Raw genomic sequence first — 72,089 nt, 5'->3', positions numbered from 1 at the left:
TTTAACTGCTACAAGAAAACGGGAACATATAACACCTGTCCTGGCCTCCCTTCACTGGCTTCCTGTATGTTTCAGGATCAATTTTAAGATCTTATTGCTTGTCTTCAAGGCTTTACATTGTTCGGCCCCTTTGTATCTTGCTGAACTCTTACATGGCTATACACCAGTCAGAACACTGAGGTCAACCAACCACTTGCTTTTGGATGTCCCAAAAGCTAGGCTGAAAAGTAGAGGGGACTGAGCTTTTGCGGTCGGTGCTCCCATCCTCTGGAATAGCCTTGCATTGTATATTCGACAAGCGCAGACTATACTGTATATACTTTTAAGTCCTTGCTAACAGACAAACCTTCTTACTCTGGCCTTTGGTCCTAGCTGAGTTTGGGCGTCAAATGTCTTTTAATGTGTTTAGTTGTTTCATGTTATTTGTAGCTATGTATTTTTACATGATCATTTTTGTATTTGATATTCAGTCCGTAGGGAGTTGGGAACCGGAGGCAGAGCTCTACTGTATTTCTCAGTATGGCTATATTCAGAAGATTGTGTCGTCCGGCGACTTTGTGCGCAGAAACTCAAGTGAAGTTAATTACCTCTTCTGAAGAGTCCATCATGTTTTTTTTAATCCTCCATGTCCTCTTTGGCTACTAGCAACTGCGTGGAGGAAGGGTGGGGGCAGTGCACGATCACGGAGGGCTTGTATCATGGTGACGCACTGACAGTTCAGAATTCCTCATGGTGGCGACAGAAACTATGCACTATAGCTTTAATACAATACTATTAATACTTACTTACTTATCACTTCCTTGCTAGCAAGACCTCCATCTGGTGGCCAGAGGGTTAGGGTTATGGCCATGACAGCCCTAATCAAATCTTCAAGCCCCTCTCAAATTTTAGGCAAAATGCTGCCTTTTTGGCTGAAGTTCTATCCTCCACCAGCAGAAATCAAAGAGCTGGCCGCTGGAAATGATTTTCAGAATTTTCTGGTGAATAATCATCATTTGATCAACAATATGTTTAATTATCCAATTAAATGCTTGTGTTGTATCTTATTACATTTGACGACAGGGGCAAGTTCAACCCAGATCACTGCTACGATTCTCTTTCAGTTTCATTTATTAACATTTGAAAGTCATGCAATCACTCTTTTCTGTCTTTACAGATTGCTTTTATTTAGTCTCCTCTCCTGAGGCTTCACCACCCTTTACAACAACAATGGCTCCATTTAAGAGGATTAATGGGAATCAGGTGCTGGCTTTTCCTCAGGCTGCTACTCCAACTCTTTTCATTTTGCAAGCAATGCTGCCCCCGCTTTCCATATTAGTATTACTTATGGCAGTAGAATTGTTAGTGGTAGAATTCTGTAACCTGATGTGTACTACAGTATGACCTTAATATTGAGCCTATACCATTACAACTCAACACTATATGAGCCATTGAGAATCTTTGGATAACATGCTCACTGATAATGGTTTCAGAACACAGTGCTATAACAAAATCAGAAAGTGCATCTTTAAAGCAACTTTTTGTAACAATTTTACCTTAAAATAACAGCTTCAAAATAAGTGTTATGCTTCAAAAGAGAGAAAAGGTCCAGGGCACTCTTCTTGTGAAAAATCGGCACAAAGCAGCCTTCTTCACCACCCTAAAGTAGGCTGATTTTTTGCCGATATGCTTGGGTTGCTGGCCAGTTCTATTTTTAATATAAGACATCAATATGAAATAGCCATTCAATTAAAGTAAAAAAAAAATTTTCACAAGGAAAAGTGCCTTGGACCTTATTACTCTTTTGAAGGTTTGTGTTCCCTTTCAAAAGAGCACCTTCATGATTTGTTTTGAACTTCCGAGGTTGAGGTGAGTTAGTTGTAAGCTAGCTAGCTAGCTGGTTGACGTAAGGTGATATTCCATGTTCTGGATGAGGTATTTCAAAAGAAAAAAATGTACAGGACTGCTATACCTGTGGATGTAACTAAACGAGGATTAAAAAGTAAATATGTGACAGCCAGGTTTTAGGGAACTTTTAGGCTAGTCAATTTAGTAGTATGATCTGATAGCCCAGGGCTAGCTACAGAAGTATTGTTATGGTAACAGCGCTGACAGCAATGTGTTTTAGAAGTGTTAGGGTGAGGGTTAAATTGTTTTCAATACAGGTGCACGTTGAGGGCCAGGCAGTCAGGTACAGCACATGCGAGTGCCCAATCGGCAGAGACAAGTGCCATCATATGGCAGCTTTGTTGATTTGGGTTGAGAAAAATGTGTCCCGCACCGACGTGGAATGTGTGTGGAAGAACGCTCCGAAGGGGGACGAAATTGCAACCAAGAGTGTCTGAGATGACACCATCCACAACACGAGGTTTGTAATAAGTTTGTTGATGTTGCGTGGTTTGAATTATTTTCTTAACTACGTAATGTGGTTTAAAGCTATTGCTAATGAGATTAATCGTATTTAAGTTAACATACACTCGCGGTGTGTTGTATTGCAGCTGAAAAATCATGATCATATCACCATATTGAAATATAGTTGCAAGACAGTGAGGCTGAGATATACAATGAGATTTTTTTTTTTCTTTTTTTTTTTAAAAGCTTAGATTGTGTGCTATAAATAAATGATGATTATAATAAAAGGCTATTAAATTGAGATAAATACATTACTCATTTTATCATTATAACCATTTGTATACCATTATTTCAGCTGGCATCAAAAGACTTGTCACCCAGGAGGACAAAGAATGGGCTCAGGCATCCTTGTTACAGCTTGGGCGTTTTACAGGGATGGGGTGGATTTTGAGTCCAGAGACACCTCAGGTAAGATTTTTTACTTTTGTACTTTCATGTTCCCTTAGAATTAGCAGAAACATCACAATTACACTTACATTAAATCAATGACAATGCAGTTAGGGTTTTGTCATCCAACACATAATCATTTTGTTTTGTACAATGTTATATGTTTAATTTTTCGAAATTTGAACCAGGGGTTGGTTTCAAACTGTGTAATATAGTTAAAAAATAACAATACATAATTTAGGCTCATAATAAATTTGGTAAACTACACACATGTATGTATGTATGTATGTATGTATGTAAACCATTGCTTTCATTTCAAATGTATTTTGTATATACTATGTGGCTATGTATGTGGACACCTCACTGACTTCACAACTTGTGCCTAACTTTAAATCTAGACTCTCCCAATCAAGATGTTTGATGGGCTGGTGACCAGCCCAGGTTTCGTCCAAGCTGAGGACAAGGCTCTATATGTGCTGTCAATCCTTGCTGTCAATGATCAGGAGAAGCAGCAAATTGAGGAAGCAACTGTTGGCCAAGCTAAGAACTCATTATGGTAAGAAAGCTTATTAATAAAAAGTATACTCTGGTGGTTCAGAGAGCCTAACACGCTGAACCTTAAACGCATGCAAACAGACAACACCAGCATAACTAAGTTAGCCCTGATGACATTCTGCTGTCATTTACTCTAACCCCGGATTTTCACCAACTGTGGAATGGCTGCGGATCAGTTCCAAATTGAGAATGTCAGATTGTTTTTACATGAAACTGTAATGCCAATTGTTGAGCAAAATTGGTCTCTCTAATCGTTGGTTTCTTTTAACAGGTTTACATATCGCAAGCAAAGGATAACAGCAAGTAACTTTGGTTTGGTCTTGGCAGCAGTCAAGCGGAAGTCTTACCCGCCTTCCTTATTCAAAACCCTGCTTGGCCAGTACAACCTCAAAGAAGGATCTAGAGTAAGTTGTAGTTAATAAGTGAATATTTAAAATGAAGGCATCTGTGTCTAAGAATACACTTATTAAGACTCAGTGGTATTTGTCCCCTCCCCCCAAGGCATGTGATTGGGGAATCCTGCATGAGCCAAGGGCAAAGCAGGAATACACTGAGCGCACTGGTGTTGTTATACAAGAGAGGGGACTGTTCCTATCTGATAGCGGCCTGCTTGGTGGATCTCCGGATGGGACGGTGTTTGGAAACTGCGTGATTGAAGTGAAGTGTCCGTGGTCAGCCAGAACCAAGACTATCCTGCAGGCAGCGGAGAGTAGGGACTTTTTCATGGAGTTTGATGAAGTAGTTGGTTCCCTGACACTAAAACAAACTCACAACTACTGGCATCAGATCCAGGGAAACCTGCACCTGACCGGAGCTAACAGCTGTCAACTGCTTGTGTGGACACCTCTTGACCTTGTCATTCTGCCAGTGCTCAAAGATCCTACATGGGCTGTGAACATTGACACTCAAAGGTTGTAGTACCTTCCTAGTGACCAGACTGACCTACTACAGGTGAAATTTTGATAATACCTAATAATACTGTATTACATAATATAACACTAATTTACTAAAAGGGGGTTTGTTTGTTCCATAACCTGAAACCAAGCATACTTAGACACACACAGCTTCTTCAAGATTGGATTTGGCCAGGCTTGTTCTGTGTATGTACACTGAGCAATGTAAGATCAGAATCAAATATGTAAACATACCTGGCAATTAACCATGATTCTGATCTTATATCTCAGACTCCCTCCAACAATGCTCAATTATTATAGAAATGAGAAACGTTAGCAGATTATCATAATATCAAACTGGTCTAATGTTTTTTCTTGCTACGTACGCACATCTTCATGCTTCGGCTTGTCTGTAGACTGTTGCCAAAGCTAACGTTAGCTAACTAGCCGTAGCTAGCTAGTTTCATCTTAACTAGGCGGCACAGAACAAAGTTTCTTCATTTGTTTAAGATTTGTAACTTACCTTATCAACTGCAGCCATTTCCTCTTCTCTTTCTCGTCATACTGTCATACTGTGCGTAAGGCGATATATAAGTATAATTTTAGAAAAACTAATATTTAAAAAAAGGACTTGATGTGCATAAAGTTTACTTTAGGTAAACAATTCAGTACACAGAAAATCAAACTGCCAGTTTGGGATTGTGGTTCACAGGCTCTTAGTGAGCTAATGTTTACATGCTAAAGTAGGCCAAAGTTCAGCCATAGCTACATTGTTAGCTTCCAGCAAATAGTCAGGCACTGTTAGGCACTGCTAGGCACTGTTAGGCACTGCTAGGCAAGGACAATAGTGGTGCGTCTCAGCATAGCCATCTAGCGGTAGGGGATTTAAACACAACACAAATGTGAACCACTGTCTTACATGAATATTTTTGCACGTAAACTTAAAAAATAAAAAAAATAAAAAGCGATATTGCGTTTTTGAAAATCAATACAGTATTGCAAAATAAAATATCGCGATACTCAAGTGTATTGATTTTTTCTTACACCCCTAATAACCATGGACAGCTATGCGTTGAAAAACCTAACTCACTCACTATATTTTCTCTTTACTGTAGATGCAGAGGAACGCAATCGCAGATTGCAGTGTTTCTAGCTCTACCTTTTAGTATTGAATAAGTGTGCTAGGTACCTCACCAGATGGTACAAACTGGAGCAGTTCTATTGGTACCACCTGCGGCATGGTGGCCCAGTGGATAGCATGCACTGTGGCCGGGTTTGAATCCCGGCCGTCCCGGGCCCTTCTGTGTGGAGTTTGCATGTTCTCCCCATATCTGCGTGGGTTTCCTCCGGGTGCTCCGGTTTTCAGCACCATCAAAAACATGTGGATTAGGTTATCAAGTCAGTGCCCTTGAAGGATGGGTTAAAATGCAGATAATGACTTTCATTATATGTATGTGTATCCGACAATAAAGTACCTTTACCATCCCCTATTGGGGTTGTGAAAATTAGAAGCTGTTTCTATATTCCATTTCGTTTTCATGAACCATTCATACATATATATATATATATATATATATATATATATATATATATATATATATTTCGACATCGGTGTCCACGTAAGACTGCTCCGCGTAGGGAGGAGGTCAGGGTGGATGGCTTGGGTCATTAAACACAGGCAGGGGAGTTTGTGTCCCGGTGAAAACACAAGACCCACCCATGAAATGTGTGATCATGTCCCGGGAGTGTTTTAATCTAAACTACAATCTATTTTTCTAATCTTAACTAGTCGTTTTGGTGCCTAAACTTAACTGTCATCGGCGTATGACGCTCACTTTTTGTCAGCTAAACTCAAGCTACGGCCTCACCATACTCTGTGGCCTACCATGTGACTGGGCGGCGGTCACCAAACATAGGAGCCATGTCTATATTATGTTTGTTTATAGTTTTTCACCTATTACATAATGTAGGACGTCAGGGGTTGGTCTAACAATAATCATTGTCTATTTATACACCTGGCGGAGGCAAGGGCGTAGCACCAAATTCTTGGCCCTATAGAAAGGCATCCTCTATGGGCCCCTCCCCGCATCCACAGCTATTCATTCTAGCATCTTTTTTCAGTCCCCTATCCCCCTGTGTGACGCCCCTGGTTAGAGAGGGGGGTCAGTTTGGGTTCTTGCATTTTCTGTTGACCGCAAGTTTCACTGCAAACGCAAAGTGAAACTTCACTACATCCACGTTCACCTTCACACACAGTATTTTTCGTGCTACTGGATTTTGTCGTTTTTGTTTTTTTCTTGTTCAAATTCACAATAAAATGGACAATAAATCTTTAAAACGCATATCATGGAGTGGAACTGGATTATTTAAGCAGGTGTTGATTGTTCCTTGACTCAGCCTCTCAGTGGCTTATGTAGGTTTCTAAGAAGTTGCTACACCTAATTTCAGAGGATATCATACGAATTGGTGTGCATACGGTTTTGTACGATACAAACCAGTTCATTAGAATGCGTTGTCCATTTGAACTGCACTGTCTTGTTATATAGATAATTGACTTCAAAAAATGTGACTAATACAACACGGATTACATAGATTAGGCAATTAAAAACTTAAAAAGTAAACTAAACTAGATATTTATACCTTAAGAGTTACTACACTGAAAGCGTTAAAAAGTCCAATAATAACTTCACTTCAAAGGAGGGATGAAACATTTTCTCAACATACATATTCATAATATGAACATTATAATAATGAACACATACAGTCATACAGGGTTTCTGCTGGTCTCAACTTGAACATGTCCATGTTGATTTCCTTTTGTAGTTTTACAGCATGAGCAATACAATTTTTCCTCAATTTTAAAAGTGAGACTGAAATAGGGGTGTCACAATTCTCAAAATCCACAATCCAATCTGAATTTTAACTGGAACATTTTTGGAAAGGTGCTATAGAAATAAAACATTACTTAATTACTTCCTTACTTACTTACACCTGCAGCCTTGATCCCATTCCATCAGCTTTCATTAAGACCTGTTTACCATCCATCACCCCGCTCATCAATTCCTCTCTCAGTTCCGGATCAGTCCCCACAACACTCAAGCTTGCATCAGTCACCTCATCCTCAAGAAACCTGGTCTGAATCCGGACACCACGTCCAACTTCCCACCCATATCCAACCTCCCCTTCCTATCAAAAATCCTGGAACGTGTTGTCGCTGCCCAAATTAAAACCCACCTCTCCTCCAATAACCTGTTTGAACCATTTCAATCTGGATTCCTCTCACAACACAGCACTGAAACACCCTTCCTCAATGTCACCAATGACCTCCTCCTCTCCTCTGACTCTGGCCACCTCACCATTCTCATCATGCTTGACCTCACTGCAGCCTTCGACACCATCAACCACTCCATTCTCCTGTCCCGACTGGAAACCTACTGCAACATCAGTGGCGCCACTCTCCTGGCTCCGTTCCTATCTCACCAACAGACAACAGTTCATACACATCAACAACTGCACCTCCTCCATTGCTCCTCTGTCACAAGGCGTCCCCCAAGGTTCGGTGCTTGGTCCTCTCCTTTTCATCCTTTACATCCTGCCACTCGGAAATATCATACGCAAACATGGTCTTCACTTCCACTGCTACGCCGATGATGTCCAGATCTACATCTCTACCAAATCCATCACCACAACTATATCCTCCACCCTGACCAACTGCTCACCGATATTCAAACCTGGATGCAAACCAACTTCCTCCAACTCAACTACAATAAATCCGACTTGATACTCATCGGCACGAAATCCCTCACAAAGAACACCCATAACTTCGGTCTCACTGTCAACAACTTCACCCTGTCTCCATCCCCACACATCCGTAACCTGGGAATCATCTTCGACAGCAACCTCACTTGTTTTTTTATTAAGATTATTTTTGGGGCTTTTCCCTTTATTATAGAGTGACAGTGAATAGACATGAAAGGGGGAGAGAGATAGGGGGTGGACAGCAAAGGGCAGCAGGCCGAATTTGAACCCGCGCCACTGCAGGACATGGGGCGAACACTCTTACTGGTTGAGCTAGAGGCCGCCCCGACAGCAACTTCACTTTTGAAAACCACATCAACCAAATAACCAGAACTGCCTTCTTTCACCTCAAAAACATTGCTCGTCTCCACTCGTCACTCACCTTCTCTGCTGCCGAAACTTTGATTCACGTCTTCATCACTTCCAGAATTGACTACTGCACCAGCATGCGCTGTGGTTCACCTGCAAAAGCCTTAAATTCTCCAATATATCCAAAACTCTGCTGCCCGTCAACCTCCACTGGCTCCCTGTTTCCCAACGCATCCAGTTTAAAGTCCTCCTCCTCAACCACAAAGCCCTCCATAACCAGGCTCCTTCCTACCTCACAGACCTGATCCACTGCCATAACCCAGCCATAACCTCCGCTCTTCTGACGCAAACCTCCTCTCCCCACTCTCAGGACCGCGCACCGTACCTGGGGTGTCAGAGCTTTCACCATTGCAGCCCGCTCCCTCTGGAACTCCCTACCCATGCACATCCGTGACTGTACTGACCTGAACACATTCATAGCACTAATCAAAACACCTCTTCAGATTAGCATTCCACATACAATAGTCTTACATTTCTCACCTGATAGCTACTGGTTTTATTGTTTTTAATTGCTTTTAATATGCTTGTTTTATGTGTTGCTTTGATTGCTTATCTGTATTAATGTGATATATGTGCTGGTTTTTACTGTAAAGTGTCTTTGAGTACCATGAAAAGCGCAATATAAATAAAATGTATTATTATTATTATTATTATTACTTAGCCTACTTACTTACGTATAGTAACAACAAAATGAGAATCCAAACACAAAATAGTGCAAGTTAAAGGAACACGCCACCGTTTTTTGAAATAGGGTTATTCACCGTCTCCCCTAGATTTAGATTAGGGCAAAAAGCATTTTTGTCTCAGTGCATGCATTGTCTTAGTCCGGCAGCTAGTTTAGCTTAGCGTAGTAAATGGAATAATTTGTTGCCGGCTAGCATGTCGTGAGTAAAAGTGAGCCAAAAAAAAAAAAATAAAAAATAAAAAAATAACTAATTACTTCTTGTGGCCTGCGTATTCACATTGAGTACAAATAGCAATGCAGATTAAGACTATACTAGGCAGATATTGACTGGGACTATATTGGGAGGAAGCACAGCCGAAGCACTGCTACTTGGGCGCAGAGATGTCACGCAGCTTAGTGTGAGTACAGGTCTAATATGGGTCGTTCTATCCCGTAAAATAACCATGCGTCATGTTTACAATAATCACTTACTCTGTGAACAGCTGTTTATGGGGTCCATTCGGTCTTTTTTTCCAGTTGACTTTATCGCACCTAAAAAAAAGTCGAGGACTGCAGGATGGATCAACGCCGAGAAATCCTCAGTAGGTGTGACACAACTGCGGGCCCGCTCATCTTGATCTGACACGTTGAGCCTGGTCATCAATGGCAGAACCTTCTTAGTCTGCATTACTATTTGTACTCGATGTGAATACGCAGGCCACAAGAAGTAATTACGTTTTTTTTTTACTCACTTTTACTCATGATATGCTAACCGGCAACAAATAATTCCATTCACTACGCTAAGCTAAGCTAGTGGCGGCGCTGCCGGACCAAGACACAGACAAAAATGTGTTTGCCCATCTATCTACATCTAGAGAACGTGAATAACCCTATTTCAAAAAACGGTGGCGTGTTCCTTTAAGATAGGAGACACTGCAAGTAGACACTGCAAGTAGTGCAAGTACTACAATATTGAGTGTCTGTAAATGAGGCACTTGTAGAACAATACAGTTGTCCAACTGCAAAAGGCCAAAGAACAAAGAAAACAAAATGAAAAGCACATGACAGTACACTACAAAACATTGTGAAACCGCAATATCAGACATCAACATTCAATGCTCCTGTGCCACCTGTGCACTCTGAACTGGCTTACATTCTCTACAATTGGTCTGATCACCTCAGTAGAAACATGTGTGTACAATTTAGAGTCGTTGTGTGTGAACATGATGACATTGTGTGTGATTGATTCAACAAATGGGTTTAGGCCACTGAGCATTTGGTTCAGAGAATGGGGTTTAGTGTTTTAGCAATTCAGAAAAACTGTAATGTACTATTTACATTATTATAAGTAAGTTAAATAAATGAATGTATAGAGGTGAGAACTGTAAAAACAGTGATTATATAAAAGGTAAACTTGCACTTGTATAAGTTATTGTCTCAGCTACATTTTGCCAAGTGGCACTCAGCTTTGTTGACAGTTTTTGAAGCTTAAAGGTATAATCTGTAATGCCATCCAACAGCGACCTCTAGTGGATAGAGCCCTGCTATTGCGCTTTGTTTACCTTTTTGCGCTGGTCTTCTGAGATGTGGGTTGAAGTTTAGTAACAAAATAAATGATACTGTGCATTTCTCCAGACTTCTCATGGTAGAGCCTGTGGTGCTTCTGGGGCCACATCTAGAAATGTTGTGTGATTTGAATTGAGTGTAAGTTTGTATGAGTAACATTTCTGCCAATTCCCAGTTACTAACAGTTACTCTATAGTGTTATTATCAGGTTATTAGCATCAGCAGTAGACTGCAATTTTTTTTAGCGTGGGCAAACTCAATTGACAAAATGTGGACTTATACTTGAATTTAAATTTGTTTTAACAATATATTTTATGCATGCACGGAAATGGATTACATCACTTGAATATTCGGATTTCTTTCCAGACATCCACCTTACTTACATATGGAATGCCATTTGATTAAATGCATAAATTAATAAATCTGCCTATGAAATACATCCTAAAATAAATTAATGATGCAGTAAATATATACATAAATGTAAATATAAATATCTAAATGAGTCAATATAGTTCAATAAATAAATAGGCTTTACTTTTATTTCAGAGGATTTTTATTTCATAAGTCCACATTTATTTATTTCAGGGAGCTTTTATTTCATAATGTCACATTTATTTATTTGCCTCTATTTATTTCCACTTATTTTCAAATGCCAGGATGTATTTCATAGGTACATTTATTTATTTATGTATTTATTAATTTAATTAATATTGAATCAAATTACATTCCATACTTACAACTTTCACAACTCCCTACTCTAAAATAAAGGCATTTTACATTTTGTCACAAACCCTACATTGTGCCTTGGATTGTTTTTGAAGGAGCCTTGAATTTGAGACCAGATTCTACCAATGCAACAAGCCCTTCACAAGATGGAATTGGCACAGTATTAGTATCCAAAATAAGTACAATAAGCACCTGAAGTATCCAAAGAGCACCTGTACGTGATCGGCACAAAGACCCAGCAGCCCTTTTTGTTTTCACGCAATGTCAGCAATGTCAGTCAGCTGTTGATGTATGCAGCACAGGGTACTGCTCTGTAGTCACAGTACCTGCTCTCCCTTTGGAAGACATTCCTATTTGATGCTACTGTTTATCTGCCCACATTAGGTTGAACCCTCATGTCTGGCTAGTCTAGGCTATGATGGATGATATCATCCACAATCGCTGCTGTTATTTCATTTGAGACGCTCAGTTCTTGTTTAATAGTCTGTCCCTTCCCTCATTGGCGTCTCATATTCTCTCTGCTTGGACTGTTTTCTTCAATCAATCTGGTGGGCCTCTTTATGGTCAACTTAGAATGATTATCTGAATGAGCCTACATCTTAAAAAAAAAATCTTTATCTGAAAAAAAGCTTGAGAATGCCGTGAGCAGAAGACTCTCAGGTGAAATCCATAGTCGGCCGCCTACATTTGTGTTAAATGTTCTGCAGACTGTACTTTCTATGTAAGCTGTGTAAAAAGTAAAGAGAACTGTGTAAAGATTTTTTTTTTTTAAGTGGATTCATTTGAAGTTGTGATCACTGCATCACTTAATTTGCATCACGGTATTGGATAACACAGAGCTTTGATTTTCTTGGATGGGATTATAACCTCCCCTGAACTGCAGCTCTCCTGTGTGATGGAACATCACAGTGTCCAATATAACACCCTAATACAGTCACAGAGCTTCATGGATATTCCCATATACCTTACATTACATTTGCATAGTTCAGAAATGTAAAGTAGTACAGAAAGGAAGTAGGCTACATTTTATTCAATAGAGCAATAGAAGGCTAAACCAAACAGGCATATTTTGTTGTAATGAGCAATTATTTTATCTTTTATGCTTCGGATTTTATTTACTTTTTTATTCTTTGTTTTTACTGTAAAGCCCTTATAGTTATTATATCATACAAGGGAGCATTTTAATTATTTAACTAAAGACAAATGTATCTAAAGTATCTCAAATCAATAATATTATGATGTAACTTGTTAACTTATCCTACTATAAGTAAAAAGCATACTAAACACAGGCCAACATTGCCTAAACATCTGAATGTACAACAATAATCAGAGCTCACAATAATTACAACAGTCAAAGAGTCAAAGATCAACAATCACTATATATATATATAAAATTAATTAATTTATTTATTTTAAAGAATACATCTTATAGGTTAGAAGAACCTTGCCCTCAACATTTCTGCATTGAAGCCCTGCTGGTAATTGCAATTATAGTTCTTTTGACTTTTTTCTGCTGTCACATGCACGACTGCACGCTGCTGCATTTACGATTATTATTAGAGTCAGTGTGAAAGTCATGGGACAGGCACGGGATTATTCCAAGAGATAGGCCTAACTGGTCCATCACACTGAGTCAACGTAGAATGTCTTTGATGGACATTTGAGGTTCTTGTAGATTAAACCTATGCTTTAGCGGAAGTTTTTTGCCAGCAGTAATTATCACATGAAATTGCACTATAGCTCACGCCAATCTTGTGTTGACCACTATTTGCTATTGACAGTGAATGCAGCGTCAAAATAACGTCGGATTAGTGCTTTGAACGTGTGACGTCGCAAACGGGCTCTGATGTGTGGACTAGAAATACTTATCTGAGGCATTTGGAGCAACAGACACTGTCGGCGTCAGCTTCACTGCAAAGTAAGAGATTAACTGTGGACATTGCTAACATTAGTAACCGACAGGGATGTTTATTTAACCTGCTATACAAAACAGTAGAACCCGAATCTAGGCTGAAATTGATGCACGATATACACGGCGACATGTTAAAGCCTGTGGATATCAGGGTTATCCCGTTTTTAAAATGTTAAAAAGCCTACGTTACAGTTGTTTTTGTGACTAAGTACCCAAAGAAAGGCGGTTTAAACCTTGTATTAGTACGCTCGTAGGTTTATTTTCTTTTCAGAATTGCCTGTAAGGTGAATCCACGTGATGACTTGGATTTAGCTCGCGCCTGCCTCTGTTTATTTCTGTTGTTGTTTTTGTGCGAGCCTCTTTTATTGGAAGGTAACTGTACAGGCAAGGGCCTACGTCGTTCTCTTACTGTGAAAAAGACGGGGAGAAGGGCAGTGACACCTGACGTTATAACGTTTTATTTTTTTTGGGCTCTGTACCATCATATTAGATGAATGAATGAATGGAAAAATTACAACGACTTTACATTTAGGGTCATTATAGGCTCAGTAAGTCGATAAGCACCGATAAACCTCTCGCGAATGGAAGTTTTTCACCAAATGTTGGAACATTTAAGATTTATAACCAGATGTTATAGGCTCCTGACTACGTATTTATGCAATTTTTTTTATCTCTGTGAAATATGATTCACTGATATTGTTGAGGCGGGACTACATAACACTATATAGTTCAAACTATTTCAATACAATAACTGAAATTCATTGAAATAGAGACATAATTTGATGTGACTAAATGTGCTCTATTCTCTTCATTGCATCTGTGTTTAGTTTGTGTTCCTCAGAGTGTGTTCCTTAGCTGTGTGACAGGCTGGTGGTCTACAGCCAGGATGTCCTATATGAGCGCCGACAGCAGCTGGTCCCAGCCAAGGGACTTTGGCAGCCTTATCCAGACATGCAGCTCCAACATCCAGAAGATCAGTCAAAACTGTGAGTGCCCACTGGGTCTCAAACAGCAGAAAACAATCCGTTTACAAGGTTTCCGCAGGGTCTTAAAAAGTCTAACATTTTAAAATCAAAATTGTAGGCCTTAAAAAGTCTTAAATTCGCTGAAGTATTGTGTGTAAGTCTTAATTTCCAACAGATCTTAATTGTCCTATGTCAGTTTAACGCTACATAATGTTCATTGAAATGTTCCCGCAGCGCTTTTATAATGTGTTATTTTTTTTATTCTGTGGTGTTGTAGTTCTTTCTGTCACTAGTCCAAATAGAATTTGCTGTATTACGACTACAAATGAGACCAACATGCAACTTATTTTGCAGCCAATCTAGACACCAGTCCTATCATGCCAAGGAGGAAATTGGGGAATTTCCAGACTCTCACATCTGACCTTTTTTTTTTTTGTGATGCTATAGTTCTTAAATTTCATTCATAATGGTGTTAAAAAGTCTTTAATTTGATTTGGTGAAACCTGTAGAAACCCTGGTTAAGACCAGATCAATAGTTAACACCTTTACGCATGAATTACTTCTCCAAAAGACCTGCATGTTAAGTGGTTCTATTTTCCCCGCAGCTGGTCAGATCAAAAATCTCCTCCACCAGCTGGGGACGAGACAGAAAACCTCAGAGCTCCAGGAAAGGCTGTAAGTACAGTACTGGCCTGGGATGATTAGTATCCCAGGTCATCTCACGTATTGTCATTATTTGAGCAAGCGTGTGAGCAGTTGAACGTTAACGTGGATCATAGCAGTGTTTGTGTTCCCCTGCAGCCAACAGCTCCAGCACTACACCAACCAGCTGGCTAAAGAAACCAACAGACACCTGAAGGAGCTGGGGTCACTGCCCCCACCACTCTCTCCATCAGAACAGGTCAGTCTATAGACAACCCCTCCTCATTCCCAACTCGTCGAATACTGACGCTTGGTCAGTGGCTCTCGGCGTAGGATACCGACGCAAAAATCACCCTGTAGTGTCTGTATGGAACGCGGTGCTGAAAGATGACGTAGTATTACAGTTTTTCTTGATTCCTTTGACGTGCTTAAAGAAACTGGTATCCACTCGGTTTTCATCATCACTGTCTCAGCAGAGCAGAAGACATGTCTTGCAAATGTGTAAACCCTCTCTCATTGGATTGACACATTTTCCCCACCCTTTTGCAGAACAGTTAACACTGATGTAATTCAAGCAGTCCAAACTCCATTGTTTTAGCTATGGTAACCAAACAGAAAGCATCCGTTCCTAACTATTAGAAACTACCAACATCAGTATGAAATCACTGAAGCACCTGTTTGACACTCCTTCACACAAATCTTCAACTAGCATATAGGCCATGTGGCCCCATAGATCAGTCAGCAGGGTTAGGCCATGTGGCCCCATAGATCAGTCAGCAGGGTTAGGCCATGTGGCCCCATAGATCAGTCAGCAGGGTTAGGCCATGTGGCCCCATAGATCAGTCTGCAGGGTTAGGCCATGTGGCCCCATAGATCAGTCTGCAGGGTTAGGCCATGTGGCCCCATAGATCAGTCTGCAGGGTTAGGCCATGTGGCCCCATAGATCAGTCTGCAGGGTTAGGCCATGTGGCCCCATAGATCAGTCAGCAGGGTTAGGCCATGTGGCCCCATAGATCAGTCAGCAGGGTTAGGCCATGTGGCCCCATAGATCAGTCTGCAGGGTTAGGCCATGAGGCCCCATAGATCAGTCAGCAGGGTTAGGCCATGTGGCCCCATCGTCAAGACACAAGAGACGGAGTATCAATAGTGGCTATTTCTTGTACTCTACAGTAATAGATGTTGATACTTAACTGTAATATATTTTATTTTCTTAATTTCTTACATTCTAATAGATTTTATTTAGTATTTTGTGGAATATTGACAGTATTTCAGTTTTCAGCCACAGTTTGAAAAATAAGAATCAATGGATTAAATAAAATTAGCTTCAAGCATTTCTGATTCTGGATCCAAATCTTTGCAAGAAGGCAAAGTTGACAACAAATGGCACTGGCATGAAAGCTCCGTACAGTAATAGGCTACAATGACAAGCAATGGTGCACTGATTTGCACTGAGTGCTGTATTTAGTATTTTGTTGTCCACTGTGTAATGGTTGATTGGAAGAGCTCATACACTTGTTTGCAAGTTGTGTTGTTTGAAGGCAGAATTAGCTTTTGTTGCATATTTTAAATGTCTTGGCACGGTTAGAGCCTTTTGCAAACAAAATGTGTCATTTTGACCATGACTGCCACTGTCGGCCTGGGTGTTAACTGTTTTGAAAAATGTGGAGTTTGAGTTGACTGCTGCATCAAAGCAATCAAGAAAAACTGTAAGAGCAACAACGGTAGCGAATAGTATGAAAGACTGAAAATCTGCTTAAGGTGTTGGGGTGGTACAATGCATACTCCAATTAAAATAGAAAGAAACTAAAATAGTAATAATAGTAATTAACTAAAATGACACACTATATCAAATCAACAGAATGAATATGAAAGGGAAAATAATATTAGGAGTTACGTGGGTTGTTTACAAGACATTCCATAGGCTCAAACCTTTTAACAGCTTTCTTAAATTGTACAAGTGTTAGCTTTGAAAAATCTGATGGTAAAGCATTCCATATCACTGAACCTCTGTCATATTATGTTGAGTTGAGATGTTCAACAGATCGGAGGTTTGAGTTTGTTTTGTAATTATTTTGAGTGCCATAATTATGAAGTTGGTAACAGTAAAAAAAAAAGAAGTTCATTATAGAATGAAGGAAGTACAGTGTTTCCCACAGGTTGAGAATTTACTTGCGGTGGTGTGTGGCGCAGGATGTGACGGCGCTGCGCGTAACGGCTGGGTTCAGTAATAATGGGTTCAGTTATAAACTAGTCAAAGGAAGGTGAAACCAATGACTACACAACGTTATCAGATCATTTAGAAAGAAACAACTTATTTACATATTAAACAAATTAGACTAAAAGATGATACAGATGAAAATATTGCTACACTATAGGGCATCTGACACAATTTCAGGGTAGTTATTAAGGCTGCACGATTTGAGGAAAATATGCGATATGCCCTAACGTTGTTAAAGGGGCACTATGCAGTTTTGGCCATTTCTTCACCGTTCTTCGCTTTTTGCTCACAAGTTTCTCTATAGAGCTCCCCCTACAGCTTCGGAATAGATATTTGGCAGCTCCTATGTTATGTTATACGATTTTAATGCACACAGTAAATGAAAATTCGTAATGCCCTTTCCTATTTGGGTGTCTGTGACATGACAACATTCAACATTGAAGAAACCTTGAAATGCTCTTTCATTCTCTCCTGCCTTCTTTCTTCCAGAGGCAGCAGAAGCTGCAGAAGGAGCGTCTGATGAGCGATTTCTCCGCAGCCCTCAACAACTTCCAGGTGGTGCAGCGGAGGGCTGCTGAGAAAGAGAAGGAGTCGGTGGCCAGAGCTCGAGCTGGCTCCAGAGTCATGGTGATTACCAGGCTTCTCATTGGACAAGGGCTGTAGAGCCTATACAACCAATAACATTACTCTTAAACACATAGCTATTCATTCAGTTACTTCTAATATTATTGCACGCATGATGGAAAAGTGATGCGAGTGGAGAGCTGATGTTGATTGAACTTTTTTTGTGTTACTGTCTACAGGGAGATGGAGGCAATGTGAATGAACAGCTGGTTACATTTGAAAAGTAAGTTTCCTCAGTGTTTTTTTTTTTTTTTTTTTTTAAAGGTCCAGTGTGTAACGTGTTTAGTTGTTCATTATCAAAATCTGTGTTGCCCGTTCACAAACATGTCCTTTTTCATGAATATTTACCACCACCATCAATTCCAAGTGTTCCTTTTGGCTTGAAATTTAACATTTGCATTCGCATGAACTGGGGTAGACGCAGTGTTGCCGCAGTTACTTTGAAAAAGTAACTCAGTTACTTTACAGATTACTTGATTTTAACAGTAATTTAGTTACTTTACAGATTGCTTGATTTTTAAAAGTAATTTAGTTACTTTACAGATTACTTGATTTTAAAAGTAACAAAGTTAGATTACAAGTTACTTTATTAGTTACATTCAGCAACTTTCGACAACACCCCCACAGCCTCAACATAAAAATGGCAACCAGTTTACTGTGAGGCAGCTCGGCATCGCCAGTAGTAGGATCTGGTTTATAATGGCACGAAAGAGAGCGAGTCAACCGCGTTTAAGGGCAGCATTTCATCTACAACATAGGCCAACTGCCCGACCAACTTCTTCAACTCTCCCCCACTTACTGGTTTTGCACCGAAGTCCAGCTTTTGTTGTTTGGGTGGTGGGGGACGTCCTGCTCTATGCTTCGCTCCACCTGCTGGGACTTGCTCTGTAAGTTTGACTGCAGCGCTGCGACTCCAAATGGTTCTTAAAATTTTATGTAGTGTTTTTGTAGCTAGATAGCACTTTGTCGCCACCAGCACAGAGTCTACAATCAACCTTAATATTGCTGTCTTTAGCTGACACAAACTCTAAATAGTGACTGTATTTCCAGCTAGAAAACACACATCTCTCTCCTCCCTCCATTGTTGTTTACGTTTGTGTCGCTGCGTGGTACCTGTCCACATGCTGAAAACGTGACTTGACGCATACGTGACTTCACTCCCCGAGACGCAAGAAGAAAGCAAATATATATATTTTTACTAAGGAAAATGACAAAAATAGTAACGCACAGTGACTTGGATAAGTAACTTTAATCTGATTACTGGTTTGGAAATAGTAACGCGTTAAATTACTCGTTACTGAAAAAAGTGGTCGGATTAGAGTAACGCGCTACTGGCATCACTGGATCCATATTCATGCTCCATCTTGAACTACGTTAGCTGGTAAGGGACATACAGGACATACTGCTCCGCATTTCACGTTTTCACCTTCACATGATAAACTCACAGGTGCTGCTAATGGGTATCGTAGCTTCCCGGCCCCCGGCAAGTTTGAAGAAGGAAACACGGAGGCACACACGTATTCTAAATCCAAATTTCTCAAAATTAGAAAAAATCGTGAAGGCTACCATAGCTGTAATATGTACTTTGAAGTGCGTGGCGCGAGAGAGTTGATTGCGATAGATGATCTCAACGCTAGATGGGAGAAATTCCCACACATTGGACCTTTTTAATATGATACCTTCAGGCCATTCTCTAACCACCATTCTGTTCTTTACACAATTTGGTGTGAAACAGCCACAGTAAGGCCAAAGTATGTTCCTTTTTTGTTGGGATGGACCCCCACCAAACAACCACATGGACCATTGCTAGTATATTTTTCTGTGTATCCAAAAGTAAAATGTCACATTACACTGAGACATTTCCAGTAGACCAATACATTGGCTCTGCCAATATTATCAGCTTTTAGATTGTTGTAGAAATACAAGCTATGTATTGGCCAACCTAAGTGATGAGAAATGCCAGTACAGAAAGCCAAAGCTATGTTTGAGGTCATTTAGTATGTCCATTACATAGTCTGTCCACCAGAGAGCACTGACACTGTATACTACTATAACTATAAAATGCCAGTACTGTACATGTCTCAGTTGCCATTTTTTAGTAACCAAATTTAAGATCTCTTTTTAAACTGAACTTTAAGGTTTTGAAACTGTTAAATATTCATTAATATCAACAAATGTATTTAAAAAATAAATAAATAAAAGAAAAACGGTATCTCTAATTTCCAGCACTAACCATTGCAGAATTGACCTATTCTGCCCTACAAAGGCTAAACAAATTTTGGCACAAATAACAAGTGGAGGATCTGCTCTTCAATCTGTTAAAATTTCATATGGCTACCTAATAAATTTCTTATATAAATTTACATTTTTAGTTTGCAGTTTGTATAGAAAAGTAGAGTGAAACCAAGGCAGAATGCAGTATCTGCCCGTACTGCAGTCTGCCTTGGTTTCACTATGATACTGCAGTTTGCCTTTGTATCAATATGAACATTGTTGCAACTAGCTAAGTGGCATGAGTCAAGTTTTATAGCATACAGTTACTGTATGCTATAAAAACCTCTCTCAGAGAAGAAAGGAACTGTCAAAATGGCTTCACTTTTACGTGGAAAAATGCTGGTGAAACTTGCCTTAAACAACAAGGCAACCAAAATTGGTAAGTTTTAAACCTCTTAACCCTTTTTTTTGTCAGTTGTGTCTGTTTAGCTCTTTCTAGCTAGCATTAGCTTTTTTACAGCATTGGAATAGCAACAATACCTTGGGGAATGCCTTAGAGAAATTACCTTAAAAAGGTCAAAATGAACGTGTTATACTGACAGCTAGTGTTTAAAAAAAATTACTGCAGTACAAATTTAAAATACTGGAGAGAGACGTCTCCCCCGCCCCCAGCCCAGACTCAAGGGGAGGAGTTCACGGCAAGCAACGTAAGTTCACTCTCACACACACACACACACACACACACACACACACAGAACTTAAATCAAAACTTGATCACTATGATCGATAGTTTCAGCCCTGGCTGACAATAAGTTATATCATATCGTATGAAATATTTTTGACATGACCTATTCCCAAACTGAAATAAAAGCAATACGTTAATGATGGCCATAAAAGACAGCACTTTTGTGATACAATTAAAATATATGAATCTAATAACGCTTGTGTTTTTTATTTGTTATATAATGTCAGTATATATAATATAATAAATATTATATAAATAAATATAATATAATAGTAATAGTTTGGTAATAATTAACATATACTGTACTTTGACAATACTATAAGCAGCAGTGTACAAAGGTTTTGGTGTGCAGCAATGCAATATTGCTTGACATGAAGGTCTACAAGAATTCCCAATTGATTTTGTTCATATATGTTTACATACATTTTTATAAATGATGGAGTTGGGCCATTGTTAAGGCATCAAGCAGCAAATCTGTAGAAAATGTAGTAAGTGCCTCCTCAATAAATTATTTGATTTGATTTATGATATAAACAAGTGATTATGATCACTTGCTACACTTACTGCTATATGTTATTGTATAGCCATGTAAGTATACGCAGTAATGCAAAGGCAAAGCGCAGTATAGCCTATAAAACTACCAAATTTTGCCTGACTGTCAAAAAACTAAATGTTTAATATTCACCTCCCTTTGATCTATCTAATTGTACCCTTTGCTGTTAAATTTAATTGGATGCTTATATTTGGTGTAAGAAAAACACAAAAAGCTGTTTTTCTCAGTTTGGCGTTTTTGCTGATACTGCTCTTTGGCTTTGTAGGGCAGTATTAGTGGGCTTCAGGGCAAAGCTTTGCTGTTGGGCCCCTGTTGATCCCCAAACTCTTTGTGTATGGTTTAGTATGGTATGGTATGATACAGTACAGTTCGCACCTTGTCTCGCCCAAACTCCCATAAAGCACCCTACATGTGGCAGCTTTGTCATTTGGCATGTACAAGCTGTACTCTTACTGTATGCTGTAAAAACAAAACTACACAGGCAGCACTGGCCGCTGAACTCCGACACACTGTCGGACAAAATTTGCAATTAGACATACATTTTCGTAAAACGGCCCATATTTGACCTCTACATAGTTGATTTCTCGCATAAAAAAGTCTCAGAAGTGAATTTTGTAATGGAATAGCAAAGATCTGCGCGATCTAGACTCAGAAGACTACCTGATCTCAGGTCAGTTGTGTAGCCTATGTAAATGTTGGGGCGTGACCGTTCTCTTAATACACCCATGGGCGTGACAAAGGTACAGGTCTTGGGGTGCTTACGTAAGCTTCCAGCTTTGTTGAGATTCGCCTGTTTTCAGCGGCAGTTTCAAAATATGAGATTTTCATAGTAAAGAGGTGTCAATGTGATTTAGAGCTTCTATGTATGTCCTATTTACCCACCGAACTGTCGTTATTCAACTATGACAAGGTAAAATCGGTTTTGCATTCTATCACCCCTTTAAACTCCGGTGGATTTCTGAGGACTATGGTTAACTGCTCCTCAGAACTTTGCAGGGTAAATCCAGACAGCTAGCTAGACTATCTGTCCAATCTGATATTTCTGTTGCACGTCTAAAACAACTTTTGAATGTACACATTCCACCAAAACAAGTTCCTTCCAGAGGCTATTTTGCAGAGGCGCCGTTGCTCCGTCTGGTGCCTAGTGACACCCAAGATGATTGTGATTGGTTTAAAGAAATGCCAATAAACCAGAGCATGTTTTTCTCCCGTCCCGGAATACTGTGTGGACTAGCCAGACCCTCCTCCGTAGCACTGTGAAGAAGGTCTGGCAATGCCAGACTAACCAATACATAACTTTATAAATATAGTCGCAGCTCATAACTCTCGGCTACAGTATGTCATTCTCATTCTCGTTTTTAAATGTATTATGTAATGTAACGGTTATCCTGCTAATAATCCCCATTTTTACTAAATGTATCTGCAATCTGATTGCGTCTTTTCTTCTGTTACTTTAACAGAGTTACCTTTTTGTGTGTGTTTCTGTTTTACTTTAACCTTGGCCTTTTTAAATGTTATTTTAGGCTGTATATTAAAGTTTTAATTACGTATAAAAGTTGTAGTTGAAAAAAAAGTTGGAACTGTGTTACTGTGTAGGGAAGATGAGTGGAACCAGAGCCAGACTCAGACTGAGGAGCCCACCATCACAGAGGAGGACCTGGATATCATCAGGGAGAGAGAGACTAACATCAAACAGCTGGAGGTACCAACCCCATCCCACAGGAGGAGGGACACTGTAACACACGCTCAATGGAGTTTTAAGCCTCCAACGTCGGCTTCCAGGAAGCTAACCCTTACCTTAACCCTAAACATAACCATTGCCGCGCTGCCTGGCAGGCGACGTCGGGGGCTTAGAACACCAAACACCGTAACACACTGTCACGCAAAGTTCACCCTCTTGCTTCTGTCCTCTCCAGGCCAACATTATGGATGTGAACCAGATCTTCAAGGACCTGGCTGTGATGATCCACGATCAAGGAGAGATGATTGGTAAGTCCCGAGACACTTAACCTTAACGTTGAGTTGATCCTTTGCACGTCATTTGGATGTGAGAGTGCATGTGTGTTCTGATTAACAGACACCATTGAGGCCAACGTGGAGAGTGCAGAGGTCCATGTAGACAGAGGGGCCGTCCAGCTGCAGAAGGCAGCCCATTACAAGGTAAGATAGAGGGGCTGTGCAAAATAATGGAAGCACTAACATGAAAATACATTTGCAAAGCCAGCTAAAGATGCAAGTCATAATATAATAAAGAATCCACAATATTTTCAAGCATGTTAAAGAATAAGTCCGGCGATATTCTACATTCCATGAAAACACCAAACCAACAATGAGTTGATACTAACTTAAGTATTGTGTGCCTCATATATGTTATTTCTCTGTGCCATAGAGCTCGTCATGTTAATATATAATAGATAAATTATATCTAGCTGAGATGATTATTTTGACTAATAGTAAGGTTTTAGAGGAACGTATGTTGACGTTTAGTTAGGATAAAACCATTTCAATTGTTCTTTTCAAATGATATCAAATTAAATGAAACACCCAAAATGTAATGAAAGTAGTGAACTGATCCTGCATTTTACTTGCACAGAGCGTTGTATGGAACCATCCATGCTATTTTTGGGCAATTAAGTTGAAAGAAACCCAAATTTCTGACATAGAAACTTTGAAGACGGGTCCAGTTTGACCCGAGGACAACAAAAAATTTCCGCACATGCCTTTTTGACTGCAACTTTGAGGTTAAAATGGACTAAATTATACATAAATGCCTCGAACCGTGACTGTCGGACCAAACAGTTCCATCCCTAATGTGTGATCTGTTTTTCAAAGATTTACATCATCAGTAGGAAAAATGGGCTTGGAGCTGAGGCATACAGGGTATGGAAGTCAAAAAAGCATTAATAGACGGACTAACACATGTTTGGCTTGGATCTTTTCATGTTTTTTTTTTTTTTTTTTTACAATAAGAATAATGTAGAATAACATCAGCCTTAATGATTCCTGTGGTATACAAGGATTAATACGTTCAATGTGATATCCTGTCCCCAGCCAGTGTTACATCACTGTCATGTAAAACGCTGATAAGATTTACTTCCTTTTTTGTCTCTTAACTCTGACATGATACTTTGTTGTGTGCAGAGGAAGTCCCGTAAGAGGATGTGCATGCTGGCCATGGTGCTGTCGCTGGTGCTCATCATCTTCATCATCATCATCTGGCAAGCCCTCAAATAAGAGAAGCACACCTTCACATGACATCCAACGTGAGAGTGGGAGTGGGAGTGAGAGTGGGAGTGGGAGTGAGAGTGAAAGTGAGAGTGAGAGAGCTAGCTAAATCTGACTTTCCTTACTGTGGATTGTGCTGTATTTATTTTGGGGTAAATGGCGGGAACATGAATATGTTTTGGGTTTTTAAAGGCTAACAACATAACAGATCTGCCAATATTTTGTGTTGATAATCACGATTTTTTTTATTTCTTTAGTCTAAAATTGACAAGTATTTGGCGTTTCCGCTCGTAGTTTGGGACATTAAAACTCCACTGAGCCAATGTATGACTACTGCTACCACTACTGCTACTAATAACACTAACTTATGAGTGTTTGGATGTGTGTGTGTGTGTGTGTGTGTGTGTGATAAATAAACCCTACATTCCAATGCAGAAAAGTAAAATTTTCTTCTATGTAACCTTTGTCACTTCTTTAGGAATGTCTCATCAAATGCTATCTTGCACAATTTTATATACAGTAAGTAACCCTGTCTTGTTTGAATATGAAGTGTATTCCTGATATAAAGAGTGTCTTACCTATAAGAATGTTAAAAGACAAATATCACCTGTTAGCAGCGATCAGAATGTCTGTCCTTAGTAAACTGTTTGTTTCACTGGATCTGCCCACCTGAAAGGGAATTTAATACAGTTCCACCTGATCAAGTGCTGCACGTGTCATGTCTCGTTTTTTCCCACCAGAGGCGAGCTAAGCATGTTGAGAGTCGGCAGGATCTGTTCAACAGAGACACCGGCTCACCTGAGATTAGAAATGACCAGTACTGGAGGAAGTTCTCCAAGCCATCGTCTTCCTTAGTACATGTAGCAGTACTATAGCGGAAATATAGCAAGTAAGTAAATAAGTCAGTAAAGGGTATTTCTAGAGCACATTTAAACATACCTTAAGCTGACCAAAGTGCTGTACAAAGAAGCACCAAGATGTAAAACGTGATAAAAACATTGAAATATACTGCTTAGAGTTGTACTCCAATAAAAGTACAGAATTTGTACCATTAAAATCTACCAAGTATCAAAAGTATCACAAGTCAAGCTCCCATATTTAGTGGTGAATAAACCTGTACAAAGTGTGGATTGTATGCACCATACACTGCTAGGGACTTAAACATAATGCAACATTAGCTTAATTGTTTGATTTGGATTTCATCGGGATTGTAGTACAAAGTAGTTCCATAGAAAACATCTGTGATTCACATTAATCACAGACGGGGGATGCTGTTGGATGTTTAAAGTTATTTTGTAATTCTTAGAGCCCCACAAACTAATGTGCCTTATCATAATAACTACAGTAACCCTTTAATAATGCTCAAACACAAATGTCATCAGTAAATAAAAATAAAACCGGAAGGATTACTGCATTATCAACAGTAGGTAAAGCTCTACTCACTGTAGGCTACACAACATTAAATATGTCTGGCTCTTGTCTACCTCTTCCATGGAAAAGTAAAGTTTTAAAGTGGCCATATTATGCTCATTTTCAGGTTCATAATTGTAATTAGAGATTGTATCAGAATATACAGTGCATACGGAAAGTATTCACAGCGCTTCACTTTGTCCACATTTCATTATGTTACAGCCTTATTCCAAAATGGATTAAATTACTTTTTTTCGTCAAAATTCTACACACAATACCACATAATGACAACACGAAAAAAGTTTTTTTTAAATGTTTGCAAATTTATTAGAAATAAAGAACGAAAATATAATATCTACATAAGTATTCACAGCCTTTAATCAATACTTTGTTGTGGCACCTTTGGCAGCAATTACAGCCTCAAGTCTTTTGGAATATGAAACCACAAGCTTGGCACACCTCTTTTTGGCCAGTTTCGCCCATTCCTCTTTACAGAACGTCTCGAGCTCCATCAGGTTGGATGGGGCGCGTCGGTGCACAGCCATTTTCAGATCCTTTCAGAGATGTTCAATGGGATTCAAGTCTGGGCTCTGGCTGGGTTACTCTAGGACATTTACAGAGTTGTCCTGAAGGCACTCCTTTGATATGTTGGCTGTGTGCTTCGGGTCATTGTCCTGTTGAAAGATGAACAGTCGTCCCAGTCTGAGGTCAAAAGCGCTCTGGAGCAGGTTTTCTTCCAGGATCTCTCTGTACATTGCTGCATTCATCTTTCCTTCAATCCTGATTAGTCTCCCAGTTCCTGCCACTGAAAAACATCCCCACAGCATGATGCTGCCACCACCATGCTTCACTGTAGGGATGCTATTGGCCAGGTGATGAGCGGTGCCTGGTGTCCTCTAAACATAACGCTTGGCATTCACGCCAAAAAGTTCAATCTTTGTCTCATCAGACCAGAGAATTTAGTTTCTCATGATCTGAGCATCTTTCAGGTGCCTTTTGGCAAACTACAGGCGGGCTGCCATGTGCCTTTTACTAAGGAGTGGCTTCTGTCTGGCCACTCTACCATACAGGCCTTATTGGTGGAGTGCTGCAGCAATGGTCATCCTTCCCCAGGTCTGTGCACCGAGACAATCCTGTCTCGGAGGTCTACAGACAATTCCTTCGACTTCATGCTTGTTTTGTGGTCTGACATGCACGGTTAACTGTGGGCCCTTATATAGACAGGTGTGGGCCTTTCCAAATCATGTCGAATCAACTGAATTTACCACAGTTGGACTCCAGTTAAGCTGTAGAAACATCTCAAGGATGATCAGTGGAAACAGATTGCACCTGAGCTCAATTTTGACCTTGATCGCAAACGCTATGAATACTTATGTACAAGTGATTTCTTCCTTTTTTTATTTTTAATACATTTGCAAAAATTTCAAACAAACTTGTCATGGGGTATTATGTGTAGAATTTTGAGGAAAAAAATTAATTTAATCCATTTTGGAATAAGGCTATAACATAACAAAATGTTGAAAAAGTGAAGCGAAGTGAATACTTTCCGTATGCACTGTAGGTTTACATGGTTACATTTTCAAAAAAGCCACAATTTTGTTGTACTGCCCATTGCTGCAGATCCTCTTTTCAGTCTCTGTTTTGACCTCTCAACTTATGTAACATCTTTGTTGGCAGTCGTACATGCGCAGTAGCTAGGTAACTGTGGATTTCCACCAGATGCCTAACGGCTGCGTAAAAGCAGCAGAGTCATTAGGTTTCCATTAAAGTCAACGTGTGTATTTCCACTGGCTGCAGAACGGCTGCGTTCCGACTGCGTCCCAGCTCCGGCGGTCCACAACCCTCCGCAGCAGATACGCAGAGCTTCTATTTTTGCCGCATGCCGGAGAGCTCCGCAGCAATTCAGCACATGGCAGATAGTGCGGGACAGGAAGTCGAGCACAGAAACAAAATAAATATCCGGTTAATTTTCAAAATAAAATACACCATGCTCACGGCGGATCATATTCCCCTGCACTACCCTGAAAACGCAGCACAGAGCTGTTTCCCCTCTACTCCTCTGGATGGAAACTAACTGTTGTTGGTTTTGTAGTTCTATTCTACGTGAATTTGCGAGATCTCGTTGGTCCGCGTGACTACAGCTGTCAGTCATGGCCGCAGCCATGCCGCAACAAATCCGGACCTGGTGAGTATTGACGGATGGCGGAGCACGCAGCAGACACGCAGCGGAGCCGGTCCGCAGCCGTTACGCATCTGGTGGAAATGAGGAGTTAGGCTCACAATTGCTAGCTAGCAGTTTCTCCAACTTCGGCCTGTACAAGGCAGGATTAGCCGGGAGACTTCTTCTAAACGAGGGCGCACTTCCAACTTGCAGAACAGGGACATGTAATTAGTTCTATACAATTTACTTTGTAGATTAGGGTGAATTTGTGTGTGTTGTAGCAGTGTTTTGCCATTGAGAACGAGCTAGCATGCTAACGATTAGCCCCCTAGGCCCCTCGTTTCAGCTAGTGACGTAGAAAGCCATGCAGATTTTGACACATTCAGAAACCCGTATCTCACTCAAAACAGTGAGGATGGTTTTTTTTCAAAGTTTGTATGCGTGTGGAAGCACCAGAGACACGAAATAACACCCCGAATCCCAGAAAAAGTCATTTTTTTCATAATATGGGGACTTTAAACACTTTTTGCCTACATCTCCTCTTGTACTTTTAGTTCAGCTAATCACTTGGATTATTTAAGTGCCAATTAAATCAGTCCTGAATTGCACATGTGGCCAAGTGGAGCTTGATAAAAAATACTTCTACAGTAAATGTAATCTTGGTGTGCTCAAAGGTAACCAACTGTAAACTGCACTATGCAGTGGTTTCAGTGTCTTTTTTAAAAATTGTACTGTAGATAGAGTCATGAGAGTTAAAGTCGAGATGTTCAAACGGCAGATGACACTAAAATGTCTGAATGAAACACTTGAGCATCATGAGTAGGGACAGAATAGATAATAAGCTAATGAGAGCGTGGTGGGATGTAATAAGCCAACATCGGGGTTGTCTTGGTTACACACCGTCTTGTGGCTGTGGAGGAGCACTTGAGTGGGCCTCTACATCTCTGTAAGGTCATCAGGTCCCGGCGGCTCTGCTGCACCCCCGCTGCCATGACTCATCACTTAACATGATGCCGTGAACTTTGAGCACACTCACATGGGCCTTTTATTAAAGATGGGGTGTCAGCCAGTCACAACCATCCAGCTTTGGAAAGGTAAAGGACACATTTTAATTTGCATTGGAGCTGCCCAGCTGTTCGGTCATATTGGCAGGAGGTAATACAGCCAATGCAGAATATTTTTGGTGATAGAATTGAACAGGTTGTTCTCATAAACCATTCGTACCTGAGTTGTTGAAGTGGCATGGCTATTTAACTGTCACGCATGATAAAAAAAAATTAATCTAATTAGTGTTTTCATGATTTAAAATGCAGTACATGGTTAACCATTTCTTTGTTTTCCAAGGACCTGTTGTTATAAAAACTGCTTTGTAGATTAGATTTAAAAAAATTCTGAGCCACATTTTAATATTGTCCTATGGTGTGACTGTTTCAAGCATGGTTAAATTACAACTTTTATATAATAAAAACAAGAGCATAAAAATGTACATAAATACCTTGGCCAAATGTTACAAGTGTCTATTTTTGTAAATAGCAATCATTTATTTCATCCATATATTTCTAAATATCCAAAATCTAAGACGATATCTAGTCTCATATCATGATATCGATATAATATCAATATATTGCCCAGCTCTATTCTAAAAGCGCATTAACTTGATACATCTTGTCATTGAAATACTGTATCTTACAAAGTTGTCCGTGGAGTTGCCCAATTTAATTCAAGATATATATTGGGCAACTCCACGGACAACTTTGTTTACTTGAAGGACCCCTTTAAAGGTAGGGGAGAGCCGGGACAGCTGAAACACATTTCAGATAGACGTTGTTTTCTAAGATAAGGTTACAGATAGATTTTTTTATTTATTTTTTGTGATCAACAACTCACATATGTTCTCTTAGTATCATGTGTTATTCGGTACAAATATAGAATAATCTAAGTATAAATTGACTTTGAACGGTAGTTGTGCTTTGTTTCAATCGTCCCACCTGAGCGGGACGATTGAAACACGGGTGGGACGGATGAAACATAACAGTTTAAACGGCAACTATTCATCTAATGCTTGTTTTAATGAACGATACCTGACAAGTAACTGTATGTACATATTAAAATGTACATATTGTTACAAACATATTTTGTAATTTATTTTAATGTAAAGTTTCACATTAACCATTTTTGTTGTCGCCCAATAAACAATAGGCTAATAGGCTATTTTGACGAAGACAGACAAATCTGTCATGTTGTGTGTTTGCTAGTTGAATAGCCAGACCCACATCAAGATGTTTTACATTTGCTGCCGCTAGGGTTTCTTCACACGGACCTCTTTAGGGCTCAAGCCAAAGTAAATTGCAGCTGCTCTTTTCAGATATGCCTGTAGCTTGCCCTCCTGCTCTGGGTTGAACACCCTATTATTCGGGTTCAAGTAGCCTGGGGGCCTAACTTGCAGTTGGGTTGTCTCAGCTCTCCTCTTCACGTTAGCGTGACAGGGTGACATGGTTGAGGCCATGTATTTCAACTGCACACCTAATGCAGACCTCCTTACACACTATATCTAAATAGTCCCTTTCATATACCTCTTGCTCAACCTCTCTCAACCTCTTTATTCAATGCTTAAACATAGTATAAGCATGTGAAAATGTCATTTTCCTGGGCAGATTGTCTGCAGCAGGAGAACATCTCCCAGCTGCCTGATCTCCCCCTTCACTTTTCTGTAATCTTAACTATTCGTTTTGGTGTTTAACCACCTTTTGTCAGGTTAATTTAGCTAGCTAACTGTAAAGACAGCTTAATTCGAAGGGGGGAAAAATTAGGCAGGGAGGAGATTTTTGGGACAAACACCGGCAGCGCTGATGTAGACGTAGTTAGCTAACATTATGGATGGCCGATGTTGTGACTACAATGCCGACGCTTCATTAAACTGCCGTTAGCGTCATAAGTAGAGATGCACCGATTACAATTTTCTAGGCCGACTCCGATTTCCAATTTTTCATTGAGTTTGACTAGCCGATACCGATTTTAGCCGAATAAAATAAATAAATAAAGTTAAATAAAAATAAAATAAATATAGCCTTGCAGTTTAAATATGTTTTTCAAAACACAAACACACAGGCCTGTTTGAACATCAACAGTAACGTTACCTGAAAACAGCGTGTAGTTCCTTTTTTAGCAAGTTTGCTTAATGTGTGCATAAATATGAACAATACTGTTGCTGTCAACAGGCTTATCTGCTAACGTTAGCTACCAACGGTTACCTTGGAACAATCCAGCAATTAGACGGTACGGTCGGTACCTGATCTGGTCTGCCTGCACGATCCGTTCTGCGCATGCGCAATATGTTCGCGCATGCGCAGATGATAATACTGTTTTACCGAGAATACGACACTGCACAATCTGTTCCACGCTAGCCTCCAAGCTAACAGTTAGTTTGGCTAACCGCTAGCTGACAGCTAGATTCAGTCTAAAATAACGTTAAGTCAAACTTAATGGGAAAAGCAGGCTACAGCTAAATTAAGACTTTAAAGTAATAACAATAAAGACAAGTATTGAGTGATTGTATTTTAAATGAGCACAAGTAGAACTGACGTAACAGCTGTTATATATGTTAACGTTTATTTTCAAGTTTTATTTTGAGGGTCTTTTAAAGTTATTACATGTTGTCTCAGCTAGTGCCTAATTAGCTGTTAGCTAAACTAACGTTAGCTTGCCTGTGGAGGCTGTCGACTGGATGCGCAAAATGTTCGCGCATGCGCAGAACGGATCGTGCAGGCAGAACGGATCGTGTACCGACAGGTACCCTAGAGCAAGGACGGACTGACAATCTGTGCGTTCGGGAAAAGTCCAGAACGGCCGTCCAACCAACGGTTGTTGGCCCAAAAAAAGTCTAATAAAGCGATATGAACAGCCAACAGCAGGGGGCACTAATACGAAATTATCGTGCCATTTAGTGCTGTCAAACAACGTGCTTAATAATTTCTGTTAGGTTAATTTGAAACATTAAACGCGTTAGAAATTAATATTGGGTTGACCGCGATTTCACTTTGTTGTATATGAGAGGTTGTAGTGAGCTCACTTTTGCTGCTAGGATGAAGACTAGGGTATTGAATTAAACTGAAAAACATCAGGCATGCATTGGTACCACTCTAAATGGGCTAAAAAACAGGGAAGGGGGCTAAATAATTCAACCAACCAATATAAAAAAAAGTTTAACCAAAAAATCCTAGCTTGCACTTTCTGTCTGTCCTCCATCAGAGTGCAGTTTTTCCTTGTCTTTCATATTTGTGTTTACTATTGTGGTGGTTGATTATGAAAGTCATTTTCATAATTTCACAGCCTTAATATGAATACTGACAAAATATTAAATAGGTTATTCAATGCTAATTCTTTGACACAGAGCAACACATACTGTATTATATCATCAATAATAGCTAATAACCTATCTTTAAAATAATTTGTTTATTCAGGTTGAGGATAGTTGCAGCACAAAAGATGACAAGTTAGTAACTACCTAACTCTCAGTGTAGTTTTGGTATAGGCCTACAGAATATCTAATGCCCATGTTCAGGTACAGCAAGTAGCCTACTTTATCTCTGAAAGTAATACTCTGTACTGTTTTATAATTTTTTAAGTTTGTGTAATTTGGGGTTTCTGTAGCCAATTACATTTCATTATTTTTATTTTATTTTCAATGCAGATGTAATGGCATTGTACATTTTTTGTTTTAATTTGAAGGCTGAGGCTTCTTTAATAAACACAACCCCAGTTGTCATCATTGGTTTTGAGATGCGTGAAAACCTTGTCTGATAGGCTAGAGTATTGTGGCATATTATCAGGACATTCTTGCTAGTGTCTGTCGCGCACGGCTAGGGGCGAATGGCAGGATGATGGGCCTATTTGGGAGAAAGTCCAGGGCTGTTTTTTAGCCCCAGTCCATCCCTGCCCTAGAGTGCTGTTACCTGAAACGGATGATTTAACGTCACCGCTGATTTACACACAGTTTAGCAACAAAACTAAATGCTGACAGAAGATTACTACGTTTTGCCCTAATACCTGTTGATACTACAACAATGGAAAGTATAGTCTCTTAACCTTGCAGTTTTGCACATCATTCTCCATTTCTTTGCACAAAACTCTCCAGAAAGTGCCATTTGATGGTTTATTTTTCAAAATATTTTCCCGGGGGGGGCATACCCCCCGACCCCCCTAAGGTGAGCTCACCTACAGAACAAATCCCAATTTTACCCCTGGTCTTTAGTTAGGTCTTTATTAGTTGTTGCAACATAAACAACATAAAGTGTAATTGTATTTGCTAAATCACCCATCAAAACGGTACTATTACTGGGTGCACGGTATATTTTCCTGCTTTTTTGTTCTATGCCAGTCACACCTATGAATTAAGCTACACACAAAAAACACACAAACACTCTCTCCCCCCCCCCCCCCCCTCTCTTTCTCTCTCTCTGTATCTCACTTACTCACTCTCACACACACACACATACCTGGTGTGGAAATAAAAAAATAACCAAAGAAAAAAAAGAATCACACTGATCGTAAAAAAATTAAAAGTTAAAAAAGAAAGTTATGTTGAGTATGAAAACTCTTGTTCATTACATTTTACTTCATAATTGCAAACGCATGTGTTGTATTCATTGTTGCAAAGATTGTTCTGTATATAGTTTGTTTGTTATCGTGATCAAAACCATTGATCTGAATCTCAATGCTGATGCTGTCATTTAAATAGTTTTATAATCAGCAATAAATATTACGATTTCTGATCAACCCGTATCAATTGCATGCTTAAAATAACATACCGGTCAAAGCCCCGCCCATTTCAAGACAACCGACCCACTTCCTGGTTAAACCCCGCCCACTTCCGGGTTAGGCCCCCGCCCAGTCAGAGTACAGATACAGATAATTCATATGGTAAATAGATACAGATACAATAATGGACAGATCATATAGTTATTATTCATTTATTAACAAGTTTTTCCAACAAAGACCTCATGCCTACCTCCCTGTCTCTCCTCTCCTCCCTCCCTCATCTCGTTGTCTCTCCTCTCATCCCTCGCCCTCATCTCTTCGAAATGCCGTTCCTCCCTCTCCACTGCCTCACGGTGCCCCCTATCCTCTCTTTCATTTCTTGCTCCCTCTCTCTCTCTCTTGCCTTCCCCTCCATCTTCTTCATCTCCTGCTCATACAACGCCTCCTTTTCATTAAATTCTTTCAGGGCCTCCACGACATCCACCCGCCTCCGTTTTGGAGTGGATGCCGCAGAAGCCGTGGCTAGGTCTCTTTCTGGGGTCACCACCGAGGGGGGGGTTCCACAACCGCCACGTCCTGCCATGATGAGGCAATGAGGACAGGCTGCGTTACTGACGGCCTGCCCCCAAGTTGCCTCACCCCCCTCAGTGCTGACCCCAGTTCTGGGGCACTTCAGATCCTATGGACAACAGAAAACACTCCAATTTAAGATCAAACATTAACTAAAATTAACTGTTCACATCCTTAGGGCTGATTCACTCACAATGATTCTGACAGTTAGTATTTTTGTTTGAGATTTTACCATTTAAAAAAAAATATATATATAAAAGGGGGGGTAACCCTAGCCTGCAGCCCTCGACTTTCAATGTACGCCCTAATGAAAATACAATTTGTATGAGACTAGCAATGTAAAATATAGGTCCACAGTACAATATAACGATAGGAAGATATGATATACATTTACTTACTCATATCCATTCAGGGCAGCATTCCGCTTGCCCGTAAAGCTGGAGGCGTTCACCATCCTCCACTGAATGAGGGACCTCGTGTCCTTGTCTGTCCCTAACGATTATAAAAGTCCAATCAGGACAGAAACCGCACTGTTAATACCTTATAACAGGGGTTCTCAACCTTTTGCAAGCTGGGCCCCCCCCAAAAGCTGGTTCATTGTAGTTAGGGCTGAGCCTGCTTCACCTTGAAAAGAGCCTCAATTCTTGGCGCAACGTCTGACAAACATAGCCTCAAATCATCCTCGATTTGTGCACGATTGCGGTATTTCATTTTTGAGAATCCCGCCTCACACAAATATGTCGACGCGGAAGGGAGGAGAATCTTCAAGGCGACGTCACAGAGTTGAGGGTATTCCTGCATCAGTGATGCCCAGAACGACGAGAGAGGGCGGGAGGTAAAGAGTTCCTTCAGCCTACTGTCACTCTGCAGCTCAATAAGCTGTTCCTGCATATCGATTGGCTCGTTTGCCGTGCACACAAAAGGATCTCGAACCCACGCAAAAGAGCGATAATCCTCTAAAGTACGCTGCAAATTGTTTTTCTCTTTGCTGACAGGTGCTGGGACGCTGATTGAAATAGAGAGGAGAAACCGCGCGACGTGCCGGCATCAGTGATAAAGTCTGCAAGGCCGGGGAACGTGTCCCAGTTCCCTCGACTGACGCGGCTACGCCAGAGGTCCAGTTTTTGTGTGAAGGCGTCCACTCTGTCTGCAAGGAGCAAAATAGGAGTTTGGCAGCCTCGCAGAGACAGGTTGACGCCATTCAAGCGGTCAAAAATACATCGACCAAACAGGACAGAGACACAAGCCACATCGTGTCATCCAGATGCTTCGCCAGACCCGATTTGATTTCTGTCAAAAACCACTTCACCTCCTCTCGCAGCTCATCCGACCGCGGTTACACCCGCCCCCTGGAGAGCCAGCGAACTTCGCTGTGCCGAAGCAGCTGTTGGTGCCCTGATCCCATCGCCTGGCAGAGGACCCCAAACGAGCGAGAGTTGAACGGCCGTGATTTGATGAGATTTATCATTTGAAACGGATTGCTTCAGCACGGAGTCAAAGAGAAGCGGCGTTTTTTATTTTTATTTGTTTATTTTTTTTAGCAGCTAGTGCTTCGCGATGGACCATGCAATGTGTCCGTTTCACAAGTGGAGCTGCTTGCCGAACGCCCGCGGCCCGTCATCGCCCCCCGCGGCACCATCGTCCGTGCGTGGGCCAACGCATCGGTCCCAAAGCCAAACCATTTTCACGGATAAAAATGTCAAGGACATTGAAGATGGCTTCTCCTGTAGTGTGCGACTGAAGAGGCCGGCAAAACATGACACCCTCCTCAATCGCCTTGTCCCGCAGATACCTGACAGGTGAGGCGCTGTTAGGTGGAGCAGGGAGGAGCAGGGAATGGCGGACCCAAAATGCAGAGAGCAGGCAGGCAGGCAGGCAGGAGAACGTTTGAAGAGGAGGATTTATTAATAAAACACAAACAAACCAAGGGAGTCCTGTTAACGGCAGCAGGCCAAAACCGATTCCAAAAACAAAAGGCATCAAAAAAAACCAAGGGAATCCAAAAACAGGAATAACCGGGAGTGCTGACACTGGGGGATACAAAACACACAAAATGATCTGACACTGGACAAGGGGAACACAAAGACTAAATACAGAGGGTAAAGAGATAACACAAGGCTGGGAAACAGGTGAAACACATTAGGCTGGGCAAAGCAATCAAAAAGGAGGGAAACACAAGACAGGAAGTAAAGTGGACAAGACAGAAAACCAGAGACTTCAAAATAAAACAGGAAACTGAACAAAAGACAACACAGAAAACAGACTACCAAACTAAGACAACACCAAAACCATAACAGGCGCTGTGGCCTGCCCAGCAATATCGGTGGATTCGTCCAGCTGCAGCGTGTAATAAGGACTCTATCAGTTGCTCTCTGATATCATTAGACATGTCTGAAAGTCTCCTAGCGACTGTGTCATTGGACAGTGATAGTGCACCGAGTTTGGCTGCTGCACTATCTCCTATCATTATTCTGCATTCTGTCTTGCGCAGCCGGCAAAATGAGAGTCTCGGCAATTGGATGCGGTTTACCCAGTTTACCTATTCTTTTGGCCACCACATACGATGCCTCCAAACACTGTTTAGCCACAGTGCTGTGCACTGAAATGGTTGCCTGTTGCTGATGGAGGCCATCAAGCTTTCTTTTTAAAATATTCAGCCGGTTCATCCTTAATGCCAGCATGCTTTGTGTCGAGGGGCCTTTTTAGTTTGCAGGGCTTCATGCTGTCGTTTGCCGGCACCTCAGCACACACGACACCGAGGTCTCCGATCAGCCGTGACTTTAAACCCAAACTGAAGGTGTGCTTCGTCGTACCTTCGAAGCTTTTCTGCAGCTGGTGGTGCGTCGGGTTGCCTTGCCTTGCTTCAGCACCCCTAAAAATGGCCTAGCGCCGCCTACGTAGCTCATTCGCAACGACCAAACACACAGATCACTTTGGTCTTGGCAGTGGAACCATTTGGCACATTTACCACTATATTGTTTGTGATTATATCACCTGTGATGTGTTTCAACACATGCTTAATGTATCAGGCCCTTAATATATGAAAAGAATATATGAAAAGTCCCATACTAAATGGAACTTCCCTTTAACATTGTTCTTCCTGCCAATCAAATATTCGTAAGATGCAGTCTCTGTCATCAGTTGAGTCCAGTCTTTGAGCCTCGGCGTGTATGTGCTTTTCCAGTTCCTCAGTATCAGCCTCGCTGCAGTGATGAGGACTGTGGTTATTAGCGCATTCTGTCTTTTGTTGACTCCTCATGGCAAAAGTGTGCCATCTCCCAGGAGACAGAACAGTGGAGATTCTGGTAACCTTTGTCCCAACCACTCTCCCAGTTTCCTTAATACTTCTTCCCAGAAAGGTAATACCACAGGGCATTCCCAAAAGGCATGTAGAAATGTACCATATTCTCCCTTACACTTCCAACACCGTTTGTCTTCTACTAAGCCCATTCTAAAAAGCTTCATAGGAGTATAGTAGTATCTATGTATGATTTTGTAATGAGTACATTTGCTTCTAATATCCCTAGTGGCCCACCCAACCTTGGAGACTATATCATCCCATTTCTCCTTACCTATTTCACATTCTACATCTCTTTGCCATATTAATCTAAGATTCTCAGTATTCACACTTTGTAATTCTATTATATTTTTGTAAAATGTTGAGGCACTATGCATTTTACTTGGCAAATCAAAAAGGTTTTGCAACATAATAGATTCCTCTATACTTCTGTTAAGTGGGAACACACTTCGCACACTGCTCCTTAAGTGTAGATATTTCCAAAATTCACCGCTTCCCTCCAAAACAAATTGATCCACTAGCTCCTGATATGACTTAAAAGCTGCATCTTTATATAGATCATCAATCACACCCTAAGAATACCCCTCCCTTGAGGGATGGGTGAAATGCAGAGAATGAATTTCGCAATATGTGTATGTGACATAAAGTACCTTTACCTTTATTTTCTTTATAAAATTAGAGAAGGTGAAATTCACTCTCAGAGGGAATACTGAGAACTTTTTGAAATGCTGGAACTCTTTTATTACTTATTTCAGTGCGCTACAAACACTTCTTTGATTAGGCTGTGCATTCACCCACAACCACTTTTTTTATTTATTTTTATTTATTTATTAATTTTTTTCTTAAATTTATTTCCTAGTAAATGGGGGGGGGGGGGGGGGGGGGGTTGTTATGATGATGGTGGGAGCTTGGGAAAAAAAAATCTTTATTTTATTCTCATTTATGCTGTATTACTATTGTACAATGTTTGAATCTATTGTCCTGACTTCATATAATAATAATAATAATAATAATAATAATAATAATAATAATAATAATTAAAAAACCTTGAACCAAAAATTTTGTGAATAGGGATTTCACTTTTTGGGACTTTCAATGAAGGACTTTTACTTTATTTACTCTATTTTTTTTTACATAGTGGTGTTGGAACTTTTACTAGTAAAGAAATTGAATACATGTTCCGCGACTGGTTAACTTTGAGTATTTATCTAAAGCAGTCTATACATATCCTTGTATAGTCTATCTTGCAATTGTTCAAAATTTGTTTATTAGGATAAAGCCCTTGAGATGTATCATCATGGCTCAGATGAGCCGCCAAATGTATATTCTTGAAAGCAGGCCAAAAGTTTTCCTCTCCTCCTGGTTCTTTCTCTCCATCTTTTCACACCTCTCTTTCTCTTTTTAAATACTCCTCCAAATGCTGCTTTTCTCTTTCAATTATCTCCCTCTCCTTTCTCTCTCTTCTCCTGCTCCTGTCTTTCTGTCTCTTCCTTTTCCCTTTCAACCTGCGCTTACTCTCTCTCGCACACAGCTGTCTGTATTGCCCTTCATACGCCCCATTTTTTTTGTCTCTCTCCCATTTTTCTTTCTCCGGCCTTTTTTCCTCCTCATTGTTCCTTGCATCTACTATCCTCTCTCTCTCACACTCGAATGGATGGATGGATGGATGGATGGATGGATGGATGCATGGATGGATGGATGGATGGATGGATGGCTATAACGCATCATCAGAGTGTCTTTGTAGCCCTTCCAGAAGTAAAGTAATCTGGCCTGGAAGGCAGTGACTTTTCGTAGACTTTGCACAAGCAATTACAAAACAATAAATCAATGGTCGACGTAGTTAGGTTTAGGCACGTTGAGTGGGGATTGGTTAGGGTAGGGGTAAGAATACCAGGGAAAGCCAAATAGGGGCAGAATCAGGCGTCCGGTATACTCGCCACAGCCGACCTGTCGCGGGCAAATGTGACGTCATGGGATCGCCGTAACTGTTTATACTCACAGGTGGTGGTCGCGACGCTAGCTGCAGTCTTCTCCTGAACAGAGGTGGCGTTAATGAGGAAAGGCTACCGACTTTGCTCTTTCTACGGACTAGAAGAAGAAGAAAAAAAAGACGAACAACGGCAGAAGTGGCCGCAGCATTGACTTCAATGTTTCGATTTGATTGGATGAGCTACTTGGTGGGATCGAGCCTTTCATTCACCATAAAAGAGCTCCTCTTAACCCGGTAAGTTTATCGGAGAGACCTGCAGTCACTCTGGTCGCGGCAGCGAGATCTCGGAGTCATTTTGACGTCACGTTGGCGTGCGACAGGTGCGGCGGCTGTAAAAAGGCGGGGCCGCGAGGACACGTCTTACGGATTCGATCTAGCATCTACCACCGAGATGGCGCTGACTGACTTAAGTACTGTATTGTACACATTTGAGGTAGACTTGTACTTTAATTGAGTATTTTCTTTTCATGTCACTTCCTTAAAGTTAAAGAATCACACAACTGGCACCAAATCATTTGATATAGTGGATTTAGTATCTGTACCATTTTAAAAAAAGAAAGAAAAATCATACCTGGCCGTTAAACAAAAAAATAGCAAATAGAGTAATTATATAAATATACATGAATATCAAATTCCCATAGGGGCACAAATGTGTCATTCATTTATTATTTTGCCAGAGAGATGTGTTTTAGTCCTAGTCATTGATTTAAGTCTCAAAACATGACAACTTTAATATAGTCTCTTCCATGTTGAGTTTGTGACATCTTTGTGGTTTGAATAGCACATTGAGGTCCATGAAACAATGCTAGCCTTTTCTTGATCTATTTCCCTGGCCTTTAGCGTAGAGAAAGTCTGTTCCCTGATGGAATAGACATCTCTAGGGTAGCACAGCAAAAAGGTCAACTAGAAATCGCCTGTCTGCGCTTCTCTCATCACGCAGGGAGGATAAAAGGAGGGTGAATCTGCTTTCCATTTCTCTTTTGTGTAAGGTTGAACCCATCGTCTGTCTATTAATTCCTGTTACAAAGACTCAAAACACACCTTATTGGCACCAATCACTGCATCGCTGACGAACAGACAGCCAGCAAGTGACAATGATCTCCCCTCTATGTATGAGGAGAGACGACAGAGGCTCTCTTGATTGTGGGAAACGAGGAGTAAATGGGCTTCTATTCTCCTCTATGGTGTACATGTCATGTCTCTTGATGGATGTGTGTTGGGGTTGGTTAAAAGAGGGAACAGTTTTGGATATTACCCTCACAAACAGCATCTTCCTGTGCACCTATTCTAAGGGGCCAGTTGTTCAAAGGTAATCGGATTGGATTTTGGTTATCGGATTGGCTAAAATCTTGAAAATGGGCTGTTCAAAAGGGAAAGAAGGATTCTGAAATCCGATTAGATTACGGAATCCAAACAGGATTATCCTGATCCCAACAGGGGGTAGGATTTCAAGGTGGATTCCAGGAAGAAAATGTAGTAAAACTTTAAAATTGGTCAAATAATACATTTTTATCATGTAGTACATACTTTTATTTATATTTTTCACTTGACTTGTGTAACCGTTGTAACAGTGATAAAGTAGATGAAGTAGACATAGGCTACCAATTAAGCTATTCAGTATAGTAAAGTAAAAATAAAATAAAAATAGAAATGTCCCCATGTCTAGATGAGAAACTGAAAGAGCAGAAGCACAGATACTCCTGGCAGAGGAACAAATCAAGCTGACCAAACTGCAGCAAACCAAAGCCAAACTTCAGATCTGCCTCCTAAAAGCAGGGCTTGGAAATGCTGGTCTCTCCTCCTCAGATGAAGAGGAACCCTGAACATTTTTTATTTTGTAAACTATTGGACATTTAGCCTTTTGGTTTGTTTAAAAGACATTTTCAAAATATCCACAATATATTTGTTAATGTATATTTTTTGTAACACAGATGAGGGGTCATAAAAGAAATTATGAATGGAAGTTATGTTATTTTTGTGTTTTGTCTCAAAATAAGAAACACTTACAGTGTCCCCATGTTGGCTCTCCCACCTGTTCTTCACATAGCTGGTAGCCCACATTGTGATATGTTGTCCCATTTAGAGCACTGGTAATCCGGATTTGGTAATCTTGAAAACTGTCTGTCTATCTGGAGGGTGATCCAATCCAATATTGCTTTGAAAAACCGGCATAAAAGTAAGACGGATTACCTGATCCTGGATAGAAAGAAATGGGATTTCCAAATCCGGATAATTTTGATCCAGATTAAATGTTTTGAACAACTGACCCAAGCTGTTTGCCTTTTCCTCACACTTTCAAAAACTTTCCCCTTCATGCCTTATCTTCCATGCTCCTCAGATCTCTTTTGTGATCTTTTCTTTATTTTGTGAAAGCACCAATAGTCAACACTACAATATCGTTGCGGTATCGATATCGAGGTATTTGGTAAAAAATATTGTGATATTTGATTTTCTCGATATCGCCCAGCTCCAGCGCCATCTTGGAACACAGTTGAGCAGGTAGTATTTTAAAGGTGTTTTTTCCTGATTTTTGTTGTAGCACCAAATAGCAACGTCAAATCTCTTTACATACTAATTGTTAATGTTATGAAAGTCAACACATACAGGTGAGATAAAGTGTGGGGGCACTATTTTATTACGCCAAAAAATTCACACACTGTTTACCAACTAATTAATGGTTTAATGCAGATTTTTTTACTTAATCCACATGAATTAAATTTTGATGAACTGTTCCTGTGCTGAAAGTAATGGAGTGTTGCAAATGAGTCCATCTGGTTTTAGTGTGTTGTTCAGGACAGTTCAACACACACTCAGAGCTGGGAGTTGTGAGCTGGAACCTGAGACCTTTTGGCACCAGAGTGGATCCCTGCCAAAAGAGTTTAAGTGTTCTATCCAGGGACGGCTAAAAATAAGAGCACTGGCAGATAACACAACGGGTCTCGGGTCATCTTCTGAAGGAGATTCATTATTGCCGTTTGTCTCTCAGGAGTGAGTTTTGGGGAAGGTGGGGTGTGATTGGACACATCTGCTTCCCAACAGCAGTGACAGTATAGCCATATTCCCTACATAGACACCAACATTGGTGCTGATTGGCACTTTTGTCATATGTTGCTATATCTGAGCTCTCAGGCTGCTTACCCACACACTGCACACAATCTCACATACTGTACACACACAGACTGTCCAGGTTGGAAAATTGCTCTAAAAAAAAAAAAAAAAAATGGTGTCAGGTGATATGTATGAGGATAAATCCCTTTGTATGAGCCTTAGGCCGGCTACACACTGGCTGCTTGGATTTTTCTATGTCTTTACACACCAGAAATGGCGCTGCTGCTGCTGCTAGCCTTGTCTTTACACATGTATTTATCAATGTTTCCCATTGATAAAATGCACTGAAGCAGTAGTGTACTTCATGTTAAACATAAATATGTACTGATTTGATTAAAGCAAAGACAATGTCGGCAGTATTGACGGCAAAATAGGCTTCAGAATATTTCACATTTAAGAAGCTGGAATCTGTACGTTTTTACATTTTTCAATTAAAAAATGACTCAAACCGATTAATCCATTATAAAAATAATTGGCTATTAATTCAATCGTTGACAACTAATCCATTAATCCATTCATCTTTGCAGCTCAAATATTACCCCTCCTCTTAAAAAAAACAGGGCAAGACCTGATGCAGAATGTAGCTCCTTGTGTCTGACAAGATGTGAAATGCACCCAGGGGTTCTCTGTCCTTCTCTGCTGCCCCAAATATATCACCTACACTCATTATTCTCCCTTCCCACAAATCCTCAAATTCACCTTAACCAGGCACACAGAGGGAGGGCTGCTGCTATTCTGGGCCAAGAATATCGAACAAAAGATCATTTTCATAACACCTAAAATAGCATCTTTATAACATAACACAACACAGTTCTGAATAATGAAGAGAAATCAGCTCACTTGCTCTCTGCCTCAGATGCACTGCTACCCACTCGATACGTAGGCTATTAATACATTAATAGTATGGGCTAAATGTATTTTATTGGCTTTTAATTGTATTGTTCACCACACATTACATTCCTCATTTCATATTTAGAATCAGGAGGACACCAGGACCAAGACGACCACTATGACTATCATATTTAGATCATGTTTTAGGCTGTTGCTGTGTCAAGCCGCACAGAGACAGACGTATCGGAAGTGAGACGTTTGGACTGTCAAAATAAAAGTGTTATTATTTTGAGTATGTTAGAGCCCCTCCAAAATTTTTCTGGACTGACCTTCTTCTGAATAGAACCAGCATTACGTCTAGTAAAAATAGTCTGTAGGCTATATAGCCTACTACTGGCCAATGGACTGTGCTTAGCAAATGTCTGGATTAAATGCAATAAAAAGGCTTTACATTTAGCTAAGTTTGGATTCTAGAGAAAAAAATAGTTTGCAAAAATAGTACTACTATATCCATCAAAGCATTTAGGGAAACACGGGTTACACAAGATGTAGTCTGTCCGATCTTTCCCCCCCTCCCGACGACAAAACTCTGTATCATTTTATTTTTTCTATTGAGACTATTTCCGGTCGTAACTCGGCTAACTAACAGTACCATAGACAAGCAGGTGTTCGATGACATGTTGCCTTTGAGTCAACGTTACCCTGTAGCCTATTTGCAGTATTTCTCGGCGCTCTCCATAAGCTCTCAGAGACCCTGGGCGACTTTGTGTGAAATGTGCTGCTAGTTTTATTCACTTTTGTAACGTTAGACAATGGAGCCTCCGGATTTCGAAGCCATGAACTTCACGGCGGAACCAGTGTCGGCAGCGCACCCGATATGTGAGGAATGGAGAGGCACCCCGGAGGGCTCCGTGTTCCACCTCGCCAATATCTTCCTTATCCTCGGCTTCATGGGCGGCAGCGGCTTTTATGGACTCCTCTACCTGTTCACCTTTCTGACTCTGGGCTTCTTCTGCTCCACCGTCTGGGCATGGTCGGACCCCTGCACGACCGACTCTTTCCTGTGGAGTTTCGCACTCTTCGGGGTGTGTTTGGGTCAAGCCCTGCACGTTTCCTACCGTCTGAGAAGCGTCTCCTTCGATAATGAATTCCAGGAGATTTACAACTGCATGTTTAAAAAACTGGGAGTGTCGCTCAGCCTTTTTGGGAAGATAGTGGCGTGCTGTGACGGAGACGTCCAGACCATAGAGAGGGACCACTGCTTCGCCGTAGAGGGAAAAACCGCTATTGACAAGCTGTCGGTGCTCCTGTCTGGCAGGTGAGAACTTTAACTTACATCTCCCTTGATAGTGTTTTACACCAAACTGCATTTAGCCTACAGATTCTGTAAGTTGTAATATATACGCTGAAGAAATTGGACTTTAAAATCTAGACAATTAAGTGATAAACTCAAATGTACACTGTAAACATGACTTTTTCATGAATGTACAGTAGCCTTATGCTATATAGTGAACTAAGACTATCATTTAGGAGGATTGTGCAGTTGTTATAGGCTTTTGTAATTGTACAATCCTCTCAAATTATAGTCCCAGAATACAAAAAATAAATAAATCATCTTAAAAGATGCATTGGTGTCTGACCAGTCTGCCATTGTTTGAACCATTATAGAAACACATGCATAGGACTTTATATAGGCCTACTGCCCTTCATCACTGACTTTATTTAAAACACATTTGCAACTTGATCAGCCTTTTCTAATTATCTCAACAACTGCCCCTAATATATCCACCAAACTTCTAACAACAGTCAGAACAGCAGTTTTCATACAGTGATATAACCACACCAATGACTATCACATGAATATGTATAAAAAACAATTGTCAAAATGTTAAAATAATAACAGTTTTTAACTGAACAGCAATATGTAGGCCTACCTATTTTAATGCAGGCTAATAAGAAGGTAAAACCAGTGAGTGAACAGATAAACAGATATGACCAGATGAATCCTGGCTTAATCCGCTATCTAGGTTTTGTGAAATTTGATTGAGTCGGCGTCATTTCAACACTTCCCGCTCCTCATTTGCATAAAGTTGAATCCTGCTGACTTTATGCAAATGAGGAGCGGCCGGCTGGGCTTGACGCTTCTCAAAAGCTGCCAAAAATTTTTTTTAACTGACCTTTGTTGATCCGAAATAAAGACAGATTGAGCAACTGCATGGCCAATTTCTCACTTTGAAATGTTTTCAGAAACACGTTTCGGTGATGTATTTTTCGTAAAAATAAGAGATCATATTCCAAACGAGCCGCCATTATGCTCTGTTTTGAAATTCGGGAGCAGCCAGCCCCATGTGACGCGTTCGTCCAATCAGGTGCAGCCATCGCGGTTGCCGGAGGGTGTAGGCTGTTTCCGTTGCTCATCAGTGGTCAGTGAAGAGAAACTGCTGGTGGGGCGATCCCATCCCTGGAAACAACGCCCATATGGACACGTACCATAAGACACACCCCACACGCTGATGTCACGGCAGCTTTCCCTCAGCTGTTAAAAGCAGGACACCTGCTGTAATACAGTATCACTGATTAACGTTTTAGCAGCAGTTTTTGTGACATGTGGGTTTAGTGTTCCCATTGGGAAGTGGATTAGTTAATATAAAATGTCCATCTATTCTCCTACAGAATCCGTGTGACAGTTAATGGAGAGTTTCTGCACTACATCTACCCTTTCCAGTTTCTGGATTCACCTGAGTGGGACTCTCTCAGACCATCAGAGGAGGGTGTATTCCAGGTCCCCCTTTTTTTTTTTTTTTTTTTTTTTTTTTTTGAAGTCATGTGCATGTGCAATAAAACATGTCATCCATTAATAACTCAGGGATGTCAATTCACTGAGCCCTGTCCAACAAGCTCAAGATTTTTTGCCTGTAACACCCAATTTTAGGTTTGGAAATCATCACAACCATCATCATGTGCAGTTCAAAGATCAGGCTCGGACAGCACATTCTATATTAATCTTCCTACCTCTATCTATTTCTTTGTGCCATACACCTTCATAGATATTATAAAATGTTTTCATAAATGAACAGCATTTATAATGACGTTGTGTTGTATTTAGGTGAGCCACTTCCAGGGTCCTGGTTAAACTCTTTGTGAAACATGAACAAACACAAACAATGAATGTCGTACAACTTTCTTTTATTCTCCAGTTATCGGTTATAACGGAAAAAGAACATAAATAAACTACTTTAACGTAGATTTTCTTCAGGGCTTTATTACGTGGTATTGGATCGGTGCATAAACTCTAGTACTTCCCGATACCGATACCAGCGTTTTAGGCAGTATCGGAGCCAATACCGATACTGGTATCAGTATCGGAACATCTCTACCTTGCCGTCCTCTCCACCCGACTGAACACACTTTATTGGCTTAGAATTACGGCAACAATCGCTAAACACACTGCAAACTCACGGTCCTCTCTTCCCGATTTACAGCCCCCCCTCTCGTGGTTTAAAATAACTCACCGTTGTCGGCTCCGGCCGCCAAACAGGCTACACGTTGTAACCAGCCGTGGCCCGCTTGCCTGGTCCTCCGCTAACGTTAGCAGTTAGCAGGGTTAGGGATCACTTCACTGGCTGTGTCTCAGTTTGTTTTTTGTGAGTAACCAACTCGGTTACTCTAGCTATATAATTCAATGCGAGTACACAAATGTTGAAATGACATAAAATGCCCGTCCTTTGTAGCCGTGATAATTTAGCCTGAAGCTAATGCTTACCTGTTCAGGAGGAAATTAGCCAACTGGGCCTCCTAAACTAAACCAGCACGAGTTCTGCCGGAAAACCTTCAGCTGTACACCGCTAGCAACCGCAAGGAGCTACAGGAGGTAAGCAAAACAAGCGGATTTGCATGTTAGGCCGGTTACACACTGTACGCGTCGCGCGAGCGTGTCAGCCGCGTGGCGTGTCCGTTTATATTTCGGCTCCCATGTTAACAGGTTAGAGCTTACACACTGCCGGCGTGAGACGCGTGCCTGCTAGAAATAGTAGTAAATAGTAGTAATAGACACCTATTTTTCACGCGAGACACGTTTCCAGGCAAAATAGAATAGGAAAATATGTTTATATGTCATTTAGACACGAATGCACATTAATAAATCACATCTTGATGTTTGAAAGTCTAGGTTTTGACATCAATGTAGATATAAATGTAATACAAAATTTCAGAGAAAAATATTTTCAAATATGGCACCTGTCATACACAACCAAATATTCTGTAACATATTTTGCAGTCAATACTGCCGACGTTGTCTTGCTTTAATCAAATCAGTAGGCTATGTATAAAGGGTAGGATAGGCTACGATAACAACGTAGTGTGTGTTCTGAGTCCAACATCAGATATCAGGCTAGATATCTCTTTATTGTACTCTTTACAGCTACACAAAGTTGTTATAAACAGATTTTTCAGAGTTTGACTCTGTCGGCGCTATGTCCCGAGATCAGCCCTCCCTGTACCTAGCAGCAGGAGCAGCGCCGCGTCAGACACGCTTCTGGTGTGTAGGACACCGAAAAATCCACGCAGCTGACACGCAGCTGAGACGCGTGCAGTGTGTAGCCGGCCTTAGTCACACTAAGGCGAGCGCAAATAAATGAAGACATGCGCCTGTGGGTTCCTGGTCAGCTGTAGTCTATATATCGACAACGCTTTACTTCTGAAATTGTTTGGGTGCCGCCGGAAATTCTGCTGGATGTCCCACACCTTCAGCTTCGTTTGTTTTGGCATTCTAAACTGCGATCGATTTCTGAGGACTACGGTTAACTGCTCCTCAGATCTCTGCAGGGTAAATCCAGACAGCTAGCTAGACTAGGCTATCTGTCCAATCGGAGTTTTCTGTTGCACAACTAAAACAACTTTTTAAATGCTTAGCACCGCCCGAGAAACATTTTAAAGAAATGCCAATAAGCCAGAGCACGTTTTTCTCCCATCTGTGTGGACATGGAAATCCTCCTTCACAGCGCTGTGGAGGACGGTAGAGAGAGAGAGAGAGAGAGAGAGAGAGAGAGAGAGAGAGAGAGAGAGAGAGAGAGAGAGAGAGAGAGAGAGAGAGAGAGAGAGTGAGTCAGCCAGCTCCACTGTTGTTGGGTATGTGAAACGTGGCATCATGACTTTGCGTAAAAACATACACGGCACTTTCCTAAAGCCAAATGGCGTGTTATCTTTACTCGTTTTTAGCTATCCGCGTGTATGTCTACACTGTATACAGCGGATGTTAACATACACATGTGGCGTGTTATCGCGAGAACGTGCCGTGCTATCGTGAGAAACGTAAAAAAATAAATAAATAAACGGTAGATATATGCCACACGTGGGATGCGACCCCGGCTCTTCTCCTGGGTGAAAGTCCTGTGTTTTACCCATCCTCCACCCCAACTGACCTCCGTTATTTCATATTTTTCAATTATGCGTCTTGATAACACCCCAAAATAGCACACAAATTAACGTGTAATACATACGCCACTTAACGAGATCAGTCTGGTGTGTGAGTGGAAACACATCCAACATGCTAATGCACATTCAGCCGCATCACCCGACGTGCTGATCACTGGAACGAGAAAACAAATATGGAGCCCAACTCGGAGGGGGGGGATTTACAGCCCTAACTCTTGTTTTCGTTTTAAATGTATTTTAACATTCTACACACGGATTGGAGTGTAAAATAGAACAAGATGGGCCCGGCTGTGGCAATTGCCGTCCCCCTGTGGTTGGCTTGTCAGTAAACGGTATAGCAGTATTGCTGTTACCGCGGCAGCCCTACCTGATGAATTGTGATATATTTCAAACCCGATTCCATTTACACTATATATTGAATATCAATACATCTGCCAAAGAATTCTATATCAGCAGCAGGTCGATTATGAAAATGCCAATTTAAAGTTAAAGGCAAACAGTATTTGTCATACATTTTTACTTTGGGTTCAGACTCTTCTGTCCCCATTGAAACATACTTCCAGTTTATTACAGCCTTGTCCATTTGTTCCCAGATCCCAGCCATTACTTTGGTTATGGGCACAACAGCAAGATTAGACCCATGTCGTAAATGCCAGCTCGTTGTTTCCTTTCAGCCTCATCCCTTTGTTATCATTCATTCTTTCTGTTTTTATTCCCCGCAGGTGACCCTGCATGCCGATGACCCCTGTCGATACGTGGCGTGGAGGAGGAAGAAACTCTATCTGCTTTTCGCCAAGCATCGCTACATAGCTAAGATCTTTGCCCTGGTGGTGCGCAATGACATTGCAGAGAAGCTGTACTCCCTCAACGACAAGGCTTACGACGAGTCCGGCCACCGCTTTGATCTCCGCTTACCGAGTTACATACCAGGGACCGAATTAGAAAAGGCAGATGTCTTCCTGCAAGTGCCGGTGCAGGGGGCAAAGACTGCCTGAACACACACACACACACACACACACACACACACACACACACACACACACACACACATACACATATACACATATGTACACACACACTCAAGCTCCAAGCCATAAACATGAAAGGCCCTAGCTTGCATCTTGCATTTAAGTGTCAATTAAAAACAGTACAATTGTTTTTTTTGGGGGGGCATTTTTAGGCCTTTATTGACAGGACAGCTGAAATTAAATGAAAAGTGGGGGGGGGGGGGGATGACTTGCAGCAAAGGGCCGCAGGTCAGAGTCATACCCGACCCGCTGCGTAGGGCGTAACGATTTTGGAAAATAATGTAATTGCGATTTTAATAAGCGATTATTTTTTAAGCTCTTTGTCTTCTGTATTATTCAACAAAAACTAGCAATAAATCATTGTATACTATGAACAACACAAGATTAGACAGATAAAACAAACTGATCTTTCCTGGAGGCCAGGCCTGGATGTGATGATAAAATTAGGTGACTCGTGAATTTATATGGATGACCTCTTTTATTGAACTACTTCCGTCCCAGTAGTATATTGAGCACTGACCAAGCCTGGTGTAAACATTCATATGAAAGTCAGAAACAAACTAAAGTGCAGATTGCAGAAATATAAAAACAAATATGTGGCTTTACCACACTTACTAGTATTTAGATTATTTAATTATTTACTGTAATAAACCTATGTAAACATGTGGATTGCACTTTTTAAATACTCTTTGAACTTTACTAGACAGTTAAATAAGTAACAATATATATATATATATATATATATATACACACACACACGCACACACAAAAAACAGTGTATTTGTTTACAGAGCACAGAGAGGAGCTGCCTCCAGCCCCTCCCTCCCCTCATGAAGTTGCGTGCCGTGTGCATGACAGCGTCAACGTTGCACTAGCTCAGAGAGGCTATCGTTACGTTAGCAGTAGCATGCTGCTGCTGGTGGTCTTGCCGTGGGATTAACTGTACTAATAAAACCGCTGAAACACCACCGCCACGCTGCTGTGAGTGCTCAAGGTACAGCGTAGCGTTAGCATGCTAAGTTGATGCCTTCTCTGCGGAGTGCAGGCTGTTTTGCTCTCGCAAGTCACGTGACATATCGCGATATTATTGCTAATGCGATTAATCGTTCAGCCATACCGCTGCGTCAAGGAGTAAACCTCTACATAGGGGCGCCCGCTCTACCAACTGAGCTACCCGGGCGCCCGCAATGTTGTTTTTTAAGATTATTTTTTGTGGGCTTTTTTTTTTTTTTTTTTTATTAGATAGTGTAGATAGATAGGAAAGGGGGAGGAGATGACACACAGCAAAGGGAGGTGGGTTGAATCACATAGTCACAATCATATAGGCACTTTTACCCAACAGAAGGAAAAAAATGACGACAAAAAATTATAGTGCACTTAGTTCATTTGCTGTTTGACTCTGTGTGGTCTCAATCATATACTGGAGCAGAACACATCAGATCTTTACTCCTTCACAGACAGGAGTCTCGCATTTTGGCTTTTTCACACTCAGCCACGCAACAATAAAATAAAAGGACTTTGACTGAGGAGCCGATTCATCATTATCCACAGAAAACGTAGTGAATTGAACTGAGGAGAGTTTGTGAGTGTTTGTGTGTATCGAAATGGTTTCAGGCTCAGATGATCCTGTTAAACCGAACCTAAAGGCAAACCTCAACGCTTTGTCAACTTTATTTTTTTTTTTTTTTTTAAGAGAACCATTAAAAGCAGCTACTTTTGATGTATAAGTACATTATGAATGTATAGCGTTGTAAAATGAGCAGGCGGCTGCAGATGTCCTGTAATGTGTATTATTGACAGATTAGATCGCTGCCTATTGTTAATGTAACGTTGTGCAGATGTCAATGTAAATAGGCTAATGGTGTCTATAATTGGAATCTTTATTTTACTGTGTAGATTTTTATTTTGTGGAGTTTTTTAACCACATGTTACCTGTGTAGTGTGTGTTATACATGAAATTGACTATGGAAGTTCAACAATAATCTTAACTCAAAGTTCATTCACTAGTTTTGTCTTTCTTTATTTTGGATGGAGTTTGCTCAGTTGTCATGGAGATGGCTCAGTAAGTGGGTCTTGAGTTGTTTATTATGTAAAAATAATATAAATCAATTAAATCCTCAAATACTAAAGGTCTGTTAGAATATGAATACAATAATTCATTATGAATATATTAAATATGATATATTATGACTTAACAAAAGTACACATTTTAAAAGGTTTGGATTTTAGGCTACATACAAAATAATCATATATATATAATTATAGAAATTTGAGGTGTTTAAAGTACATAGCATTTCAGCACAACTTCAAATGCAAAGACTATAAAAATATAACCAATAAATAATCCAGTTGATTTGTTTGCATTCCTATTTTGTGTTAAAAAAAACTGAAGTTGGGTTGATTCACTCCAAAAAGTTTAAACATTGACTTCATTAAAAGCAAAACATGCTTGCCTCTTTCTTTCTTAAATAGCCTCCACATATGTAAAACCAAAGTCAATAAATGTCATGGAGGATGGAAGTTAAAAGACTTCCAATAAATCAATGATAAAAGCTACATCAAATTTCTCAGAGACATTAAAGGTTGCATGGCATGAAAATGTCCCTTTATGAGTTTTTTTACATTAATATGCGTTCCCCCAGCCTGCCTATGGTCCCCCAGTGGCTAGAAATGGTGATAGGTGTAAACCGAGCCCTGGGTATCCTGCTCTGACTTTGAGAAAATGAAAGCTCAGATGGGCCGATCTGGAATCTTCTCCTTATGAGGTCATAAGGAGCAAGGTTACCTCCCCTTTCTCTGCTTTGCCCGCCCAGAGAATTTGGCCCACCCATGAGAGAGAGAGAGACATCATGGCTTGAAAACGAGAAAAGTGGCAGTTGGTCAAGGCCACACCCCCACCCTCCACCTTGCTCTCCTCCTCAAAAGCATTTAAAGCTACAGACACAGAAATGGCACATCCTAAGGAAAGCTCATTGTAGGACTGGCTCTAGTGGCTGTAATTCTGCACCAAGGCTGAATTTTGGGAAAGAGACTTCAGATACAGTATTAGGGGACCACTAAGGTCTATATAAAAGAGACTTCAGATACAGTATTAGGGGACCACTAAGGTCTATATAAAAGAGACTTCAGATACAGTATTAGGGGACCACTAAGGTCTATATAAAAGAGACTTCAGATACAGTATTAGGGGACCACTAAGGTCTATATAACAGAGACTTCAGATACAGTATTAGGGGACCACTAAGGCCTATATAAAAGAGACTTCAGATACAGTATTAGGGGACCACTAAGGTCTATATAAAAGAGACTTCAGATACAGTATTAGGGGACCACTAAGGTCTATATAAAAGACTTCAGATACAGTATTAGGGGACCACTAAGGTCTATATAAAAGAGACTTCAGATACAGTATTAGGGGACCACTAAGGCAGATATAAAAGAGACTTCAGATACAGTATTAGGGGACCACTAAGGCCTATATAAAAGAGACTTCTTTCTTGTAGATTCTCTTTAATGCTATCTTTATATCCACTTGGGAAAAAAAGAACTTCAAAACAGTCCTTTCCTTATATTGGCGGATCATTAAATTGACGATTGTGACACTATTTTTGCCATTTACAGAAAACGGGGTTAATATGTGCTCTGTCTCCCCCTCTCGGGGCTCTCAGTCCCTGCAGGTCCACTGCTCTCCCCTTCCTGCCCATTTTAGTCTCTCCCTGTCAGCTGTGTGGAATGTGCAGCACACGTTGTAGAGCCCCACCCCCCACCCCCCATCTGAGGGTCCAGCCTACAGTCACCAGCAGTGTCTCAAGTCTTTCACACAACCCATTCCTCCTTCTTTGCTGTACCACCGGCTGCTGCTGAATCGGTAAGTAATGAGACCTTTTTCCTCTTGGTAGGCTACTTGGACGCGCAGTTGGAAAGTTGTAGCTGTGAGAAATTCCCTTAAGGAGACTGCATGTTTATCCCCCCACATCTATTTTTATATGAGAGCCCTCCCTGGGCAAGATCACATCATTCGGACAGAGAAAAAACACACAGCAGCTGATTCTGTTACGCTGGGAGAATATGATGTTTAGGCTATAGTAAGAAAGTAAAAATATTTCATTTTGTAACAAAATATGAATGATTTTATTCTGTGAGCACCTGTAGCCTACTTTAGTTCATCTTAGAGTAGAATAGATAAAGACATATTTTTTTTTATAAAGGAGCTTTTTTGTGCACGCCTATTGTGAGATTATCACAGGATGTAATGTGACATTGTGACATGAACTGTTCATTGTTCAATACAGTGTTTTTTTAAATGTCACCCAGCATAACATAAAAATGAATAAGGCAAAGGCAACAAAATATTAAATATATAAAATAAAGAAAACCAGCTAAATGAATAAATACAGAAGAGTAGAGTTCTTGTCCACAAAGATAGTGGTTGTCCAGTGGGTAAAACTTGAGATGCACTCAACAAAGAGCAATTGTATTTGGGCAGGACTCCTTAAAGTAACACTAATCAATATTCTTTTATAAAACGGGTAGCTCTAATCAAGCAATGTCATTGTTTCATAGCTGTGGTTTAATAACCACATGCCACGACTATGGCGTCTTATTCCTTTGCACAATCATTTTACCTCTGCGTCTCAGATAAGACGTGAGACTAACGAACTGATAGCTGGTGCCACGGAGGGACGCCTTACAACACTGCCAGGACACAGAGCTGGTTTCAAATTGGACAAGTATCCCTTCAATTTAAATTATTTAGAATATATTCATCGCTTTGCCTTGTCGTCAGACAGCCCTTTTCGACAGGGAACTGAAGCCATTATCTATCCTCTCTTCAAAGCAACCAGACTCCATTGACAAAAACAGTAATTTTACCTTGCAGAACATGAGAGTTGCTGGCCTTTAGCGTTAAGTAAAAGCAGCGCGGATCTTCCTGACCGTCTCTGGCCATGTTTTTATCCACTTGCATGGCCAATCACAGCTGTCAATCATGACGTTTCACACCGTTCAAATAACTGAAACCAAACTTATCAGAAAAATAAACACACTGGCATACATGACTACCTAACTTGACATTTAAATATGTTTGGAGAAAAAAAAAAACATTTGACATGTACCTTGTTTTTTTTAGTTTGGCCCATGTCCCATCCGCTAACATGGAAGGGGCGGGGCTTATGACATTTACTGCAGCTAGCCACCAGGGTGCAAACGAGATGTTTTGGCTTCATTTAGACCGTTGGCCATCAGTCCAAGTTGGGCCACCCGTCAGCCTTTTTTTTGGCCGATTCAACATCGGCCAAATTCATCTGATTGGCTGATCAGCTTGAAAACGAGTGTGAGCAAAACAAATGAACGACTGTGAGAGGCACACACAAGGCTCCTTTTATTTTTCATCTCATCTGATCAATCCAATACACATAAGAGCTGTCAAAACTGGTCAAAAATGACGTTCATATGTTTCTTCTAAAAAAAATGTAATTAATTTTGCACATTATGTCAATAAGATGGCAAACGTACAACAAGATAAACATTAACTACTTGTGTTGGTATATTTGTTTTAACAATAACATGTCTTTTAAAGGATCTCTACATACCTACACATTACAAAATAAACTAATATCTTATACCGTGATATTTAATATAAAGAACGTAATAGAATTCTCTTTCTGCACCCTCTGCACCGCTAAACAATTAGCCCGCTAGCAAGCAAGCTAGTTTACCAGCATCTAAATTAGTAAAATGTAACAAATTAATGTTTTTATTCACGCGCTCTTGTCACATCGTAGGAAAGCTAACGTTAGCTAACAAGCCAGCAGCGGGACGTTCGGTCGGTCCCTCCACTGCGCTCCCATTGTAGGGAGACTTATTTGCCGAGAGAACTGACTGGGAGAGGGACAGTCTGGTTAGCCCTCTCCCGGTGTCCACTGTCTTCCCAGCGGGTAGTGAAACAGAGGGACCGTAAGGCTCTGTTCGGTTCTGCCGCTGCAGATTTGAGCAAATTTATCCAGTTTCCCTTTTTAAATGAAGAGTAGATTACCGCCACCTGCTGGTATGGAGAGTTATTTCCTCTCCCGTAGGCGTAGAACGTACTAGGTACCAATTGGGCCTGGTTTACAAGGCAACTGTTTGCTACCATGAACCATACAACCCTTGTGTTGTCTTACTGCCGACCATGCAACCTGGTCTTGGTCAAAATAGAAAATGACCACTATTTTGATGTTTTTAATGCTTTTTTTCAACGTTTTTGGAGCTTTCTTTTACTACCACTAGTATATATACACCACTAATCAACTTATTGCCACTAGTTTTACACATATTTTTTAATTCATGGTATATAAACGTTGAATAGGTAATATCAGAGGAACATATGTTGATGGATAATCCCAGACTGTGACCGTTGAGTCACTGTTTTGAAACTTTCAAAAAACAAAAATCTCAAATGCTATAAAATTGAATAAAACATCCCAAATTCAACTGATCATTCATTTCACTTACATTGTATGGAACCATCCATGCTATTTTTTGGGCAATTTGATTGAAAGAAACCTGTATTTCTGATATCAAATTTGACCCAAGGACAACAGGAGGGTGAACAACTTTATATCTCTGATGTTGTTTCTTTCGGCTTACTTTGCTGGCCAATATAGCAAATATCATAATTGATAAGCATTTATCATTTTATTTCAAACATCTTTGCTAACAGGAGAATAAGTCTAATAGAGCAAAAAAAAAAAAAAAAAAGGTATTTTTATTTTTTCTTCAAAAAGGAGCAGAAATACACTGTGACCCGCATGTTAACGATGCACCACGGGCTATTCATCATCCTCCACTCACATTTTCTCCAACTGTGCCCTAGTTTTCAAGGTGACCGTGCTGCAGGATGTCTTCTACCCCAGAGCTGCACCCGCTCCTCTTCACCACGCTGCCCTCCTTCCCCTCGGCCGCTCCAGGAGTCCCGACGGCGGAGGTCAATGCCACCTCGTGCCAGGAGTGGGAGCAGACCCACCACCTCCTCTTCCATCTGGGGAGCCTGTCCCTGCTGCTGGGTCTGGTCATCCCTACCACCCTGGGCCTGCACATGATCCTGCTGCGCCTCCTCCTGATGACAGGTCTATCCACAGTGCCCCCTGCTGATGCCATTCCTGTGCTGATAACACTGTAGCTGGGAAACATTAGCTAACACTAAATTTATCGCAGCCTCAACAGGGCCCGTAAATATCAAGCCTCTGAGAATGACTCACAAGAACACTGCTAAGAATTGACTTAAAGTGCTCATATTATGCTCATTTTCATGTTCATAATTGTTTTTAGAGGTTGTACCAGAATAGGTTTACATGGTTTAATTTTCAAAATACACCATATTTTTGTTGTACTGCACATTGCTGCAGCTCCTCTTTTCACCCTGTGTGTTGAGCTCTCTGTTTTAGCTACAGAGTGAGACATCTCACTTCTGTTCAATCTTTGTTGGGAGTCGCACATGCTCAGTAGCTAGGTAAGGACTACTAGCCAGTCAGAAGCAGAGTATGAGGGTGTGCCGCGCTAGCAGCTAGGCGAGCATTATACCGTGTGTTACAAAGTGACCACGTTTGTCTCTGAAGTAAAGGCTGGACTACAATAGAGCTGTTTGGAGCAGTTTGTGAACAGTGTTTTCTGTTGGAGATGGTAAGTCCCTTTGGGGTGGACTTTGGGCTTTTTCACTTTGGAAGCCTATTACATGCACCAAAAAGATATATAACACAATAAAACCTCACGCCACATGAACAGCTTTTTCCCCTCCGCCACTAGCCTTATTAACAAGGCCCGGAAACCACCCAGACTCTTCACCTGGCTCTTCATGCCACTGTTCTCTCTCTGCTGTAATGCTCTTTGCTCTTTATTTATTTATTTTATTTTATTTCTATCTTTATTTTTAATTTAATACATACTGTGTACATATACTTATACTTATATTGTTTATACCTATACTTATATTGTTATTACATTTAGAGAATGTGTGATGTGCACCAACAACACCAAAACAAATTCCTTGTACGTATGTGTTAAAAAACGTACTTGACAATAAAAACCCTTCTGATTCTGATTCTGATTCTGAAGTAAAGGGAAAAAGCCCAAAAGCATAGTATGAGCACTTTAAGAGTAAAAAAATTCTTGACTCAATGCTGCGCTTAAAAGTTAGTTATCAAGCATCTCAGTCGTAATTTAAGTAAAGTTTGGGACTATATCTTAAGTGATTCAGGACACGTTGCTGTGCCACAAACAGGATTTTAGATGACGCCATAGGCATGGACCGATCACTGAATAGATTTCCTTATTTAAGAATGTTCTAAGATAAATTCACATTGAATGGTGAAATTCCTAAGAGGAGTTTACATTCAACACACATAGAGAATACATTATGTTATACACATTGGAAGTGGAAGATAAACACGTTTTCCATCAGGTCTTCGTTCCAAATTTCAAACCAGTGTGATGTTAACTGACCCCCGCCTATACATAGCCTAGATTTGATGGTATTTTTATGCCCAATCTGTCCAAACTGTACTGTTTGATTGACTGCTCGTCGTCAAACATTTCAAAAACGTTCTTTCTCTCCAGAAAGATTGGCGCACGTCTCTGTCTCCTCAGTGACATCACAAGCTCCTACTGGCAGCTCCTAACCCCTGGAGAGACCTCTGGAGCTGTCTTAAATAACTGGGAGAGTACAAGGGATTCTTGTCCTCAGGGTCATATTTGACCCATTTTCAAAACGCTTCTATATCAGAAATTTGGGTTTTCTTTCAACCAAATTGTCAAAAAGAAATAACTTGGATGGTTCCTTACAACGCTCTTCACAAGTAGAATAAATGATCAGTTCACTGCTTTCATTGAATTTGTTAGTGTTTTCAGTTTTATAGCATTTGAAGGGGGAAAAAAAACGATAAAAGAACGTTGAAAAATGTGACAGAAATGTCAGAAAAAGATTCAAAAACAAAAACGTAATTGGAAATAGTGACAAAAAAATTTGAAAAACGTGACATAAACGACAAAAAAAGTCACAAATTTATCAGGAAAAGCGACAAAAGTGTCGAAAAAGACAACCAAAATGTTGAAAAAAAGAAGTTTGTATTTTAAATTTTAACCCAGAAAAACAGAACGTTTCCTGGTTGAAGGGAAGACAACACAAGGGTTAAGAAATTTGATAACTTGCTTTTTCTACTTCAGTTTGATAGTCATTTCATGAATTCTCAGCACTTAAGATTAAACTTTGAGAAGCACTTTGAGAAGCTTGATAAATACGGGCCCGGATCTATACTCTAATCACAGCAGTGGTGGAATGTAACTAAGTATATTTACTCAAGTACTGTACTTAAGTCCAAATGTTGAGGTACTTTTCATGCCACTTCCTACTACTACTCCGCTACATTTCAGAGAGAAATCTTGTACTTTTTACTCCACTACATCCTTTTTACTTTGCAAATTAGTAGTATGTAGTGTTTAAAATCTGATGTTTTATTATAAATTAACCAACAATATAACGGCCTACAAGTCCAGCTGAAAGGATAAGACCATTACAGTGTGGTAGTGGTACTTTTACTTTAGTAAAGGATCTGAATACTTCTTCCACCACTGAATTAGATGTACCTCAGAAGTATTGGTAAAGCTTGTTAAGGATTTGGTTTAGTTGACATTTGGAAGATTTGGATTTTTTATTTTTTATTTTTTAAAAGCTCTCTTGCACAAAGCGGGATCTCTTCAACAGTGCTGGGGCCCTAAAAGGCTCTGACAATGGGAGATAAAGGAAGGAGAGAATGGGGGGGGGATGGAAAAAGCTCTTCCAACATGTTTATCTTCTGCTTGGAAGGAGAGGGGAGACAGGAAGCAGCCAGATTTATGGGACATTTTGACAGTTCATTTGTTTATATCGCACTTTGGCACATTCTCAGAGGGTTTTTACAGAGGAACCGAAACAGATAGAGGAAAGAGGAAAAGTAAACTAACAGAGCTACAATAGTTTATCCTGTCAGCTAACTTTCAACACATCTTGGGTGGTCCATTATCGAAGACTAGATGGGTCATAATTATATTAAAGGTGCAGTAGGAAAGACTTATAAAACTAACTTTCTGTCATATTTGCTGAAACTGACCCTATGTTCCAGTCAAACTACATGAAGCAGGTAATAAAAAAAAAAATCCAGCTCCTCCGGCACCACCTACAGCCTGTAGCGCAATTTGCAAAAATCCACCGCTCCCTGTTCAGATGCACCAATCAGGGCCAGGGGGGGTGTCTAACTGCGTGTCAACCACTGCTCATGCACACGCATTCATTCTCCCTTGTGGAGGGAGGGGCTTAGGAGACCGTTTTGGGCTTTAGCAGAAAGGGGGGAGGGACTGAGAAGTTGTCAATGTTCAAATTTTTTGGCTAAGTCCTGGATCTTCACAATCCTACCTACAGCACCTTAAATAAATAGACTAATAAACATATCTGTTCTTATGATAACCTGCAGCTGAATGACTCTACAATGTGATAAATAAAAGCCCAAAAAAAATGATAAATAAATTATAGGCTTCAGTAATTTCCCAACAATCCTTTCTTCCAGTTTAGCCGTGTGAAGAAGGCGTTGAATAACATTCAGAATTAATTTTTGAATGAATCCCATTTGCTAATAGTGTCTCTAACTAAATTTGGGTTCATTTTCCTGTCAGTGCACGGCTTGTATTTTATTCTATTGCCATTTTTTTTTTCTTTTAGTCGATAACTTCTCAATTAATTAAAAAACAAATTTCTCAATCATATTGACATGAGAACACATTCATATCTAACTTGATGTGTGAAGTGTTTTCACCTTGGAAAGTTGTATATAAAAGGCACTTTTGCAGGTTGAGCTTAAAGCTATAGTGCGTAGTTTCTGTCGCCCTCCCCATGAGGAATTCTAAGCAATAACAACCAAACTGTCGGTGCGTCCACATGATACAAGCCTTCTGTGAACGCACACAGCCCCCCAGTTCACCTCCTGGGCACTGCCACGGAGTTCTTGAGCAAGGCACCGTCGCAGCCCCCTCACTCTGACATCTCTCCATCTGTGCAGATATAGGACCTGAGCATATATGTGTATTTCAGGCCTGTGTGCAATGTGTTCTAACAAACGGAGTTAAAACATTTAATTGTGAAAAAAAGTCGAGAGTTGTGGATGTCAAATCATCCACAATTCTGTGTACAGAAGAACAGGGCCCCGGACCACTACGGAAATAAGTGTTGTTACACTGTAGTGCTTTTATGTGTACCATCTTTTTTTGTCTAGCATGCTATTTCATTTTATTTAGTTTTTTTTAAAGGGATACGCCACCGTTTGTTGAAATAGGGCTTATCACGGTCTCCCCTAGCTGTAGATAGGTGGGCCGACGCATTTTTTGTGCATGCATCGTTTTAGTCCCGTGCAACACCGGCAGCGCCGCCGCTAGTTAGCTTAGCGTAGTGAATGGAATCCTACGTTACCGGCTAGCATGTTGTGAGTAGAAGTGAGCCAACAAAAGACAAATAAACAACCTAATTACTTGCACAGACAAAAAATGCGTTGGCCCACCTATCTACAGCCAGGGTAGACCGTGATAAACCCTGTTAAAAAACAAACGGTGGCGTATTCCTTTAAGTCTATGTAGCTGTGGTCTGTTTTCATGTCAGTGCTCCATGCTGGATTGAATCTTTTTAAATTGTGGTTATTGGTGGTTTTCAGGTCAATAGGACAAGCAAGCAGTAATAACCCACAGCGGGAGAATTGAACTTCTTGAAATTACAACCACAGTAGCTATAAATGCTTGTCTTTATGAATGGATATTAAACCAGACAAAGTATACAACTTTCAAGTGCTACCCAGGGGGCGATTCTAGGATCAGACCTTTAGCACTTCATAAAGTCACAGTAATAATGACCAATTTGACACAATGTTCTAACATTCAGCAATTTTGGTTGCTCACGTTTGAATTTGGGCTCTAATCTGCACCATGAAATGACCAACTTCTTCTCTGGGGACTACCAACGTTAAACTTCACTGCTCCAACTTGGCCTCCCCCAAAAAAGGGTCTAAAATCACCAATGGCGCTACCACTCAGTGTCTAGACATATCTTCACCTAAATCCACTTTTTTTTTTCTTCTGTGTCTTGAACCCTTACAGGATGTGGTTTCTTCATTGTGTGGGCGACTCTGTACAGGTGCAACCTGGATGTGATGGTTTGGAACGTGGTGTTTCTGGTGGTCAACTTCATGCACTTGTTCTTCCTGCTTTACAAGCGCAGGCCGGTGAGTTCTACGTCAGGACGACCTCATCCCCATTCTAACCGTCGCTTAACATTCACGACGTTGGAGTTTTTCACTGCCAGGATCAGACTACACCATTTCTTTTCACCATTTTCATTGTCTTTAACAACAATCCCTATCTCAGACTAAACATATTGCCAAGAATTCTTGCTGTGTCTCGGACAGAAGTATGACACCGACCGGCAACCAGACCGATGTGAAGATCACGCGCAAGTTCATAGGTCGACGCTTTGGAGGAGCGGCAGCCTCTCAAAAACTCACGAAAATCTTTTAAACTGACCATTGTCGATCTGAAATAACTACAGATTGAGCAACTACATAGCCTATTTCTCGCATTAAAATGTTTTTTGCAATTTTCGTAAAATAAGGAGCTTGTTTTCCAAACGAGCCACCATTAGGCTTATGGTCTGTTTTGAAATCCGGGAGCCCCATGTGTAGCGTTCGTCCAATCAAGTGCAGTTCTCGTGGTTGTAGGAGGGTGTAGCCTGTTTTCTCTGCTTGTCAGTGGTCAAAGTGAAGAGAAACAGATAACTGCTAGTGGCTAGCCCGCTAGCGTGCAGTGCTGGGAAGTGGGGCGATTCGTGCCATGAAAAAAAAATGAAAGCCTATATGGGCACTGTGTGTATCTTTCCTCCACCAGACGGCGGCAGTAGCGTCTCTCCTTTTTCGCCATGTTTACATACTGTATGTGCACCAGAGAGCGCTCTCTCTTCCTATTGGTCAATGCCAAGGAACACGTCGTAGGAACATGTCACACTAGGCGGAAAAAAAGACAACAAATTCTGACATGCTAGATTTTCTGCGTCCCAGACGTTAGATTGCTTATCTTTGATTATGTCACACTGCAAAAGGTAAAGGCACGCGTTTGGCGGTCCCGGCCCTCGTTATCGGCCACGACTTTGGACATTTGTCTGCGACATGTCTGTCGGGTCAAAATTGGGCTAAATTTGTGTAGTCTGATCCTGGCATAAAGTGAAATAGTTGCTCCAGGTGCTGGGGGAACAGTGGGTTCAGTAATGAGCCTCAGTGTTTCCTCAAGGCCGCCTGGGGCAGGAAGCAGCATGTCCCGGTTTGGTCCTGCTTTATGGTAATGAGAAGCAGATCAAATCCACGGGTGCCATCGGAAGATTTTGTGAAAGTAAGGGGCTCCCGATGAGCTGACAGAATCAGACCAGGACTTTTCATAATGAGACGGGAGACCCGTCCTTCTCAGTCACCGCAATTCACCAACTCAATTCAGCAGCATAACTGTAGGAAAGCCTGTGCTGCAGCACCCCTTATTGGTAATTAGGTTAGAGTCAATCAGTCATTGCCACACCTAGTGGTCAGTAATGACATACTTGTAAGCAATAATTAAAGGGTAGTTTCCGTATTTTTCAACCTGGACCCTATTTTCACATGCATTGATGTCTAAGTGACTAATGTGAACAAAAATATTTGATAATATTAAATTAACAATTCTTTGAGCGTGTATAGAGACAGCTTATTTCCACATGTAAATGGATGAATTAAGGGTTTATTTCAGCCAAACCAGAGTGGTGATTGTTGGAACAGTGGAAAGATGTCTTTTTTTTGTTGTTTTATTTAGTTTCTTTGACTACTTTGAATGAAGTGTGTTTTATGGTAACAAAATTACTGTTTTATTTGAATGGAGTCTGGTGGGTTTGGCGATAGCGATTTCGAGGCAGTTTAATGTTAAACAAAAAAGGATCTTACTCTTTAACATAAAGGTCGACCTCTGTAGGGATCCTTTCCATAATGTTGACACTTAGAATAACAATCTGAGCCTGTTAGTGGCAAAACCAGCCCTTTTAGTGGATGTAAATGAAAGGTGCGCGATTGACATTACATTGTAGCTTGTTTCGCCGCTGCTGACTGCAGTGGTCTCGCTTAATACTGGACCAATGTCAAAGATTGTTGTTTCTATCAGAAACAAAAACATAGGAATACAGGGTCCAGGTTAAAAAGAAGACAAAATAACCCTTTAATCTGGAAACTTACCATTTGAAGAATGTGCTTGTCAATTGTCTTATGTTGCCGTTTGTCAATAGTGCTAGCTTAGTTACCTTGTTGCACAATTTTTCTCACGTGCTTATGCTAATGTTGTCCAGTCAGACTGTTAGCTAACTGTTATGAGTACTTTGAGTACAAAGCCCTTCTAGGGACTGGCATTGAGATTAGCAATAGCTATAAATGCTGTGATGCTGTACAGTGGAGATTTGTTGCACAAATGTCTATGTCTTAGCATCTGTCCCTATTCAAATAAACATGTTTAATCATAGTTAAATTGCAGTATGCAATACGATTCTAGCTGTATTTCATTTAGTCAACCTCCTAATAATTATATACTGTATTACACGCACACACACACACACACAAATGCAACACCCCCTACAGAAATTTAACATATTGCGATATATGAAATAAAATCCTTTCCCTGACTCTTTGACACAACCCATGTCATAATACGGTCGACCCAGACAAGTGGTCCCAGAGGTCTTCTTCATCGACAATTACTGAAGTTTGCTTTTAAAGGTCCCATGGCATGAAAATTTCACTTTTTGAGGTTTTTTAATATTAATATGAGTTCCCCCAGCCTGCCTACGGTCCCCCAGTGGCTAGAAATGGTGATAGGTGTAAACCGAGCCCTGGGTATCCTGCTCTGCCTTTGAGAAAATGAAAGCTCAGATGGGCCGATCTGGAATCTTCTCCTTATGAGGTCAAAAGGAGCAAGGTTACCTCCCCTTTCTCTGCTTTGCCCACCCAGAGAATTTGGTCCGCCCATGAGAAAGAGACATCATGGCTTGAAAAAAAGCGAAGCATGGCAGGCCACACCCCCACCTTCCACCTTGCCCCCCCTTCTCCTCCTCAATAGCATTTAAAGCTACAGACACAGAAACGGCACATACTAAGGAAAGCTCATTATGGGACTGGCTCTAGTCGCTGTAATTCTGCACCAAGGCTGAATTTTGGGAAAGAGACTTCAGATACAGTATTAGGGGACCACTAAGGTCTATATAAAAGAGACTTCAGATACAGTATTAGGGGACCACTAAGGTCTATATAAAAGAGACTTCAGATACAGTATTAGGGGACCACTAAGGCCTATATAAAAGAGACTTCAGATACAGTATTAGGGGACCACTAAGGTCTATATAAAAGAGACTTCAGATACAGTATTAGGGGACCACTAAGGTCTATATAAAAGAGACTTCAGATACAGTATTAGGGGACCACTGAGGTCTATATAAAAGAGACTTCAGATACAGTATTAGGGGACCACTAAGGTCTATATAAAAGAGACTTCAGATACAGAATTAGGGGACCACTGAGGTCTATATAAAAGAGACTTCAGATACAGAATTAGGGGACCACTGAGGTCTATATAAAAGAGACTTCAGATACAGTATTAGGGGACCACTAAGGTCTATATAAAAGAGACTTCAGATACAGAATTAGGGGACCACTGAGGTCTATATAAAAGAGACTTCAGATACAGTATTAGGGGACCACTAAGGTCTATATAAAAGAGACTTCAGATACAGAATTAGGGGACCACTAAAGTCTATATATAAGCATCCAAAAAGCAGCATGTCATAGGACCTTTTATACTAGATTGTCTTTTGAAAGATCAGTTAATGCTGTGATTTTGCTCTGTCAGATTAAGATCGACAGGGAGCTGCGGTCCGTCTACAAGCGGATGTTTGAGCCCCTCCATGTGCGGGAGGCTGTGTTTCAGAGGCTAACGGGACAGTTCTGCACCATCCAGACACTGAAGAAAGGCCAGGCCTACGCTGCCGAGGACAAGACGTCTGTGGACGAACGCCTCAGCATTCTCCTCAAAGGAAAGTATGTGCTTTCTGATTTCATCTAAAATATCAGTTCTGACATCAACCTACAAATATTCATCTAGGTTTACATTGAATACACCCTAATACCTAATCACAGTGAAAGATGAATCATTTCAGTCATTCTTTTAATGTTGTGATTGAATTTGGGATGTTTTGAGTAATTTTTGAGAGTAAATTTGTAACTATTGTAATAATGTTAAGACTGAATTTTGAACATTTTGAATAATCTTGACAGTTATGCTGGGATTTAAGATGGACATTTGAGAGTGAATTTAGTATTTATTTTTTTAATAATTTTGAGACTTTTAAACTCATTCTGAGAGTAACTGAGGGCTTAGGCTGGATGACTGTGAGAGGAACTGGGCTTCACCAATCAACACAAGTTGCTGCCACTTTTTTAACAAAATTAGAAGGCTTATAATCATATAAAAGAGACTGCATTTTTTTGTGTTTTTAAGATTAATCAGAGTTTTGACTTTGATGTTTCTGTGTGACAGGATGAAGGTATCATACCGAGGCCATTTCCTCCACAACATCTATACCAATTCATTTATTGACTCTCCAGAGTTCAGGTCCACTGAGATGCACAGAGGAGAGAAGTTTCAGGTAAGAAGGGAAATCAGACGAATCAGTAATCAGAAGAAATAAACAATGTCAAGCTCATTAATGAGCAGCGATGAACGTATGACTATGAATTCTTTAATGTATATCTGTGACTGAATGCATGTATGGATATGAATGGAGGAATGAGGATTGGGTTTTTCTGGCACAAGTATAGAAAATGGTATTTTGTAATTTGCAATTTGCACAGCTCTTTGAGTAGCCAATATGTTTACTGTACACTTGTCCTTTAATTGTTTCAACCCTGTGCTTGTTGTGTGTCTCTGTTGTAACTCTTGCAGCAATTTTTCCCAGTGTCCAAAAGACATTTCTCCTAAGGGAGACTAATAAAGATAACTTTGACTTTGAAACAAACCCCTTTTGTGCCTTCATAGCTAAATTGCCTCGGGGGATTAAACACTCTAATGGCGCGTAGTTTCTGTTGCCCCCATGAGGAATTCTAAGTTAATGACAATCTCACTGTCCACATGACTCAAGCCTGAATGCACACCACCCCTCCTCCACTAGTTACTAGTAGCTCAAGGAGGACATGGTGGATTTAAAAACGTGGTGGATTTGTCAGAGGAGGTTTATTTATCTTGTAGTTTTTATGTCCTCTTTGTCTCCAAAACATAATGCTGCTGTTTTCCTTTCCCAGCGGTGGCGTAAACATAGAAATAAAATGGATAGAAAGGCCATTTCCATTCAAATCAACGTAACAGAATGGTCAGAGCAGCAGCCATTTTTTATGCGTGCCACTGCCATGGTAACGTATAAACTTCCGATAATAAGCCGACTTCCGTCTGTCGTCGTCGTCTGAGGTTTTGCAGTAACGGAGTACTAGCAGTGGAGTAGTAAGGTTACGAGGCAGAGAGCCAGCTGCTTAAAGGTGCTCTAAGGGATGTTGGGTGACATCACTTCTTGTTGACGTCCGAAGTATTCTCAAACAAAATGGAGGCCAGCTCGCCCCTCCCTCCTCCTCATTCCGAACACTTTGTTTTTTTATGTTTGGTGGTGCAGGTTGGCGCAGTTTGTTTTTGTTGCCATTTGTGGAGCCTGGGCTGTCTACAGAGACCGCGTTTTTTTTTTACAGTGTGTTCAGGGGACAGGCAGCTAGCGGATAGTGAGGAGATGTTTGCTGTATGTGACAAAAAATGTTGTAGCCTAAAAAAACGCGTGAGCACCTTTAATGAGTGAAATTAACTTCATGCTTCAGCCACGCAAAGCACATTGCTATCGCCACGAGTGACAGCTTTATTCAGCTTGTTTTCTGTTGAATGATGTGGCGAGGGGGTTACGCTAAGGCGGCGTTAGCAAGCTAAACGTTAGGGTTAGTGCTGCATCGGTTACAGAGAATGAGCTAAACAGCTAACGTTAGCGGTCCACTGACCCACTGCTGCTGGGTCTAACTGTCCCTCCTCACTCCCTGCAACTCCAGGGACCGTCTCCCGAGCTGCGTCGGGCGGCTCTCCTCCCAGCGAGCTGCGACACAGTTTACGGCCCCATTGACGCAAATTGTCACTATGGCAACTAACAAAAATCGCCATTTTGTTGTGTACCAATCAAATGACCACGGGAAACAGTTCAATGGCCTTTCTGTCCATTTTATTTCTATGACCGCATCACTTGACCTTCTGTGCGCAAAACCATTTTGTAAACATAGCCATACTTAGAGATAATGAGAGAATTATGTAGAGCTGATAGGCTTAATTAGCTTTGTATAAACTCATTTGTATGAATGCAACGGACGCTCATTAATATGAAATAGTTGCACACTATGGCTTTAAATAAATAGAAATGTAAATAAATAAAAACCTACCTGCCTTGTCATCTCCTAAATGACTGCAGTGGTGAAATGAATAATGGGTGAGAGTTTGGACCAGTTGTTCCTTCTGTTTAATGGATAGATCATACAATCCTTATTTCCTGAAAAACAATTGCTGTTGTGTTTGATTGACAGGTGACCATCGTGGCAGAGGAGAACTGTAAGTTCCTGTGTTGGTCTCGAGAGAGGCTCACCTACTTCCTGGAATCAGATACTTTCCTCAATGAGGTGTTCCGGTACCTCATTGGCAAAGACATCACCAACAAACTGTACTCTCTGAATGACCCCACACTCAGTGACAAGGTGGGTCCAGTTCTTCTGTCAAACTATAATAACTATAAAACAAAACGTTTTAAGTATCAACACCTTAATGCATGACAGCTACAACAATGCTTATTGGTGGATGTGTCCCAGGCAGTGAAGAAGATGGAACGTCAGCCCAGCCTGTGCTCTCAACTGTCGATGACGCAGATGAGGAACAGCATGGCGAGCACCAGCGACACTGACGATGTCCTAAACCAGATCCTACGAGGAGGATCGGCTGGATCATCGCTCCGTAAGTCACATTATCACCCAACAAGTAAGGGATAATGCAGAGTGAGCCGGTCATTATAGCGAATTAGAACCCAGACAGGGTGATGCAGGACTTGAATCTGCCTGAAGGGGTCCATTTGCAATAGTCAGAATCAGAATACTTTATCGATCCCCTCGGGGAAATTGTTTAGTTGCAGTTGCTCACATCAGATTCAAGGTAAACGTAAGAGTAAGAAAAGAGCTAGTCAATAAGTGTATAAGGTAAGGTAAAGTAACATAGCTACAGTGCAAGAAATACAAATGTTAAGTAGAGGTGAAGTGAGAGGTTAAAAAGTAAGATTGGGTTAAAAGATTATGTTGCTACATCAATTGTAGTACAAGTGTCAACATAAATAAAGTGCAGTATGAACATAAATGGGGGGAGAATGCCATGCAGCAAAGGGCAGTGAGATGGCTCCCCAGTCAAATCACGAACGCTGTGTTTGAGCTATGTCACTGGTTGCTGGTTGCACAGCGTTCGTCGTCCGACTGGTCATGACTGTTATCCAAGATGGCGGCCACATGTAAACATTAACGCCGCTGTCTTTATAATCTATCTTTTTAATAAATTGTCTCAATGCTTCAGTTTGCATGTAGGGACACTCATTATGCTACCGTTTAAGTGTGGTGCTATTTTGAGCCTTGTCAGTGGTTTAGAAATAGTGATTTACCTTCTGCCCCGAAAGCTAGCATTAGTTAGGTTAGGTTAGGTTAGGTTACTTTATTGGTACCCGTAGGTAAACTCAACATAACATACGACACACAAAACATTAAAACATATAAAAACAGGTAGTAAAACATAAAAAAAAATAGGAATAGAAAACAGTGCTTGTGCGTTTTGTGCAAATAATTTTACCGTTTGTTTAACAGAGTGATTGCCGCTGGTACAAAACAGTTTGCACTGTTAGCAGCTAAACACCGGTAGCTAGTTTCAAGCTACAGACACATCAGATTAGCATGAAAACAGATCCCACAGAACGTTCGACTTGGTACACATATGTTATTAACCCCTATAGGTTCATTTTGCGCCGGAATTGTCCTTTAAGATCAGAACTCTGTCCACGGCAACCATCTGTTATACAGAAATAGCAGATATGCCGTGATTGACAAATCAGGATCAAGTATTCAACCAAGCCATGTAATAGGATGTTTTAATGTGTTTCCAGGTTACTGTAACCATGAGTGCCTTTCAGCAGACTAGTTTACAGGAGAGTATTCCATTGGTTTATTTCCCTAACCTCAAGATGATTAGACATGTTGGTGTACCAAGAATGTGTAAAACGAACAAACAGAAGCGGAGGGAAAGACGTGGGCTCGAAACGTCACTAACATTTAAATCCTTCTAACGGGAGCTATTTGGTGTGCAGATCAGTTTGTTCTTTCTATGCTATTGTTTTGATCCAGCACCCATCCCATTTCTGCGTTTTATTGTATCATCAGAGGTTCGGAGGTTCAATTTATTCATCCATAAAAACATGAAAATTGCAGTGTTCCCGTCCTAATCAGCCAATAATGATAACCAAAATGCAAGACATAAATACTAACAAAATGTTATAATATTATGATAATATAACATCCTCCATGCTTACCTGTTGTCACAGCACTAATTTCATCAGCACAGTGCCATGTTATACTCTGCACTCTGGCACTCTCCCTTTCTCTGCTGTACTGTTTTCATTCACTAATTATTAAAATCACTAAAATGTTCTCTCAGCAAAGTTCCGAACCTCATAATGTCTAAATTGTGTCATCAAATAGAAACCACAACGCACATTTCCATATCATCAAACTACATTTTTTTCAAAGCAGGATACTTTTAATATACAGACACATTGAACTGTGTCTAAATAAAATTAGTCCTGGCACAATGAACTTGAAGAAATACTCAAATTTGATCATTTGTATATCAATTACTCACCCACTGTTTTCTTGAATTCTTGAAGAAAAATGTGTTTTTCTTGCATGCCTCTAGTCTACGGTGAACAAAGAATTAAAAAATAGGGGGCCACGTGGACGCCTGTGAGATAGAATTCATTCAAATTTTTGAATTGATTCAGTTCAAATTCTTTTTTTTTTTTTTTTTAGAATCCCCTGGCACTAAAACCTCCTCAAAGATGAAGCCCATAGAAGAAGGCATGGAGGATGACGTTTTTGAAGAACCTGTGCCCTCCAAGTCTCGCCGTTCCACTAAGGAAGTGTAGCCAGCATGCATGGGAAGAGAATAGATTATATAATACTTCATTCATCCCACAATGGGGAAATTCACTTGTTATAGCAGCAGTTTTTCCACAAGATCAAATGCATATTATGCAATTTGTTTAGCAACCTAACGCCCAGAGCCTGATTGACACACCGGCATGGCCGACGTTATCAGCCGTGCCGTTTTCCTAGGTAAATAATGTCTGTCTATATGCTGCCACTGTCATTTAGAAACAGTGTCTCCATTACATAGTTTGTCCACCAGAGAGCACTGACAAGTTTATTTTTACACTGTAAAATGTTACATACTATCTTGGTCACAATTCTTTAAAAAAAATGATAAAAAAGGAAACATTGGTTGATATATTATTAACATATATTTTAAAAGAGGTACTAATCGATTTGTTTGACCACTTGTGAGTTGCAGAACAGGTTGTAACACACATAACTGACATATTACCATCTTACAAAGTTGTTATAACGAACATGCAAAACACTTGCCCATCCAACAGACACATAGCAACATTATCACCGTGACGTGGTGTTTGTCAGTCCCTCCAGAAAAAAAAAAAACGCGATTATGCGATCACATAATTCAATGCATAATCAGCCAAAGTCTGCATATTTATGCGGGGGGCCGCATTTTTTCAAATACGCCGCAAAAATTGCCAATTTCTGCGCAAAATATGCGTGGCTTGCATGATTTCATAATCCCAGC

At 40.6% G+C, this 72,089-nt stretch overlaps 3 protein-coding genes across 3 annotated transcripts; all 3 read left to right on the top strand.

The window, feature by feature from the left end:
* Positions 1 to 12,964: 12,964 nt before the first annotated feature.
* stx12l (syntaxin 12, like) lies at positions 12,965 to 25,154 on the top strand. The gene is made up of 10 exons (XM_028580502.1): positions 12,965 to 13,267; positions 14,089 to 14,247; positions 14,832 to 14,901; positions 15,028 to 15,127; positions 17,576 to 17,713; positions 17,890 to 17,933; positions 22,819 to 22,924; positions 23,139 to 23,211; positions 23,300 to 23,382; positions 24,364 to 25,154. Exons 2-10 carry the CDS (start codon positions 14,148 to 14,150, stop codon positions 24,454 to 24,456), a joined length of 807 nt encoding a protein of 268 aa, XP_028436303.1. The 5' UTR covers positions 12,965 to 13,267; positions 14,089 to 14,147; the 3' UTR covers positions 24,457 to 25,154.
* Positions 25,155 to 44,211: 19,057 nt separating this feature from the next.
* popdc3 (popeye domain cAMP effector 3) lies at positions 44,212 to 50,603 on the top strand. The gene is made up of 3 exons (XM_028581250.1): positions 44,212 to 44,890; positions 46,246 to 46,354; positions 49,728 to 50,603. The coding sequence occupies exons 1-3, from the start codon at positions 44,385 to 44,387 to the stop codon at positions 49,998 to 50,000; spliced, it is 888 nt and encodes a 295-aa protein (XP_028437051.1). The 5' UTR covers positions 44,212 to 44,384; the 3' UTR covers positions 50,001 to 50,603.
* Positions 50,604 to 53,794: 3,191 nt separating this feature from the next.
* popdc1 (popeye domain cAMP effector 1) lies at positions 53,795 to 71,723 on the top strand. Its single transcript, XM_028581677.1, has 8 exons — positions 53,795 to 53,901; positions 56,887 to 57,139; positions 62,181 to 62,305; positions 65,985 to 66,172; positions 66,672 to 66,780; positions 68,735 to 68,902; positions 69,014 to 69,155; positions 71,258 to 71,723. Exons 2-8 carry the CDS (start codon positions 56,911 to 56,913, stop codon positions 71,371 to 71,373), a joined length of 1,077 nt encoding a protein of 358 aa, XP_028437478.1. The 5' UTR covers positions 53,795 to 53,901; positions 56,887 to 56,910; the 3' UTR covers positions 71,374 to 71,723.
* The last annotated feature ends 366 nt before the right edge of the window (positions 71,724 to 72,089 follow it).

Source organism: Perca flavescens, chromosome 6, assembly GCF_004354835.1.
Source record: "Perca flavescens isolate YP-PL-M2 chromosome 6, PFLA_1.0, whole genome shotgun sequence".
NCBI lineage: Eukaryota > Metazoa > Chordata > Actinopteri > Perciformes > Percidae > Perca > Perca flavescens.
This window is presented reverse-complemented; position numbering and strand designations above follow the sequence as displayed.

Coding starts and splice junctions, on each gene's coding strand:
- popdc1 (XM_028581677.1), top strand. CDS start 56,911: ATGTCTTCTACCCCAGAGCTGCACCCGCTCCTCTTCACCACGCTGCCC. Junction 62,306..65,984: donor TGCTTTACAAGCGCAGGCCG/GTGAGTTCTACG, acceptor TTGCTCTGTCAG/ATTAAGATCGACAGGGAGCT. Junction 66,781..68,734: donor ACAGAGGAGAGAAGTTTCAG/GTAAGAAGGGAA, acceptor TTTGATTGACAG/GTGACCATCGTGGCAGAGGA.
- popdc3 (XM_028581250.1), top strand. CDS start 44,385: ATGGAGCCTCCGGATTTCGAAGCCATGAACTTCACGGCGGAACCAGTG. Junction 44,891..46,245: donor TCGGTGCTCCTGTCTGGCAG/GTGAGAACTTTA, acceptor ATTCTCCTACAG/AATCCGTGTGACAGTTAATG. Junction 46,355..49,727: donor CAGAGGAGGGTGTATTCCAG/GTCCCCCTTTTT, acceptor TATTCCCCGCAG/GTGACCCTGCATGCCGATGA.
- stx12l (XM_028580502.1), top strand. CDS start 14,148: ATGTCCTATATGAGCGCCGACAGCAGCTGGTCCCAGCCAAGGGACTTT. Junction 23,212..23,299: donor CGATCAAGGAGAGATGATTG/GTAAGTCCCGAG, acceptor TCTGATTAACAG/ACACCATTGAGGCCAACGTG. Junction 23,383..24,363: donor AGAAGGCAGCCCATTACAAG/GTAAGATAGAGG, acceptor TGTTGTGTGCAG/AGGAAGTCCCGTAAGAGGAT.